The sequence below is a fragment of the Somniosus microcephalus genome, chromosome 11 (genome assembly GCF_052327205.1).
Source record: "Somniosus microcephalus isolate GS21.2 chromosome 11, FLI_Smic_1.0, whole genome shotgun sequence".
In the NCBI taxonomy this organism is placed as follows: Eukaryota; Metazoa; Chordata; class Chondrichthyes; order Squaliformes; family Somniosidae; genus Somniosus; species Somniosus microcephalus.
Window position 1 is genome coordinate 232,319,188 of NC_140997.1, and position 72,089 is coordinate 232,391,276.

At 47.4% G+C, this 72,089-nt stretch overlaps 1 protein-coding gene across 3 annotated transcripts; it reads right to left on the reverse strand.

Moving 5' to 3' along the window:
• Window positions 1-16,477: 16,477 nt before the first annotated feature.
• On the reverse strand, window positions 16,478-41,959 carry LOC147111331 (GATA-binding factor 2-like). 3 transcript variants are annotated; one of them, XM_086002120.1, is made up of 6 exons: window positions 39,780-41,959; window positions 34,444-34,865; window positions 33,235-33,855; window positions 29,978-30,123; window positions 27,527-27,652; window positions 16,478-20,469 (listed from the first exon to the last, which is right to left on the reverse strand). In XM_086002120.1, the coding sequence occupies exons 2-6, from the start codon at window positions 34,679-34,681 to the stop codon at window positions 20,179-20,181; spliced, it is 1,422 nt and encodes a 473-aa protein (XP_085858246.1). In that variant the 5' UTR covers window positions 34,682-34,865; window positions 39,780-41,959; the 3' UTR covers window positions 16,478-20,178. The 3 variants fall into 3 exon arrangements, with proteins under 3 accessions (XP_085858246.1, XP_085858247.1, XP_085858244.1); XM_086002121.1 differs by lacking the exon at window positions 39,780-41,959 and adding an exon at window positions 34,998-35,274 and having other exon boundaries at window positions 33,490-33,855; XM_086002118.1 differs by lacking the exon at window positions 39,780-41,959 and adding an exon at window positions 34,998-35,274.
• Window positions 41,960-72,089: the final 30,130 nt, after the last annotated feature.

Genomic DNA, 72,089 nt, shown 5'->3' on the forward strand with positions numbered 1-72,089 from the left:
GATAGTGTAGAGGGAGCTTTACTCTGTATCTAACCCGTGCTGTACCTGCCCTGCGAGTGTTTGATGGGACAGTGTAGAGGGAGCTTTACTCTGTATCTAACCGGCTGTACCTGCCCTGGGAGTGTTTGATGGGACAGTTGGTGCCTGGAATAAGAAAATGTTGCACCTCCCAGCACTCACATGCTTCACATGGATGAACATAGAATTCACCCACAAAATGTTTTTTAAATCCCATTGTTACCCTGCCATTTTTGCTGTTCCGTGAGCTCCACCCCATGACCTTGGGGACTTGTTTAAGTCCCTTCTAAGCCCATAGTCTAGTGAGAGAGGCCTGGGACAGTGCAGTGCAGAGGGTGCCTTACGATCTTGGACAGGCTGCTCCTCAGGTCAGATGTTATGCTGAGGTCTCATCAGCTTGTTTATGGCACTCTTTGAAAGAAGAGCAAGGAGTTTCTATAAATCATAGAATGATACAGCACAGAAGGAGGTGAATTGGCCCGAAGTGACTTTGCTGGAGGGAGGAATGTTGGCCAAGGAATATCGGAACATTAGGAACAGGAGTAAGTCATACAGCCCCTCGAGCTTGTTCCGACACTCAGTTAGATGATGGCTGATCAGTATCTTAACTCCATCTACCTGCCTTTGTTCCATATCCCTTGATGTCCTGAAGGGGTGTTTAAAATGATAATGGGATTCGATAGGTTCAAAAGAAAAAAAGATAGTTTTGCATTTATATAGCACCTTTCACGATCTCAAGACGTCCCAAGAGTTTTACAGCCAATGAAGTACCTTTTGAAGTGGAGTCACTGTAGTAATGTAGGAAACGCGGCAGCCAATTTGCGCACAGCAAGATCCCACAAACAGCAATGCGATAATGACCAGATAATCTGTTTCAGTAACGCTGCTTGAGGGGTAAATATTGGCCAGGGGGGGCCCCGATTTTAACTCCAGGTGGATTCCCCGCTCAGGCCTGAGTTAAAATGACAGTCGGGTCTCAATGACGTCATCGGGTCGCAGCATGCCTGTGTAAAGAAGGACCCCGTTGGCTCCGGGCGCCTATCCTTGCTGCCTGCTCGGGAGAGCAGGTTAAAATTGCAGCTGCTGTGTGTGGTGATTATTCTTGTTTTATAAGAAGCATTGTAATTGGTTGCCTGTTTTCCTGCCTTGAGATATATGCTGTAAACTTATTGGTTAGTTGATTCCATGTGACCTGTGGTGGCCATCTTAAATTCAGTTTTCTACAGTGGTTGAGACTGGGTGCTCAACATGTACTTGCTGTTTTTTTAAGGTTAATAAAGCCTAGCTTTTGAAAGGCAATCTACTCTTTATTTCAATTTTAAGGGGCCTCTTCCTTCAACGACTCAGAATCGATATATATTTACTGTTGTGGATGAGTTTTCAAGGTTCCCTTTTGCTTTTCCTTGTGCAGATGTATCAGCTGCTACAGTTATTAAATGTCTGACTCAACTTTTTGTCATCTTTGGGATGCCTGCGTATATCCATTCGGATCAGGGAAGTTCTTTTATGTCTCCCAGTTGAAGGAATACCTCCAGAGTCGGGGAATTTCTACTAGCAGAACTACCCCGTATAATCCCCAGGGTAATGGACAGTGCGAACGATACAATGGGGTGATCTGGAAGGCAGTTATGTTGGCTTTGACATCCCGGAACCTTAAGAATACACAGTGGTAAATGGTACTGCCTGATGCCCTGCATTCCATTAGATCATTGCTTTCAACGGCTACTAATGTGACCCCCCATGAAAGGCTCTTCAACTATCCGCGGAGATCCGCTACGGGATATTCGGTACCTTCATGGCTTACTATGCAGGGACCTGTGCTGCTCCGACGCCATGTTAGACTGTCAAAGTATGATCCTTTAGTGGAGGAGGTGGAGCTATTGGAGGCAAATTCCCAATATGCTCACATTCGATTCCAAGATGGGAAAGAAAGTACGGTTTCAGTTAAAGACTTGGCTCCTTGTGGTGGCCAGCCCTCTTCTGAGGACATTAACAATAGCCATAATGTTGATGTCGTCACAGATACTACGAACATTTCCAATCCTATTGCAGACACTTACAATTCTCTTAGTCTGCCCCCGATGGATGTTCATGACCCTCCCAGTCTACCTTCTAATGGGACTTCCAATCCGGAAACCGTTGATAATCGGGATATTGATAGCCTCCCTGCAGAAGATATTTCTGTGTCTCCTGGTGTGGGAGGGCAAGGAACTCCACCAAGGCTAAGAAGGTCGACACGAACAAGATATCCGGTCGACCGATTAAAAATGGACTTTTAAAATAATTAATAAATTAATAGTAAAATTTTAAAATTGTTGAAGGCATTATACATGTATTGCTCTAGTCATAAATAACTAATTGTAAACTGTAAAGGCTACCTAGGTTGAAGTATATTTTAAAAGGAGGGGTGAATGTGGTGATTATTCTTGTTTTATAAGAAGCATTGTAATTGGTTGCCTGTTTTCCTGCCTTGAGATATATGCTGTAAACTTATTGGTTAGTTGAGTCCATGTGACCTGTGGTGGCCATCTTAAATTCAGTTTTCTACTGTGGTTGAGACTGGGTGCTCAACATGTACTTGCTGGTTTTTTAAGGTTAATAAAGCCTAGCTTTTGAAAAGCAATCTACTCTTTATTTCACTGTGACCATGGCGGCTTTCAGACGGGTAAGAGCCAGGGGGGCAATTTTAACTAACTGCCCGCCTGCCAGGTTTCCGCTGAGCGAGTGGGGTTAAAATCGCACCCAGAGAATCTATTTCCTCCGGTGGACGAATCTAAAACAGGAGGGCACAATCTTAAAAATAGAGCCAGTCCGTTCAGGAGTGAAATCAGGAAGATTCCTTTTCACACAACGGTTACATATACTTCACTGTCCCAAGGGAACAATCTCCATTTGCTTCTCATTCACTCATCTCACCTTAAGAAGAAAGCAGAGAAAATAGCACTGCTCAAGGGGGGAAGATCTACGAACAGTGATGGGCAGGAAAAGGCCCTCTGGTCAATCCAGCTTGTCCCATACAACTGCGATGCCTGTGTATCACAATATATACACTCCCCCCCACACCACCCAAAAAAACACGTGATTTCCTGGGAGAGGCAAAAGAAAGATTAAAAAACCCAGGCCAACTTGGGAGAAAAGAAAATCTGGGAAAATCCTCTCCGACCCCCTTAGGTGATCGAAACTAGTCCAGGAGATCACCATGGCCCTGATAATTCTATGCAGCACCCACCTCTTGTACGAGCTGATCTCCGCCCCTGCCAGTTGTTTAATAATTTGCCAGAACGTGAGGAGGTTGTGTATTTAGCTGTCTGGGCCCTAAGCTCTATAATTCCCTCCCGAAACCTCTCCGCCTCTCTCTCCTCCTTTAAGAAGCTCCTTAAAACCTGTCTCTTTGACCAAACTTTTGGTCACCTGTCCTAATATCTCCTTATGTGGCTCGGTGTCAAAAATGTTGTTTGATAATCGCTCCTGTGAAGCGGCCTTGGGACATTTTACGACATTAAAGGTGCTATATAAATGCAAGTTGTTGTTGTTGAGAGGGGGTGAGATGGGTGTAAAGGGCATAATTTAAAAGTTTGCAGATGATACCAAGCTCGGAAATGTAGTAAACAGTGAGGAGGATAGTAACAGGCTTCAGAGGGACACAGACAGACTGGTGAAATGGGCAGACACGTGGCAGATGAAATGTAACGCTGAGAAGGGTGAAGTGATTCATTTTCGTAAATTGAGGAGAGGCAATATAAGAACATAAGAACATAAGAAATAGGAGCAGGAGTAGGCCAATCGGCCCCTCGAGCCTGCTCCACCATTCAATAAGATCATGGCTGATCTGATCCTAACCTCAAATCTTCTATCACTCTGCATCCACCCGAACCCATGTGATCTCCCGGGAGAGGCGAAAAACCAGGTAAAGACCCAATGGCCAATTTGGGAGAAAAAAATCTGGGAAATTCCTCTCCGACCCATCTAGGCGATCGAAATTCTTCCAGGAGATCACTCTGTCCCTATATTTTCTACAGTACTTACCTTCTGTAAAGGCGATCTCCACCCCAGCCAGGAACAGGAATAAAACCATCTCCTGAAATCTAACACAGAATTAGAACACAGTAGGAGCAGAACCAGGCTACACGGCCCCTGGGCCCACTCCACTACCCACAGGGCCATGACCATTCCGAACCTAGGCTCATGTCCAATTTCCTGCCCGCTCCCCGTAACCCTTAATTCCCTTTACTTCTAGGAAACTATCTATTTCTGTTTTAAATTTATTTAATGATGTAGCTTCCACAGCTTTCTGGGGCAGCAAATTCCACAAACCTACCACCCTCTGAGTGAAGAAGTTTCTCCTCATCTCAGTTTTGAAAGAGCAGCCCCTTATTTTAAGATTATGCCCCCGAGTTCTAGTTTCACCCATCATTGGGAACATCCTCACCGCATCCACCCAATCAAGCCCCTTCACAATCTTATATGTTTCAATAAGATCGCCTCTCATTCTTCTGAACTCCAATGAGTAGAGTCCCAATCTACTCAACCTCTCCTCATATGACCACCCCCTCATCCCCGGGATTAACCGAGTGAACCTTCTTTGTACTGACTCGAGAGCAAGTATGTCTTTTCTTAAGTATGGACACCAAAACTGTATGCAGTATTCCAGGTGCGGTCTCACCAATACCTTGTACAACTGCAGCAATACCTCCCTGTTTTTATATTCCATCCCCCTAGCAATAAAAGCCAACATTCCATTGGCCTTCTTGATCACTTGCTGCACCTGCATACTAACTTTTTGATTTTCGTGCACCAGGACCCCCAGATACCTTTGTACTACAGTACTTTCCAGTTTCTTGCCATTAAGATAATAACTTGCTCTATGATTTTTCCTGCCAAAGTGCATAACCTCACACTTTCCAGTATTGTATTCCATCTGCCAAATCTCTGCCCACTTACTTAGCCTGTCTATGTCCCTTTGCAGGTTTTTTATGTCCTCCTCACTCACTACTTTCCGTCCCATCTTTGTATCATCTGCAAACTTTGATATGTTACACTCGGTCCCCTCCTCCAAATCGTTAATATAGATTGTAAAGAGTTGGGGACCCAGCACTGACCCCTGCAGAACACCACTAGTTACTGGTTGCCAATCTGAGAACGAACCATTTATCCCAACTCTCTGCTTTCTGTTAGACAGCCAATCCTCCACCCACGCCAGAATATTACCCCCAATCCCATGATTTTTTATCTTGAGCAATAATCTTTTGTGTGGCACCTTGTCAAATGCCTTTTGGAAGTCTAAATACACTACGTCCACTGGTTCCCCTTTATCCACCCTGTATGTTACTTCCTCAAAAAACTCCAGCAAATTTGTCAAACATGACTTCCCCTTCATGAAACCATGCTGAGTTTGTCCTATTAAATTATGTTTATCCAAATGTCCCATTACTGTCTCCTTAATAATGGACTCTAACATTTTACCAACCACAGATGTTAGGCTAACAGGTCTATAGTTTCCAGCCTTCTGCCTACTACCCTTTTTAAATAAGGGTGTTACATTAGCAGTTTTCCAATCTGCCGGGACCTTTGCTGAGTCCAGTGAGTTTTGGAAAATTATTACCAATGCATCCACAATCCCTACCGCTACTTCCCTCAAGACCCTGGGATGCAAGCCATCAGGTCCGGGGGATTTATCCGCCTTGAGTCCCATTATTTTGCCAAGTACCACTTCCTTAGTGATTTTAATCGTATTTAGTTCCTCCCCCCCTAGAGCCCCCTGTTTGTCCAGTGTTGGGATATTCTTAGTGTCCCCTACTGTAAAGACTGATACAAAATAATTGTTCAGTGTTTTTGCCATCTCCATGTTCCCCACCATTAATTTCCCGGTCTCATCCTCAAAGGGACCAACATTTACTTTAGCCACCCTTTTTCAGGTGAGTGATGGGTGCATGTGTGCAGAGGTAAGTGTGTGAGGTAAGTGTAGATAAGTTTTACTTACCTTTACTTTCTCCTGCAGGCTTCCTCCCTTCAGGTCTCGGGAGTCCCTCAGTTCACCGGCACAGAAAGCAGAATGGCTGCTGAACTGTCAAAAGCTGCAGCCTCTGCTTTCTGGTCTGGAGAGATCACTAACTGAGTCTGAGTAGAAGGACTCAAGTTAGAAGACAGATTGTCAGTGTTTGACAGCTTCACAGAGCTGTCAAACGCTGATTTTTCGTCTGTCAAAAGCTCTTGACAGATGAAATGTCAGTCGCTGACGTCACCAGTAACCAGGTGTCCCTTAATTGGCCTGCTGAACCAGCTGGGCGGGCTTAACAAGGTCAATCAAGGGAAAATAGCGTGGGTTGGCCACAAGTCGTTGGAGGCGGGACTACAACCCAAAAAGTGGGAGTCCCACCTCCATCACGTCCCCATTGACAAAATCCAGCCCATAGAGTTACACAGGTCAGAAAGAGGCCCTTCAGCCCATTGTGTCCAATTCTGGGCACCACACTTTAGGGGGGATGTCAAGACCTTTGAGAGGGTGCAGAGGAGATTTACTAAAATGATACCAGGGATGAGGAACTTTAGTTATGTAGAGAGACTGGAGAAGCTGGGGTTGTTCTCCTTAGAGCAGTGAAGCTTGAAGAGGAGATTTGATCGAGGTGTTCAAAATCATGAAAGGGCTTGATAGAATAAATAAGGAGAAACTGTTTCCAATGGCAGGAGGGTCGGTAACCAGAAGACACAAATTTAAGGTGATTGCAAAAGAACCAGAGGGGAGATGAGGAGAATGTTTTTACGCAGCGAGTTGTTGTGATCTGGAACACGCTGCCTGAAAGGGCGGTGGAAGCAGATTCAATAATAACTTTCAAAAGGGAATTGGATAAATACTTGAAAAGGAAAAATGCAGGGCTCTGGGAAAGAGCAGGGGAGTAGGATTAATTGGAGAGCTCTACCAAAGAGCCAGCACAGGCAGGATGGGCCGAATGGCCTCCCTCTGTGCTGTATCATTCTATGTTTAAAAGCAAATCACGTTCAGCTCCACCTGCTAATGCGTAGCAATGTGGCAGTACAAAATGACTCACACAGAGGAAATAAAACTTTATCTTTTAGCATCAATTGTGCTTATTGTAAAACCATTATAGGCCATATTCAGGAAATATTATTTGTGCTTGCGATCCACCGCTATTTATAACACTTGCATAGGAAACAATCGGACTGCAATGTGTTGGTATGCAGGGTTTCAGCTCGGTTGGTTTGCTTGAACTAGAAGTTCAGACCAGATAACTGCCACTCTCTCATCTTCCACCTTACCGCACTACAAACCACAGCGGCTTGAGGCCCATGCAAATCATCGAGCTTGCCGTGCGAGATGGGAACAGTTAAAAGCGTTTTATGTGGCTAATTTTGCGTGTATTCTTTCTTCAGTGAAGGCAGCTCTGAAGGTGCAGGCATGTCATTATTTTTTGGGAGCGGGAGGGCGGTTGACATCTTAACTATTTCCTGTTGAAGGTCATTCACTTCCGGATTCTGCACTTCAAAATCACAGCCAGTCAAGGATTCATTTGTGAAAATGCGGCTGGTTAAAGAGCAAAGGGGAACTGGCTCTTCATTTTGATTCTATAACGGTCTTTATAGTCCTGAGAGAGGAGAAGGTCACATCAGGGACTGACAATGTTAGAGGTGTGGCCTCCGGCAGCTTCGAAATTATTTAGAAGGTCATTTCGTTCAGGGTCATACTGAATGAAGGGAGGACTTCTACAGAGCCTTTCATGATCTCAGGACGTCCCAAAACATTTTATTGTCAATGAGGTGCTTTGTGAAGTGTGGTCACTGTTGTAATGTAAGAAACGCAGCAGCCAATTTGCGCACAGCAAGCTCCCACAAACAGCAATGAGATAAATGACCAGATAATCTGCTTCTTAGTGATGTTGGTTGAGAGATAAATATTGTCCACGACACCGGGATTAATTCCCCTGCTCTTCTTCAAATAGTGCCATGGGATCATTTACGTCCACCTGAGAGAGCAGACGAGGCCTCGGTTTAACGTCTCATCCGAAACACGGCACCTCCGACAGTGCAGCACACCCTCAGTGCTGCCCCTCCGACAGTTCGGCGCTCCCTCAGTACTGACCCTCCGAAAATGCGGCGCACCCTCAAAACTGCCCCTCCGACAGTGCAGCGCTCTCTCAATGCTGCCCCTCCGACAGTGCGGCGCTCCCTCAGTACTGCCCCTCCGACACGCCCAAGGTACTGCCCCTCCAACAATGCAGTGCTCCCTCAGTACTGCCCCTCCGACAGTGCGGCGCTCCCTCAGTACTGCCCCTCCGACAGTGCGGCGCTCCCTCAGTACTGCCCCTCCAACAGTGCAGCGCTCCCTCAGTACTACTCCTCCGACAGTGCAGCGCTCACTCAGTAATGCCCCTCTGACAGTGCAGCGCTCCCTCAGTATTGCCCCTCCGACAATGCGGCGATACCTCAGTCCTACCCCTCCGACAGTGCGGCGCTCCCTCAGTACTGCCCATCCAACAGTGCGGCACTCCCTCAGTACTGCCCCTCCGACAGTGTGGCACTCCCTCAGTATTGCCCCTCTGACAGTGCGGCGCTCCCTCAGTACTGCTCCTCCGACAGCGCAGCGCTCCCTCATTACTGCCCCTCCGACAGTGCAGCGATCCCTCAGTACTGCCCCACCGATAGTGCAGCGCACATTCAGTACTGCCCATCTGACAGTGCGGCGCTCCCTCAGTGCTGCCCCTCTGACAGTGCGGCGCTCGCTCAGTATTGCCCCTCCGACAATGCAGCACTCCCTCAGTACTACCCCTCTGACAGTACAGCACTCCCTTAGTACTGCCCCTCCGACAGTGCAGTGCTCCCTCGGTACTGCCCCTCTGACAGTGCAGCGCTCCCTCAGTTCTGCTCCTCCGACAATGCGGCGCTCCCTCAGTACTGACCCTCCGACAGTCCGGCGCTCCCTCAGTACTGCTCCTCCAACAGTGCGGCGCTCCCTTAGTACTGCCCCTCCGACGTGCGGCACTCCCTCAGCACAGCCCCTCCGACAGTGCAGCGCTCCCTCAGTACTGCCCCTCCGACAGTGCAGCGCTCCCTCAGTACTGCCCCTCTGACAGTGCAGAACTCCCTCGGTACTGCCCGTCCGATGGTGCAGCACTCCCTCAGTACTGTCCCTCGGACAGTGTGGCGCTCCATCAGTAGTGCCCCTCCGACAGTGCAGCTCTCCCTCAGTACTGCCCCTCCGATAGTGCAGTGCTCCCTCAGTACTGCCCCTCCAACAGTGCATTAATCCCTCAGTACTGACATTCTGACAGTGCGGCGCTCCCTCAGTACTGCCCCTCCGATAGTGCAGCGCTCCCTCAGTACTGCCCCTCCAACAGTGCGGTGCTCCCTCAGTACTGTCCCTCCGACAGTGCAGCACTCCCTTAGTACTGTCCCTCCAACAGTGCTGCACACCCTCAGTACTGCCCCTCTGACAGTGCGGCGCTCCCTCAGTACTGTCCCTCCGACAGTGCAGCACTCCCTCAGTACTGCCCCTCCGACAGTGCTGCACTCCCTCAGCACTGCCCCTCCGATGGTGCAGCGATCTCAGTACTGCCCCTCCGACAGTGCTGCACTCCCTCAGTACTGACCCTCCGACAGTGCAGCGATCTCTCAGTACTGCCCCTCCGACAGTGCTGCATTCCCTTAGTACTGTCCCTCCGACAGTGCAGCACTCCCTCAGTACTGCCCCTCTGACAGTGCGGCGCTCCCTCAGTACTGCCGCTCCGACAATGCGGCGCTCCCTCAGTACTGTCCCTCCGACAGTGCGGCGCTCCCTCAGTACTGACCCTCCAACAGTGCTGCACTCCCTCAGTACTGCCCCTCCGACAGTGCTGCACTCCCTCAGTACTGCCCCTCCGACAGTGCGGCGCTCCCTCAGTACTGACCCTCCGACAGTGTGGCACTCCCTCAGTACTGCCCCTCTGACAGTGCGGCGCTCCCTCAGAGATGAGGTTGCTACCCTCAGATCCACAGGATAATCTTGTTCCCACATTACAACAATGACTACACTTCAAAAGTACTTCATTGGCTGTAACGCACTTTGGGACATCCTGAGGTCATGACAGGCTCTACGGAGATGTCTGTCTTTTATATTCTGCCAGTTTGAAATTATTGAACATTTCACTAACTTTTCCTGGAACGTCGATGTAACAATACAAGTCTTACTTGGTGCAACGCTCTCTCTCTCGATGCACAGTCAGTTCCTCTTTTAATAAAAAATGCCAACTTCTCTAACCAGCCCAGCCCAGTGAAAAAAAGCACCAAAATTTTAAAAATCGCATTTATATTGCTCACCTCAGCTGGAAAGAAAGAAAAGAAAAAAAATGGGTCACCAAATTTACATCCGGCAGAACACAAATCAAAGTGATTTATCGGAGTGTCCGATTTATACGGCCTTTCAAAATAATGTCAACAAAATGTCAAACGGCAGAGCAGAAATCACGGAAGCAAAACACCTCAACTGTGTCAGAGTCACGCCAGAGCGGTGAGAGGGCGATGGGAGGAGGGGCGAGCCAGCATCAGGCAGGGTTTGGACCTGTGGAGGGTTTGCAAAATTCCACAAGCTAACCACTCCTTAAAATGCAGGTTAATGGGTCCGCTTACCCTCTCTGAAGTTAAGTCAAACTGAATTCTTCCTCACTAATGCAATGCCCCCACCGCCCCCACCCATCCACACTCACCGTTTTTTTTTACTTTTGATTTCAATCCCCCACTTGCTTAGTTTCCTTCCCCCTTTATTCCAGAACCAGGGGTCACAGTCTAAGGATAAGGGGTAAGCCATTTAGGACTGAGATGAGGAGGAATTTCTTCACCCAGAGAGTGGTGAACCTGTGGAATTCTCTACCACAGAAGGCAGTAGAGGCCAATTCATGAAATATATTCAAGAAGGAGTTGGATAGATTTCTTAAGGCTAAAGGGATCAAGGGATATGGGGAGAAGGCAGGGACAGGGTACTGAATTTGGATGATCAGCCATGATCTCATTGAATGGCGGAGCAGGCTCGAGGGGCCGAATGGCCTACTCCTGCTCCTATCTTCTATGTTTCTATGTTTCTATTCTCCTCTCCCCCTTCCAGTCATTGATCCCCTTGCAGTGGGAGCCCTGAGCACAGCCATTCCAGTGACCTTTACACCCCTGCAAGCCCGGACAGTGATTGGTGGAAAGCTGGTCATCTGCCACAGCCAGGCCCAGCCATAGGGACAGAGGAGCAGGTGGAAGCCATTCAGCCCCTCGAGCTTGTTCTGCCATTCTGCACCGCGCCTCCATTTACCCGCCTTAGCTCCGTATCCCTTGATACCCTCACCCAACAAAAATTCATCAATCTCAGTCTTATTGACCCCAGTATCCACAGCCTTTTGGGGGCGAGAGTTCCAGATTTCCGCCACCCTTTGTGTGAAGAAATGCTTCCTGATTTCCTTCCGAAATGGCCCAGCTCTAATTTTAAGATTATGTCCCCTGGTTCTGGATTCCCCCACCAGAGGAAATAGTTTCTCTCCATCTATCCTGTAGAATCCTTATAACAATTTAAACATCTCGATCAGATCATCCCTCAATCTTCTCTGCTCTAAGGAATACAAACCTCGTCTATGCAACTTGATTGAGGGAGGAAAGTTCGCCAGGACACCAGGAGAACTTCCTGCTCTTCTTCAAATAGTGCCTTGGGATCCTCGACCGCCTCAACAGGCAGCAAGGTCCTCGGTTTAACATCTCATCCGAAAGGTGGCACCTCCGACACTGCAGGGCTCCCTCTGTACTGCACTGGGAGTGTCAGCCTGGATTGGGTGTTCAAGTGGGGCTTAAACCCATGATCCTTTGACTCGCTATCCACTGACCAAGCTGACACCATGCTCAATGCTTGAGAAAGATCAAAAGTTTACTGGCCCCCTCAGTTACCAGTTTTTTGCCAAGTCCGAACCCAAATAGGGACAAGAGGTGTTGGGCATGAGATGGGCTTTCATAGATAGCGTTCTGGTGTTGGTTTTGGCTGCATATGAAAATTAAGTGAAAGCTTTAATAACTATCTGGCGTCTTGAGACACAGAAGTGGGACATTTATTTTAAGGTGCATCACTCAAAAATATGGACAAAGTCAACATGGATTTACAAAAGGTAAATCATGCTCGACTAATCTACTGGAATTTTTTGAGGATGTAACTAATAGAATAGATAAGGGAGAACCAGTGGATGTGGTGTATTTAGACTTTCAGAAGGCTTTCGATAAGGTCCCGCATAAGAGATTGGTGTGCAAAGTTAAAGCACATGGGATTGGGGGTAAGGTATTGACTTGGATAGAGAACTGGTTGGCAGACAGGAAGCAAAGAGTTGGAATAAATGAGTCTTTTTCCGAGTGGCAGGCAGTGACTAGTGGGGTACCGCAGGGATCGGTGCTAGGACCCCAGCTATTCACAATATATATTAATGATCTAGACGAGGGAACTAGATGTAATATCTCCAAGTTTGCAGATGACACAAAGCTGGGTGGGCGTGTGTGCTGTGAGGAGGATGCAGAGAAACTCCAGTATGATTTGGACAGGTTGGGTGTTTGGGCAGATGCATGGCAGATGCAGTATAATGTGGATAAATGCAAGGTTATCCACTTTGGTGGCAAAAACAGGAAGACAGATTATTATCTGAACAGCAATAGATTGGGAAAAGGGGAAGTGAAACGAGACCTGGGTGTCCTTGTGCACCAGTCGCTGAAGGTAAGCATACAGGTGCAGCAGGCGGTTAAGAAGGCAAATGGTATGTTGGCCTTCATAGCGAGAGGGTTCGAGTACAGGAGCAAGGATGTCTTGCTGCAGTTGTACAGGGTCTTGGTGAGACCACACCTTGAGTATTGTGTGCAGTTTTGGTCGCCTTATCTGAGGAAGGATGTTTTTGCCATGGAGGGAGTGCAGCGAAGATTCACCAGACTGATACCTGGGATGGCAGGAATGACATATGAAGAGAGATTGGGTCGATTAGGCTTATATTCGCTAGAGTTTAGAAGAATGAGAGGGGATCTCATTGAAACTTATGAAATTTTAACCGGACTAGACAGCCTAGATGCAGGAAGGATGTTCCCGATGGTGGGGGAGTCCAGAACCAGGGGTCACAGTCTAAGGATAAGGGGTAAGCCATTTAGGACAGAGATGAGGAGGAATTTCTTCACCCAGAGAGTGGTGAACCTGTGGAATTCTCTACCACAGAAGGCAGTTGAGGCCAATTCATTAAATATATTCAAGAAGGAGTTAGATATATTTCTTAAGGCTAAAGGGATCAAGGGATCTGGGGAGAAAGCAGGGACAGGGTACTGAGTTTGGATGATCGGCCATGATCTAATTAAATGGTGGAGCAGGCTCGAGGGGCCGAATGGCCTACTCCTGCTCCTATGATTCAAATCCAAACAGGTGGTAACCTTCGGTGGCACACTAGGTGCGGACAATATCTTTTCAATCTGTAAGTGGGTTCTGAATCCTGCCTAGAGGGGAGGAATCTCCCTCCGTTAGTTATTCAAAGTCCAAGATGAAATGAGTTTGGTGTGCTCCCAATACAGTACTTGGGGAAATTGTTTTTTTTTAAATTCGTTCCTGGAATATGGGCGTTGCTGGCAAGGCCGGCATTTATTGCCCATCACTAATTGCCCCTTGAGAAGGTGGTGGTGAGCCGCCTTCTTGAACCGCTGCAGTCCGTGCGGTGAAGGTGCTCCCACAGTGCTGTTAGGGAGGGAGTTCCAGGATTTTGACCCAGTGACGATGAAGGAACGGCCGATATATTTCCAAGTGAGGATGGTGTGTAACTTGGAGGGGAACTTGGAGATGGTGGTGTTCCCATGCGCCTGCTGCCCTTGTCCTTCTAGGTGGTAGAGGTCGTGGGTTTGGAAGGTTAGGCACCAATCAGCAGGCGGTGAGCGATTAGCAAAGACAGCGTTAAGGGCAGCAGCTTGTGAAATGTAACCGCCGCACTCGTGCACTGTGGGGTCTTCAACTGAGCTTGCGGTTGAGGAAAGCGGCTCAGGTGGTGCAAGCGGGAGCTTCACCCTCCCCCCCCACCGCCCCCTCACGCTCCCCCAAACAGCAAGTGCTGGGCGCTGAAACCCAAGATGGAAAATTGTTCCATTTTTAACAACAACTTGCATTTATATAGCGCCTTTCATGTGGTAAAACGTCCCACGGCGTAACACAGGAGCATAAATCAGGCAAGAATTTGACACCGAGCCACATAAGGAGATATTAGGACAGGTGACCAAAAGCTTGGTTAAAGAGGTCGGTTTTTAAGGAAGGACTTAAATGAGGATAAGCGGAAAGGTTTCGGGAGGGAATTCCAGAGCTTGGGGCCCAGGCAGCTGAAGGCACGGCCGCCAATGGTGGAGCGATTAAAATCAGCGATGCTCAAGAGGCCAGAATTAGAGGATGTTACAACAACAACAACTTGTATTTATATAGTGCCTTTAATGTAGTAAAACGTCCCAAGGTGCTGCACAGGAGTATTTTCAGACAACAAATTTGACACCGATCCACATAAGGATAAATTAGGGCAGGTGACCAAAAGCTTGGTCAAAGAGGTAGGTTTTAAGGAGCGTCTTAAAGGAGGAAAGAGAGGTAGCGAGGTGGAGAGGTTTAGGGAGGGAATTCCAGAGCTTAGGGCCCAGGCAACAGAAGGCACGGCCACCAAAGGTTGAGCGATTATAATCAGGGATGCTCAAGAGAGGGCAGAATTAGAGGAGTGCAGATATCTCAGGGGGTTGTGGGGCTGGAGGAGATTACAGAGATAGGGAGGGTCGAGGCCATGGAGGGATTTGAAAACAAGGATGAGAATTTTAAAATCGAGGCGTTGCTGGAGTGGGAGTTAATGTAGGTCAGCGAGCACAGGGGTGATGGGCGAACGGGCCTTGGTGCGAGTTAGGATACGGCCCCCTTGCCTTGAGGAGCTCAATTTTGCCCCCCAAAGAGGAACACAGATCTTATCGTGTCCCAAGTTTCTGTCGGTTGAGTACAGGGCCTGACCGTCAGGCTGGTACTCGCTGTGTAGGCTTGTATACATGGGTGCTGGAGAGTGGGGTAAGATCAGCTCACCGAGCCCAGTCAGAGTCAAGGCCGATAGGAACAATCACACCGAGCGGTTGCATTAGCCTGACTGCCGCATGTTTCGGGAAATGTCAATCACACGACATTCGGAGCTTTACGAAATCCGAAACGTAACTTCTACGCCTGCCTGACCCCTCCTTAGCCAGGCTCAGACTGAGGAGGCTGAAAGACCCTTTGCTCTGCAAGCTCTACGGGAATCTATGTGAAACAGGGCTGGGCCGTTGCTGCCTCTGCAGTGAACCACAGCAGGAACGTAAGAACATAAGAAACAATGGCAGGAGCAGGAGTCGGCCATTCGGCCCCTCGAGCCTGCTCCGCCATTCAATAAGATCATGGCTGATCTTCGACCTCAACTCCACTTTCCCGCCCTATTTCCTGATTCCCTTAATATCCCAAAATCTATCGATCTCAATCATGAATATACACAACGACTGAGAATCCACGGCACTTTGGAGCAGAGAATTCTGAAGATTCACAACCCTCTCAGTGATGACACTTCTCCTCATCTCAGTCCTAAATACTCCTTACCCTGAGGCTAGGAGACGGCCCCGAGTTTGCTGCTAATTGACACCATGGGGTAAATCTTCTGCTGCCTTTACTCTTTGCACGTGCCCGTAACGCATTTCAGGAAATGGCGCACTCCCAGTCTCCATGCTGGGATGCCAAGTCACGGGTTCAAAGTTTGCAATTTCCAGCAGGCACCTTGCATGGCAGGGTGAGTATAGGCCCCTTTCTTTTCACTCTTGCTCAGGGATGCAGGATAACGGGAAAAAGTCACATCCGTGCAGCAGGAGGCTACAGGTTGATGCATGTTGGCCAGGGACAGTGTAGAGGGAGCTTTACTCTGCATCTAACCCGTGCTGTACCTGCCCTGGGAGTGTTTGATGGGACAGTGTAGAGGGAGCTTTACTCTGTATCTAACCCGTGCTGTACCTGTCCTGGGAGTGTTTGATGGGACAGTGTAGAGGGAGCTTTACTCTGTATCTAACCCGTGCTGTACCTGCCCTGGGAGTGTTTGATGGGACAGTGTAGAGGGAGCTTTACTCTGTATCTAACCCGTGCTGTACCTGCCCTGGGAGTGTTTGATGGGACAGTGTAGAGGGAGCTTTACTCTGTATCTAACCCGTGCTGTACCTGCCCTGGGAGTGTTTGATGGGACAGTGTAGAGGTAGTTTTACTCTGTATCTAACCTGTGCTGTACCTGCCCTGGGAGTGTTTGATGGGACAGTGTAGAGGGAGCTTTACTCTGTATCTGTACCTGGCACTGAATGAAGAAATGCTTCAGTTTCTGGTACACCCCTCACATTGGTAATCACCAGAAAGGGGTTGAAAAGAACATCTGTAACCAGATACAAAAATAAATATCGGTTGCAAAAAAAGTTTTTTTAATCATTTTTTTATTATTACTTTTAGCAATGTTCATGAGGAATAATGATGATAACATACACATTTATACAGATAATTATATAAACATGTTGTACATATTTAAACAATAACTTAATCTACCAACAAAAAAATAAAACAAGGAAAAGAATGTAAATACTGCGAGAAAACAGAATCTGTATGGTGATAGATACAAAATAATTTAAAAATCTTCACTGCTGAAAAGACTACACTGCAGTGAGTGACAATATATTGCACTTTGTCCTCTTATTCTGGTCTGTTTTTTTTGCTTTTTTTCTTAAAAAATATTGTTGTCAGTAACTCTCCCCTGCCTCGACAATCCCAGGTGAAAATTAGGCTTCATTTCAAATTAATATTCACTGTACCATATCTTTAAAAATGCACACCGGGTTTCAATTCATTCGATGATAAAGGGAAAAAATGAAATTTAAAAAACAAATTGTATCTCACACGTGACATTAATTCCCCCCCCCCCCCTTTCTCTCCCGCCCCCTCCATTATATATAACCTATACAAAGTGCAGCTATATATGCCGAGCGCCACTAGCGGACCATCTTATAAACGTTTAAAGCGGATTTTTAATATGGCTGTTCGGTCCTTGAGAAACATTCGTGAAATATTTTTTATCAACCGGATTTATTATTTACGAAAGAAAAATGACCCCACAACCAGTTGAAGATACAAAGTTGCTTCTGCTCCACTTTAAAAGAATGCCGTCCCCAAAAGACCCCAGACTGCTAAAAGGATTTATTTATTTGGTTTTTGTAAATGCCGCTCACGTACGTTATATTCCAACACATGTTCAGGAGTGGAGTGGCATTACAGAGCAAACTTGCATTTATGTTGCACCTTTTCACATTCTCAAGGCAACACCCCCCACCCGGTGAGCTGCTGTTTAAGTGCAGTCACTGTTGTTACGTAGGAAAGCACTGTAATCTTGTTCATGCGTTTTTATTTCCAATTGCTATTTTGATGGGATCGCCAGGGCAGAAAATATTTCCGGGCTCAGGAGGAGAAAGATGCTCCTCGGTCGCAGCTCCTGTGAGCTTTTACTGTGTGAGCTGGCCTGATTGTCCTTCCTTCCCCTGTCTAGTAGTTCACATCTTGTCCTTCTAGCGCCCACCCCATCCCACCCCAAAACACACACCACAATCAGACAGATCTTAACAGCACAGAGGCCAATATTCATAGAATGGTTACAGCACAGAAGGAGGCCATTCGGCCCATCGAACCCCGTGCTGGCTCTCTGCAAGAACACTTCAGCTAGTCCCACTCCCCCGCCCTTTCCCCGTAGCCCTGCAAATTATTTTCCTTCAGGTACTTATCCAATTCCCTTTTTGAAAGCCACGATTGAGTCTGCCTCCACCACCCTTTCAGGCAGTGCCTTCCCTCCCAGCACGTCTAAATTCACACAGCACAATGGTCGGAGCAGAGGGAAACACATCTAAAAGGGACAGTATTCTCTCTCCTTCCTCCTGTGTCCAGTTTCCAAACACCGTACAATGACGATTTCCTCCCTCTCATTTGGAGAATAATCTATGGGGAGGAGTTGGAGTGGGAGGAGGAGGAGGAGGAGGAGGAAAGGAAATTTTGAGTGCGATATAATTTGACGCTTACAGTCATGATGCGACCTCTTCGACGCCATCATTTCTATTTTAAGTTCTCAGGTTACAGGGTAGCAAGGATCCAGCTTAATTTAAATGTCACGTTGATTTTGAAAGTCAGTGGTACATAAATCAAACCCATGTGACCATCGCAAAACAAAGATGTCTCTCAAAGCAACCTTTAAAAACTCTCTTACATTGGCCACACTGTAAAATCCACGTAATATTTCCAAACACCTTCTTCTTGAATACTTTCCTCCTTTAAGACGCTCCTTAAAAACCAACCTCTGTGACCTCACCTGACTTAATATCTCCGTGTGGCTCGGGGTCAAATTTTGTCTGATTTACGCTCCTGTGAAGCACCTTGGGACGTTTTACTACGTTAAAGGCGCTATATAAATGCAAGTTGTTGGTTAATTTGATGACGCATTCTTAGACATAATCTATGACCTGTTTGGTGTTGAGGTTAAAAGGATAACCATGTCCCAGAACACGATAACTAGTGTTGTAACTGGTCACATACTCCCAACATGTTCTCTGATATTGGACCATTTTTTTATTACTGAATGAATCGTGTTAAAGACAGTGTCCCTTTTAAACCTAAAGTGGAAGCAGCATTAATTTAAATTAAAATCAGGTGAAGATGGCAAACGTTCTGAAGAACTCAAGATATGTGATTATCTACTAGCCTGTGAAGTATCAATAATAATGTACAACAATCAATTATCTACACGGAAACCTGTTTTTCACTAGTACAGCTGGTGTGTTTCTGATACTGAGAATTGAGTCAGAAGGTAGAGACTGATTCGTTAATGGGAGCCAGGCTCTGATTCCCTCCACCCAGCCCCCACCACCCCCTGCAATCTTCTCCCCATCTCTCCTGAAGGTGCTGGTTGTTGCCCAATGGGTGCCGGGAGCCCTCCCCAGTACCTCTTCACCCGAGGCCACGACTAAATAGCAGCTGGCTATTCGACCATGGAAGGCGTCACAATTGGGCCCGCTCCTATCCCTAACGTCACCCGGAGTCCCCAGATAGCAATGAGAACCCTGGCTAGTTTGCCTCCACCCCCCACCACCCCGCAACCTTCCCTAGCACGGTAGGTGGAGGGGTGGGCTAGAACTAATGCTAGCAACTCTAGCGCCGTCACGACCCACCTTACTCCAGTTAGCACGACACAAACCAGTGACTGAACCCAGGGATCGTCGCGGCCCCCCCCCCGCCCCCCGCCAGCCAGGCGGTACAAGGAAGCCCACACCTAAGAACCGACAACCTCTCACCAATGTTCCCATTGCAGCTGCGCAGCGGTCCAAAGGTCCCGCGCTGGCCGCTTGCCGGCTTTACAATGGAAAACCGCACCGGCGCGGGAACTTGAATGGGCCGCGCAGCCCCTTAAAAGCACCGTGCGCCCCCAAAAAATGAGGGAACACTGACTCTCGCCCCTGCCCTCCCCTCGCCACTAACACAGAATCAGCTCAAAACCTTCTCAAAAAATAAAATAAAATAAAATGTCTGCACAATATGAAATAGTTAAAACAATACAAACGGAAAGAAATATACTTCAGAGTTAAGTGGCTTTGCTTAATTTTTTGAGAGTGTTTTTTTTGTTTTTAAAATGAAATAAAAGAAAGGAATCCAGCATAAGCTATTGAGTTTTAGCAATCAATTTATCCCCAATTCTCTGATTTACAATATTCACATTGATAGCAAGGACGACAGTCCTCTGTATGTTTCTGACGCAATCCTCCCTCTGTGTCTTTCCAATCAGTCCGAACAAGGCGATGCCAATCCCGTACAGTCTCCTCCGATGTGTCCGTGATGGGGGGGTAAATTGCTTTTTTAATCCGACTGAATCCCTCCCACCCAAAGTCTTGCAAACGCCAACAGGGCAATCATCGGGGCAACTCGTATCCCCGCCCCCCACACGCCCCGCAATGTTCCCAAACAACACATCGTCCGTGATTTTTTTCTTTTCCTTAAAAAAAGATAAAGGCCAAAAAACCTTATGTACTGTTTTTTCCTCTCTGCTCTCCGATCACTATCTCTTCTTCCTCCGAGGGAGTCTCCCGTTCCTTCTAGCCCATGGCAGTCACCATGCTGGAGGGGTGGGGGTGCCCGAACGAGAGGCTGGACGATGGGTGGATGGGGGTGGGCGTGGGCAGCATGTGACCCGCGTGGCTGAACGGGGGCAGGTGCCCCATGTGCTGCATGTGGCCCGCCAAGCTGAAGGACGACGCCTTGTCTTGCATGCACTTGGACAGCTCCTCAAAACCGTCTGACATCCTCTTGCTTTTCTTCGATTTGCTGGACATCTTCCTGTTCCGGGTCTGTATCCCTTCTTTCTTCATGGTCAGGGGCCTGTTGACCTGAATGGGACGAAATACAGAAAAAACCAACCTCACACCATTGAATCTCACCAATTGCTGGAATCAAATGATACCGGGACTAAAGGGGTTAAATTATGAACACAGGTTGCACAGACTGGGCTTGTATTCCCTCGAGTATAGAAGATTAAGGGGTGATCTAATCGAGGTGTTTAAGATGATTAAAGGATTCCATAGGGGCGATAGAGAGAAACTATTTCCTCTGGTCGGGGGGGGGGGGGGGGGTGGGGAGTCCAGAACAAGGGGGCAGAACCTTAAAATTAGAGCCAGGCCGTTCAGGGGTGATGTCAGGAAACACTTCTTCACACAAAGGGTGGTGGAAATCTGGAACTCGCTCCCCCAAAAAGCTGTTGGGGTCGGGGGGGTCAATTGAAAATTTCAAAACTGAGATTGATAGATTTTTGTTGGGTATGGGTATTAAGGGTTACGGACCCAAGGAGGGTAGATGGAGCTAAGCTCCAGATCAGCCGTGATCTCACTGAATGGCGGAACAGGCTCGAGGGGCTGAATGGCTTCCCCCTGTTTCTATGTTCCTGTGAACCGCAACCGGATTTTCTGAGCAGGGCTGTCGAAGTGGCCCAGACTCCCTCTTACTTTTTTTCTCCCACCCCTCCGAGTCTCTCCCCAAAGCACTGACCCACACTGGGACACGGTTACACTGGCACCAGCTGCCCTCTGGTACTGGGACCCAAAGGCTATTCTTCAACTAGGCATCTGGACAATGAGTGTCAACAAGTTACGCTGCCATCGAAAGGAATGACACAGAATTACATCAAATTGACAGCACACAAACAAGCCATTCGGCCCAAAGCCAGTGCTTATGCGCCACACGAGCTTCCTCCCACCTTAAGATAAGAAGATTAGGAGCAGGAGTCGGCCATTCGGCCCCTCGAGCCTGCTCCGCCATTCAATAAGATCACGGCTGATCATCGACCTCAACTCCACTTTCCCGCCCGATCTCCATATCCCTTGATTCCCTTAACGAGTCCAAAAATATATTGATCTCAGCCTTGAATATACTCAACGACTGATCATCCACAGCCATCTGGGGTAGAGAATCCCAAAGATTCACCTCCCTCTGAGTGAAGAAATTCCTCCTCATCTCAGTCTTAAATGGCCGACCCCTTATCCAGAGACTATGACCCCTAGTTCTAGACTCTCCAGCCAGGGGGAAACCACCTCTCAGCATCTACCCTGTCAATCCCCCTCAGAATCTTGTATGTTTCAATGAGATCACCTCTCATTCTTCTAAACTCCAGAGAGTATCGGCCCATTCTACACAATCTCTCCTCATAGGACAGCCCCCTCATCCCAGGGATCAACCTTCATCTCGCCCTATCAGCGTGTTATTCTATTCCTTTCTCCCTCGTGTATGTACCTAGGTTCCCCTTTACAGAATCTGACCCTGTGCCCACCCTGTGTCCAAATGATGACTGGACATCAATCAACAGCGGGAACCCTGGCTGATTACTTTCACCTTCTTTGCATAGGAACACAGATGCCAATCGAGCTGCCCTGACCCTGAACACTGCCCCTGAAGGTCACTGTGCCAACAGGCAAGGATATGACAGTGGACAGACTCCAAATGCATTGATAGCACGTCCCTCTGTCCCTTATTAATGCTCCAGTGAAGCACCTAAATTAAAGGCGCTATATAAATGCAAATTGTTATTTTAATGGAAGTGGTAACCCATTGAAAGTAAAGCGGGGACACCTGCGGCAAGACGCTGGACTGGCGGATGCGCTAGGTGTCCACTCTGGTCACTTCTAGACTAACCACTCAGTCCGGCTTAAAACTACAGCCTACTTGGATGAGCGCCGCTCATAGTGCTAAGCACTGGCACTCTGATTACAACAAACAAAGGCAAACTACAGGCACCAAGGGCTAGAAACATGGATTATGATGAGGATGATCTCCCACTAGTTGGGAGAGGTGAGTATATCGGCCACACTGTCACTGCATATAGGAACAGGAGAAGGCCATTCAGCCCCTCGAGCCTGTTCCGCCATTCAATTAGATCACGGCTGATCTGTGTCTTAACTCCATCTACCCGCCTTGGTTCCGTATCCCTTAATACCCTTACCCAACAAAACTCTATCAATCTCAGTCTTGAAATTTTCAATTGACCCCCAGCCTCAGCAGCTTTTTTGGGGCGAGAGTTCCAGATTTTAGAAACATAGAAAAATAGGAGCAGGAGTCGGCCATTCGGCCCTTCGAGCCTGCTCCGCCATTCAATATGATCATGGCTGATCCTCTCTCTCAATACCATATTCCTGCTCTCTCCCCAAACCCCTTGATGCCTTTTGTGTCTAGAAATCTATCTATCTCCTTCTTAAATAGATTCAGTGACTTGGCCTCCACAGCCTTCTGTGGTAGAGAATTCCACAGGTTCACCACCCTCTTGAGTGAAGAAATTGCTCCTCATCGCAGTCCTACCCCATATCCTGAGACTGTGACCCCTCGTTCTAGAACCCCCCAGCCAGGGGAAACATCCTCCCTGCATCCAGTCTGTCTAGCCCTGTCAGAATTTTATACGTTTCAATGAGATCCCCTCTCATTCTTTTAAACTCTAGTGAATACAGGCCTAGTCGACCCAATCTCTCCTCATACGACAGTCCTGCCATCCCAGGAATCAGTCTGGTGAACCTTCGCTGCACTCCCTCTATGGCAAGTATATCCTTTCTTAGGTAAGGAGACCAAAACTGCACACAGTACTCCAGGTGTGGTCTCACCAAGGCCCTGTACAACTGTAGTAAGACATCCTTGCTCCATTTTAAGGTTATGCCCCCTTGTTTTGGACTGGCTCCTAACTTCCGAATGGATTTGCAATCTGCCTCACAAACATCTCTCTTTAGCACTTGGCTCAAAGCAGTGACTCTGATATCGATCGCGGCCCCCTACCCCCACCCCCACCCCTTGGTCTGTTCATTCCCCAAAGGTCAAAACATCATTACCGTGATATCAGACAAGAAGGTGCCCTATTGTGTCCTATTCCTACATAGAGGCAGATGGGGACACCGCTCAGTAGATCCCTCCAAAGGATCACTGGTGACATTTTCAATGTCAGTTAACCACCAGCTGCCCTCAGTTGACATTAAGACAGTTCGCTGCATCCTTATCAGAGAATCACACAGCACAGGCGGAGGCCATTCGGCCCATCGCGCCTGTGCCGGCTCTTTGACAGAGCTCTCCAATCAGTCCCGCTCTTTCCCCACAGCCTTGCGAATCTTCGCTTTGGGAAAGGCTGATACCTGGGATGGCAGGAATGACGTATGAGGAGAGATTGGGTCGATTGGGCTTGTACTTGCTGGAGTTTAGAAGAATGAGAGGGGATCTCATTGAAACTTATAAAATTCTAACAGGACCAGACAGACTAGCTGCAGGAAGGATGTTCCCGATGGCGGGGGAGTCCAGAACCAGGGGTCACAGTCTAAGGATAAGGGGTAAGCCATTTAGGACTGAGATGAGGAGGAATTTCTTCACCCAGAGAGTGGTGAACCTGTGGAATTCTCTACCACAGAAGGCAGTTGAGGCTAATTCATTAAATATATTCAAGAAGGAGTTAGATATATTTCTTAAGGCTAAAGGGATCAAGGGATATGGAGAGAAGGCAGGGACCGGGTACTGAATTTGGATGATCAGCCATGATCGCATTGAATGGCGGAGCAGGCTCGAGGGGCCGAATGGCCTACTCCTGCTCCTATCTTCTATGTTTCTATGTTTCTAAAGACAGTTCCTGCACCAGTTGTATTGCAGTGTGTGGGAGACAAACTCCCCAAGGCGGTCTCGCAAAGCTCTCTGAAATAAGAATGACGCCCAGATCAGCAGCGCAGCTATACTGCAGCATGCGCACACGGGAAACCGTGTTGCATCAGGACAGAAACTGCAGTGCGATTAGCTCATTCAGGGGACTATCGGGGTTAAACGGTGGCTGCGCAGGGCTCCCTAACAGCAGACACTTGTCAGCAACGGGTGGCCCAATGTTCTCATATTGAGGACGAGGCAATATTTCTACATCCATTAATGTAAACTAAAAACCCGGTGCAGGAATCCCGCCCCAACCGCGGTTTTGCCATACGCGGATTTCAAGTATACACGGTTTCCTCTCTGCGACAACTTTTGCTAACCGCGGCAGTGAATTTTGCGTACACGCGGTTTTTAATTTAGGATGAGGGTAAATAACATGATTTTATTGCTTTTATATTCTTTTTTATTATTGTGTTATTTGAACATTTATACTGTATTTGCCAACCGCGGTTTTACTAACCACGGGGGTTTTCAGGGACGTATCCCCGGCGGTTGGGGAGGGATTACTGTATGTTAACAACAACAATGTGCGCCTTTAAAATAGTAAAACATCCCAAGGCGCTTCACAGGAACATAACCAGATAAAAATTGACACGGAGCCAAAGAAGGAGACATTAGGACAGGTGAGCAAACGCCTGGTCAGAGGTAGGTTTTAAGGTTCGAAGCACAGAATGCCTGAAAATGACTCCTATTTACATTGGGATACGGTGAACTGTATATACAGTACACGCAGTGTTGGGAGGTTGCAGGTTGGTGCCTACGATTTTACCCTCTATGTTGTTCTCTGTCATATTATAGAGGGAGGCAGAGGGGAAACACAATGGCACTGTCCCACGGAAAGAGAGCGTGAACAGTGTACAAACTCGACTTCTGTCGCTGTTATACCAGCTGCTCAGGCCTAAATTCACCATCAGTTCTGGTGTAAGTCTGGCACCAAGCCGGCACTCTCGCCTCCAAGGCAGAAGGTTGTGGATGCATGGTCCCACTCTGGAGACTGGAGCACAAAAAATCTCGGCTAACACTCCCAGTGCAGTACTGATGGATTCACTGCTTTGAGCCAAGTGCTCTCAGGTGGATGTAAAAGATCCCATGGCGCTATTTTGAAGAAGAGTAGGGGAGTTCTCCCCAGTGTCCTGAGGCCAATATTTATTCCTCAATCAACAATCGCTAAAAACAGATTATCTGGTCATTTATCACATTGCTGTTTGTGGGATCTTTCTGTGCCCAAATTGGCTGCCGCGTTTCCTACATTACAACAGTGACTACACTTCAAATAGTACTTCATTGGCTGTAAAGCACTTTGGGACGTCCAATAGTCATGAAAGGTGCTATATAAATGCAAGTCTTTTCTTTCTTACCAGGGTGTGTCAATTCCCAGATAATAATCTGTTGCACCCCTCCCACCCCCTCCACTCTCCCCCAACCAAACCCTCGCTAGGGGTCAGAGCATATCGTGGCAGCTGCAATGTTAACAGCTAGATTTAACTCAGTCAGAGTGTTAACCCCAAAGATGTCCAGCTGCCCCTTAGAGTTAGTCGATGGGCACCTGTAGTGTGTGACTACCAGGAAGCCAGCCTTGTACACCGGGCTCTCCAGGGTCACATCTGAAATGCATGGAAGGCAGGACAGCCTGAAGTGAAAAGCAGCAGCAGGTTTAACGTCACTTTCATGGGCTGGGAGGCCTTCTCCCTTCCTTAGAACATTAACAGAGGCAGGCACCAAACAGCTCTGAGCATTGCCTCAACAACGCCATCAGTACAAGGGCTGACTGGGGAGCAGGTTGCCTGAGAAATGATGCATAGCACATGGGGAGACAGGAGGGCACAGAAAATAAACAAACAAACAAATAGGGCGACCATGAATTTTAAATGAGGACGAGCGGGAGGGTTTATATCTTTTCCCGCTTAAAAGTTGAAGAAGAATAAATTACTTTGGACAAGTGGAAAAAGAACACGAGGGTGGGGCGGAGCAGAGACAAAATTGTCTGATCACCCAAGTTTACAAATTGGGAAAAGTAACTGTTTTGGCAGACTGTCTTAAACATGGAACACTTAAAACTATTTGCATGCTTATCCTGTCCCAGCTGTCAGATAACCAGCCCAGTTTCTTTCATCTATAACAGGGTTATCTTAAATACTGAGAGAGCAATCAACAACCAAAAAATTTCAACTTGACATTTGTAATGGGGAAGGATGGGGGGGTTGCGGGAGAGAAAAATCAGCCTCTAAATCTCCTGGAAGTTGATAATTGACTTGGCCTCCAGACTGTGATATCCAAACCCTTGTTCAGTTTAACCAAAAAGTTGATAGTTCTAGCGAGAATAGGAGGAAAAGAAGGTGGGAAATGTCATCTCTTATTTATATAATTTATTATATTTTATTCATTTAATTGTCTTTTTTGACTCTTGTCTCCTGCCGGTCAATTCCAGGTCAGTTTGTTAATTTTGGGTCAGGTCCATCGATGTGATAGGATGAGTTTAATAGTAAGGGTGCCCCCCCCACCCACCCCAGTTATCCGCCTATCGGGAGAAGGGTGGTCTGTGTTCAGACTTCAATTAAAAGCACAACTGCCATTGGGTTAAGAAAAAAATATAAGGTGGGTGGGGGTTGGGGGGCATAGAAGGCTGGAATTTGCTTAACTTTATAAACACATGATTTATTGGAGGTCCTCCATTGTTAATCAACGCTCTTAAAAAAAAGTCTCCTTTTTAATTTAAGATGCATTTTGAAAATGTAGAAGAAAGGTCAAGACAATTACAACCAGAGTGAGCAGAAATAAAATCCAAGAAATTATACAATATTTAGCGAGGTTAAACTGCCCTCTCCCCATCAAAAAAAAACAATTTCAAAGAGCCACGACCCTAGAATTCGCCTTTCGGTGCAGATTATTCCTCTATTTCCCCCCACAATCCGTTAAGAATTTGTCGGTGCTTTTTATTTTGCAATAAGCTGAAGGGAATGTTGGGACTTGGGGTAAAGAAGAGGCAGAGATGTTGATGGGAAATTAAAAAATTAGCTTAGCATACAAAATAGAAATCATACCGTAAGCTTGTGTGAGCTGGGCTGACGTTTATTGGACTCTATATCTGCAAATCTACTCCGCTTGTAAATTGCTTGCTTTGCTGAAGGAAGAATAAGGGCATTCGGACCTCTCAGCGTCGGACTATTTTTGGCACTACCCGAGTAAAAAGGAAACACCGGTCCTTTTAATCAACAGGGAATGGTTACTTACATTGTGCAGTTTAAAGTACAGGCCACAGGCATTACAGACCGGGTCACCATTGGCATTCCTTCGCCATAAGGTAGTGGTTGTGGTCTGACAGTTCGCACAAGATGTCCCTGCTCTCCTGGCTGCCGACTGGATAGAAACAAAAATGTGGTTATTTCATTGGAACTTGGCCTTGGGGTTATACAATAGGACGTAAGTATTTTTTTTTATAAAGGGACCTGGCGTTTAATACACACACAAAGCTTTACTCCAGATAAAAATGGCAGAGCTATGGGGAAAGAGCAGTGGGTGGAGGGGGGGGGGGGGTAGAAGCGGGACTGACTTGGACTTCTCTTGGAAAGGGCTGGCACAGACTCGATGGGCTGAATGGCCTCCGTCTGTGCTGCACTATTCGATGAGTCTCAAGGCGCTTGGCTCACAATGCGTTGTACTTAGTCAGTACCGTCACTGTGAACAGAGCACCTTGTGTGAGTGAGTGAGTTCAGGCTGCCCACTGGAGCACTGATGCTGCCAAGATCCCCTTTAATTTTGCCGATTTTCCTTAAATGGGAGGGAGGGGGGGGGGGGGGGACAATTCCTAAAAAGGAGGCGCGATTTCGCGACAGAATAAAACCCCTCTGCGGATTTTAATAAGTCTCACTCATAAAATTAGCCCGGTATTGTTTTCTCTTGCTGTTCCGTTGGGGCCCTGAAATCAGTTTTTTTTAAACAATGGTGAAAAAATATTCAGAAGGTGTTTGTGAGAAACTTGCGACCCAAAAATCCTGATTTTGTTTATTCAAAATTTCCCGGCGTGGACCGCAGGTATACTGCAATTAAAATTCCGCCAAGAATGATTCTACATTCACACAGAATTCCATCCCCTCTCGCAACCCTCGCCGTTACAAATTCCCATCGAAATATATTATAAATAAATAAAAAAAATACACATCCGTGTAGAATAGAATCGGGCCTTGCATGAGGGGGGCAATAACTTTATATTTTTAGCTGAATTCCCTTTGCTGTTCTAAATAAACCAGCGAAAACCCCGCGGAGGTTTTGAGTGGTAACAATTCAAACAACTGTTTATAAAGAAATGCAAGGTTGTTTCAATCCTTTTCTTTTATTTCAACTCCCTCCACCTCCAGGGAAAAGTTTGTTTTTTAAATCGTGAACCCGATTGACGCCTGCGCGCAATCTACCCTCGCTGTGTAAATAAAATGCTTTTTAAGAGTTGCATTAATTTTTCTTCCTTTCCCCCCGCTTACTGATGATCATTGTGGCAGGATTTTCAACACGCCTGCTCGATATAAACTTGAAGATCTCTCTCTCTCTCTCTCTCTCTCACTGGTCACGGAACACAACAGCCTAGTTCTCCTTATCTTTAGCAAACAGACATCCGGCTCGGAACCTGCTGTCAGTGTTTATAAAGGCTATTTAAAACCACCCTAACGAAAGTGCAAAATATTAGCGACTACCACAAAGAAAACTGTTTTCTTAAAAATAAATATATATACACACACATTGGGAACACCATAGGATAAATCCAGACACTGTCTCGTTATGGGTCTGGCCTTAGAAAGAAAATAAATACGTAACAAAAATATTATTAATTGAAAAGAGTATTTTTTTCACCCTCCCGGGCTTAATGTTCGCTGTTCATTAACAGTCCCTTCGGAGCCCCGACCAAACAAAAAATACTAGAGATTCCTCCAACCCACTTTTCTATTATTCCTCTGGGACCTAACATTTACCCCCCTACTTTCAATGTTAAAATGAATTAGCGCCAAATGCTTTCAAAACCCGGTTTCACAAACTGCACCAGCCTCATGGACAGAGGGCGAATTATCTTCTAAATATTTTTGTTCAACAGTGGATTGGTTGAGGTGTGCACGTTGAATAGGGCGCTGACAGGTGTCCTTTTTGAAGGATTTTCTTATATTCCTCGATATTAATGGTATTTACAATATATTATCGTCTATATTTTACACATATTGTTTTATGTTGCGTTGCTTGCAGCATTGTATTCACTGTGGGAAATCTGCCTGCTGAAATCTGTTAAAATCATTAGCAATCTGCTTTGGTAATTGCCATGGGCTCTGATGCAGATTTCCAATTATAGTTACACCCACACACACTCACACATATACACATATACACACCCACACACACTCACACCCACCCACACCCACCCACACATATATACACACACACACACATACATATATACAGCCACCCACACACACTCACACCCACCCACACATATATATACACACACACACATATACACATCCATACACACACACACACACACACATGCACAAGCCCACATACACACACGCATATATATACACATATATATATATACATACAAATACATAGACACACACACAGACACCTTGTCTCGGGGTCCAATTGAAATTGCTAACTAAGGTCACGATTATCGTCGGGACACCACACACTGCAGAAACCTACCAATCTCCTTTTGGGTTTAATGAGGGGTCTGTTCTGACCATTCATCTTATGGTACAGGCCGCAGGCATTGCACAGGTAGTGTCCTGTCCCGTCTCTCCGCCACAGTGGCGTGGAGGTCGCTCCACAATTCACGCACTCCCGGCCCTCTGAAATCAGATAGAAATGAGAGTGTAAAATCATTCAAGGGCCAAGGAAAATGTATGTATGTATCTGTCTGTGTGTATAAATAATATATATATGTCTGTGTGTATATATATAATATATATATATGTCTGTGTGTATATATAAATAATCAGACCAACTAAAACGGTCAGCTAATAGTACCCAGTGAGTTGACGAGTGTCGGTTATTTTGATCATGTATTCCGGGATTTGCTCCCGATTATATTGTCCAATCTAAGGGCTAATGAGCAGTAAAGCCGGTCTCTGTGTAACCAGCCCAATGAGACACGCGGCGCGGATATTACACACTGTATAATATAAAGTGAGAAAGGGACCAATATTTGAGCTGCTCCCGACTCTGACGACAATCACCCGCCCTCCGTGATAAAACGCCCGGTTTCTTTTCCCAATCTATTTCCCGATTTGTTTGTGTGGGTTTTTTGCCCCCCTTCTTCTCATAAATTTCAACCCAAGCGTCCGATGTGGAGCGTGGGCTACCGGGAACAAGCTGAAATGCTGCAATAAAATATTATTTTTAGAAAACAAACGGATTTCTAAGCGATTCCTAAGAGACAGGAATTCCTCAAAGAAAAGGCAGGTTGAACAAGGAGAACCAGATTTAATAGATTTCCAACAGAGGCCCATATACCAGGCTTATTAAAATGCGAATCAATTGTTAAATATGTATTTATTACAGAGAGATAACACGTCCCTAGAGCGGGAATAAAACCAGGCCAACCGTGAATCGATTTTGTCAAGTCGAATGGCTAAGGTATTTAAAAATAGTCAACTCTCCAAATAAGCAATCGAATTCCTTCATTTTTTTTTTCGTCCCAGTCTCTATCTGGAACCCTTACGTCTCCCAACAGTTTAATGACCAGATATTTCTGGTGACTTGATTCCCAAAACAACTTTCTAAAACATGCGGTGTACCCTCTCTATTGTTAATTCTAGACAAAACAAAATTCTGTGAACTTCAGGGGAAACAGCACAAACATTTCGCAAGATCTCTTTACCCAAAGGGAACCTGATACAGTATTTAAGACACAGGACGCCGGGAGTTGTTCACAGGAATATTAAGCGTTATTTACATAAGGAAGTGATGACAATAATCGCGACAGCCGAGAAGGGGTCTGGGAACTAAACTATTGCTTAAGTATTGAGCCTGTGCATAAAAATATATGAATAATATTTCCACAACACGTGGGATAATCAGCGTTTAACAGTCCCGGCCACCCCATAAAACCCCTCCTAAACAAGCGTCAGTCAACATTCAATGTTAACTGTAACCAGAGAACTGATCCTTCAGCTTTAACGACACCCCCCCCCCCCAAATCACAGTCCCCCAAATTTTAAATTATTTACATTTCGAAATAAATTAACTCCCGCCCCTCCACCGAAATTGAAAGCAACTCCCGGCCTCACAAATTAAAACAAAAATAAAAAGTATTTTTTGAGCTCATGATGCGAGGAATGGGACACTTCGCCGATGCTTTACGCAGTCAGACATGTCCTGCTGATGCTGTTACCTTTCATAATTTGGTTTTTAACTAAATCTTGACTTGGAATAATGAGACTAATTCGTGTATTGGAAAAAAAAGCCAAATTATACATTTTGTATAATCCAGAAAGACTATGAAAGAAAGCACATCAGTTCCTGTCAACAGTAAATTTGTTCTGCGGGTCATTAAAAGTCTGATCTGTGCTTATTGATAATAGAAGACAATTTTACTCCATAAATTACAATCTCCACACAGCACAAACCAGTCCTGACAAAAGAGTGACTGCAACAAAGGTAAACTTGGCCAACTTTTTTTTTTAAGTTGGTGAATTAAGTCATCAAAAAAGTGTTTTTAATTATTGGACAACTCTATGATTAATGTTACATGCGGTCATGCCAAATACATTAAACAAGTAACGATTCCGCTACCCTCCGCACCCACCCCCCCATCTCCCACCCATCACAGTTCTGTATTTCCAGGTATTTATATAATCACTTCACACAGATAGCTAACAAATATCAGTGAATGTTTTTTTTTAAATAGACGAGTTGGGAATGTGATGGCTCGCGTGCACATTCTCGATCAGAATAGAGAATAGATCGATGAGTGGGCCTGTGTGTGGGGTTGATGGTGTGCTTTAGGAGGGGGTGCTGTGCAGGGTGTATGGGGTGCAGTAAGAATCGGCTCTGTCCATCCGCCCGAATAATGTGGTTTAGTCATGAGCATTCACGTTGAACGGAGTGAGTGAGAGAGAGAGAGAGAGGCAGACATATTGGCTGGGCCAACACGTTCAGTATAGCCGGGTCGGTGGGATGGTGATATTGGGAGGGGGGTGAGGGAGGGGTGCACCGAACAGGAACAGGGTCTGCTCGAATGACGAGGGGGTTTGGAATGGGCGTTTCCGAATTCCAGCGCTGTTCCTGATTTCCCCCGTTTAAACATTTTGATCGAATGTGTGTGTTGTCTGACTCGCAGGCGAACATTTTAACGGTTGAGTCCTGTCATAACAGGACAAACACGACCAGCATTTGTTACCATTAATTAATGCTTCGATTAATTTTTGAGGGTTATTAACTAATAACAGTTAAACTGTCCCAATATTTAAGACACGGCGCACAAGTTACATTTATCTAATAATGTTATGTTCAGTTTCACCTTTTTTCTTTGTAGGTTCCCTTCTATAGAACTGCTTTATATAAATATATACATCTTTTTTTTAAATCAGATACATTTTTTATTTAAAATGTGTCTCTAGATGTTTGCTATATTAAGTAGAACTGTTATGGTTTTGATTTTCTCACGGTAACAAGCTTATAAAAGTACTTTTCTAAATAAGTCGATCTTAAGAAAACAAATTAATCTCGCGTAATATTTTAATCAATAATAAAAGATAAAACGATCTATTAATACTGGGACAGGGAAGTTCAAAAACGGTTATTTTTTTTTGTAAATCTATCTATATATATATATAAAATATATAAATCATTGGAAATTAAACCGTGAATGTGGGTCAAAAATTTTAAAACGAAAAATTTATTTTAAGATATAAGTTTTTTTTAAGTTTTTTTTTTAATTTAAAAATTTAGTTGCTTACCGGCACATGACCGTGTTTTGCTCCTGGGTTTGGGTGTGAAATTAGAGGCGCCGGCCAGGAGACCGCTGGGATGGAAGAGACTGCCGCTGTATTCGTGGGCACCGTGCACATAGGAAGGGTAGGTGGCTATAGGGTGGTGGGTGGAAGATGCTGCACTTGTTCCAATCGATGCCATAGTGGTCCTAGAACAATCCAGTTTCAAACCCTCAGCAAAAGACACATGATACTTAATGGACTCTTTATCATCTTGCCGACCTGCTGCTGCCGCCGCCGCTGCCGCCGCTGCCGCCGAGCCGGAGGGAGAGACCGAGCTCTGGGCACCCAGGTCCGGGGAGACGTCCTTGGGTGGGGTGGGTGGGAAGCTGAAGAGGTGATGGGGGCTGGAGTGAACCGCCGCCGCCAGGGACGATGCCGGGCTGCTGCCCGGGTAGACGGTGAGCCCGCCTGCCCCGCCCGGGTGCAGGGGACCCTTGCTGGTGAAGGGATTGACGGTCCAGGCCGTGGCGTTGTGGTGATGGTGATGAGCCGCCGCCGCCGAGAGCGCCTTGCCGCTGTCCAGCCAGGAGATGGTGGGGCTGTGGAGGAGATGGGGCCGGCACACTTGGCTGCCAGTCAGGCGAGCTGCAAACAATTTGTGAGACATCTTTGGTCAGTAACTTGAGAGCCAACTCAGGAAAGGGAATGGATTAAAAAAAAAAGAGACCCTTCCCTTTTCAACACAACATGAAACTCCAAAGAAAAAGTTACCCAACTTCTAAAAGAACAGCCAAGAGTTGAGAGAGAGCGCGAGAACCCTGGAAGCGAGTGACAGAGGGCCTCTCCCCACTCTCACCCACACTCTGATATCCTCAATTATTAGCAACTCAAAAAAACCTACGATTGCTGCAAGTTTTGATTTCATATCCGGGAAGTAGTCGGTGTTTTTGTCTCGCTCTCTCTCTCTCTTATGCACCAGTTTGGCGAAAGTTGGGCAGTTTTTTTTTTAAAAAGTCTGTCTCATTCTCCTTCCCTTTTTTTTAAACCAATGACGAGTTCAGTGTAAGAGTAAAACTGAAGGAGGAAGTGCAGCGCCTGGCTTGTTTTTAAAAAAAATAGTTACCAACGTTGCTTTTTTTTGTATCTAAATAAATGGCACATGGTTTATTTTATTCTGGGGAGGGGAGAGGAGGCGCGGGAGGGGAGAGGGGGGAAAGAGTTGCAGAAACTCACCGTGAGCTTGGCGGTAGGAAACGGTAGCCCGGGCGTGCGGAGAGTTGCTGTAGTAAGGGGACACCGGGTTGCCTTGGCCGTCCAGGTGATTGAAAAACACGTCGACTTCGTCGGGAGGCAAGAGCTGAGCGGGTTCCATGTAGTTGTGAGCCAGGCTCGGGTGATGAGACTCCGGGTGTTGGCCGTTCAGGACGGCGTGATGAGCCATCCAGCGAGGCTGGTCTGTGGCCACTTCCATGATCCTTTCCGATTGAAACTCTCCTGCCGTGTGTGTGTTTTTTTTTTGGTTGTTGTTATTCGGATTTAAAGCGAAGCAACACAAAAAAAAATGAAAAGCCTAAGGCTTGTTTTGGCGAGTGGCTCGGGTGGGCTGACCGCACCTCAGGGGCTCCACGAGTTAACACCGACCGCCCGTCTCACACCTGCAACGGCAGCAAAGGTTATTATTCACAAACGGAATTAATCTATATATATATTTTTAAACTAAAATTAGAACAGCAGCCTGTGAATCCAATTCGTACTAAATAAACAATCAATGTAGAAAATATACTCACAAGTTTTACAAAAAGTTCAGCTCAAACAATTCCCAAGTTGTACCAGAATTAAAAACACATCATCTATTATATTCTCTGACTAGTTTTAAATAGATAACTTCCATTTGTACTGCAGCCAGTATAGGACAGGAACGACACAAGCGAGAGAGAGAGAGAGAGAGAGGAGAGAGAGAGAGAGAGAAATGCATTCAGGAGTGGCTGCCAGAGTTGGTAAAATGCAAAGCATCAGTGGGTTTTGCGTGACCGAAACCATCCCATGTCTACACTGGCGCCAGGCAGCCCACTCTGTTCAGTAGACATGAACAGGGCGACGCACTCACTAATAACTGAAGCCAGCCAATGAGAGAGGGCGAGTTGACGGACCGCCAGCTCCGAGCCTGATTGGCTCCTTTCAAAAGAGAGACACACACATTTACAATATATATATATTTATATATACAACTCCTTAATTTACCAAACCTTCCAAGTCGTGAAAAAAAATACCAAACTCAACTGCATAGTTTGACAAGCAGGTAATACAATCATTCTTTTTTTAAAGTTTTTAAATAGAATTTAAATTCAAAGTTATCTTACTACAAGAAGCTAGACGCCAGGGACAATAGGGTTTGTTTGTAAATGAGATGTCCTTATTCCTAAACAGAGCTAGTATTGTAAATGTGAATTTTAATGATTCGTATCTGATGGGGTTTTTCCACCCGCAATTTTAATTCTAATTGTGTTTTACAGTTTGGATTGAGTTGACTTGTCAACGAGTCACATAAAGAGCAAACTTTGAGATACGGAGCTGGTCCCCGGACCACCGAATGCCCCGGGGCTTGGTGCCTCTCTCTCTCTCGCCCTGTTAGTTTTGGAAGCTTTGTATGAAGTTTGGATGGGACTGGGGGGATAAGGCGGTATGTAATTGGGTAATGGGAGGACGGGCGTTTGATACCAGTCCGACTCAGTCACATACTCAGCCATTCTGACGCCGAGGGTCTGACGTCACCTATCTTGCAAACATTTAACCAGGAAATGAGGTTCTCCCCCCACCCCCCCCCCCTTCAAAACAAGTATTTTGAAGTTAGACTCAGAGAGAGAGACTCATAAAATGAGACGGCAGGGATTGCGAGCATTATAATCCCTTTTGGTTTTAATACCAAATCTGCAACGGGAGTCAAGGTTTACTAAGTGAGGGAGTTGAGCAGAGAGCCATCACACAGGTCTCAAACCTAGCTGTGGGTGTGTTTTTTTGCAGGCACGGGATTCTCTGGAACTGTAGGTCAGGGCCGTTCTACAAATGGTGTGGTGAGCACATCCTGGAGGCTCAGAAAGGACACAGTGAAAACGCTCCCCCTCTCCTCCCGAAAATAAAAAACTCCCTACTTGAATTATTCCAACTCTATTGCTAAATACTTTTAAAAAATATATAGATATAAAATAGGGAAGGGAGTGGAGAGGGGAGCGAGCGGGTGTTTCCAATACCCGGTTCGAAGGGCTGAGATCTCAATCGATCCGGAAAGGAAGGGTGAAAGTGGATCATTTAATGTTTTTGTTATTGCCGCAACTTTCAGTTCCACCGTCTCAATGTAAACTGGCGAATTGGCCACGAGTTAATTTCTATAGAGGGTATAGATTGTTCACTGGGGGACGGGTCAGGCTGACAGGAGTGTTCGGGGAGATAGAGAGCGCGGCTGCCCTTAGCTGCAAGTTAAATCTTCCCCTCACATCTGGTTCTGTTCCACCTTGTTAGAACCGTGAATCCCAAACATTTCTAAATAATGTCCCAATCTTGTTTGAAGGTGTGGGCGATCGGAGGCAGTTTGCTTTCTGTTAATGGTGAGAAACATCAAACTTTAATTAATATATATATATATCAAACATCCCCTTTCGATTCCCAAACCACCTCAGCATCTGATCAGATACAGGATCATTTTTAAAAAAAGGAAAATTAGAATTTAAAATAATTAGTAGCAGCCCAACTGTCCCTGCAGTATTTGAATATCTAACATGAAAATAAATGGACTTAAACCCACAAGTCACATTGTGACTTTGAACTTATTTTCTAACCATGTTTCCGTAACACTTACAATTAATGTAAGAAATCACACAACACCAGGTTATAGTCCAACAGCTTTATTTGAAATCACAAGCTTTCGGAGCGCTGCTCCTTCGTCAGGTGACTTCACCATGACTTACAATTAAGGGTAAGAGAAGGGAGTTAGTTTGCCCACAAATCTGTACCATGATATCCCACCCCGGGGTTCACCGCCCCCCCCCCCCCCCCATCTAGGTGGGATAAAAGAAGCGTTTTAAAAATCATGAAGGGTTTTGATGGGAGTAAATAAGGAGAAACTGTTTCCAGTGGCAGGAGGGTCGGTAACCAGAGGACACAGAGTGAAGGTAATTGACAAATTAGGAAAATTTTTGTTTTAAAGGTAAGGAGTTGTTGTGATCTGGAACGCGCTGCCTGGAAGGGCGGTGGAAACAGATTCAATAGGAACTTTCAAAAGCGAATTGGATAAATATTTAACGGGGAGAATTTGCAGGGCTGTGGGGAGAGAGCGGGGGGGGGGGATTGGGATTAATTGGATCGCTCGACCCAAGAGCCGGCACAGGCTCGATGGGCCGAATGGCCTCTCTGTGCAGTGTGATTCTATGATTCTACCTCCATCTCCCTATCCATTAATTAGAAGTGTTCGCGCGAAGCAACATCGAAACTCTTATAATCCAGACCGGCAGTTTTAAACCTTAAACGGGGGACACAACTTTCCAAATGTTGGATATATTCCTTCTCCGCTCGATAATATAATTCTGCCCTGCATGTGTGCAGGTAACACGGGGTAAGAGAGAGGGGCGGAACTCATTGCAATTAAACTGACCATTGAACCAATTCAGCTGACTGCCCACACAGAGCATCGCCTCCCCTGTTCAGTATATTTTAAATGCATCTGTGTAAAAAAAAATACAAATATTTATTTACTAATGTCGGTGCAGATTTGCGAATCTCCCGACTGCTGTAAGCGGGCAGCGGACCAAGTCATTCGGACAGCCGGCTGGCTTTCGTTCTACATCTGCTCAGAATACTGAATGTGTTCACAGGACACGACTCTGTTCAAGGTAGTCAGTAAAACAGCAAAAAAAAAACCTCCTAAAGTCTAAACTCAATCCACCGCCATTCCCCAGCAACATCTCGCAAATGCCACTATATCTAGTGATGTATTTTTGCGCTACCCCCGTCTCTCCCGACAACGCACATCCCTGTCGCGAATGTTGAGAATTGCCCTTAAATTAATGTCGAACTGGTTTTTATTAACGCTCCGGTTCTGTGCTGCTGATCGCCGGACCCACTCGCGCAGAGGAGGGTGGATTTCTGAATTAATTTCAAGTCGTGTCTATGACTGCAAATGTGCATTTAAAAGGGGGAAATCAGATCTAATGGTGCAAATTGAAGGATATATTTTAAATAAGCAGTTATGATCGGTTACAGAACTAGGAGAGATTCAAAAATTGGGGCTTGGGGGTGAATGGTAGAATTTTATATCTAATAACCTCGCTCTGACCTTCAGGATTTGTGGAAAAATCATGAGCTGGTTTTTTTTTCTTCTCCCTTCTCCTCCCCTCCTCTTAAACGAGTCCCAAATCGGTGCTGCACGATCAAAGCACCGGATCCGCTAGGGATTCGGATTAACTGATTCCCATTGACAAGCACCAATCTCCCGCCTGGTTAAACCGTAACTGGCTTTCCTTCCACCCCACAACACCCCCCTCTCCCCCTCTCCCCCTCCGGGAGAAATCTACCACAAAACGGGATTTGACCCGCAGCCCAACCCCCCCCCCTCCCCCCTCCTCCATGGTTTACAGGGGTTCAAATATCCACAGTCCCCCCCCCCCCAACCCCCGCCCGTCAAATTCCCGTCAATTGTGGGTCAATTTCATGTCAGAATATAAACCATGTTGCGGGTAAAGTACGCACAATTTTAACTGAGGAAGGTGGCTATCGCAAGTAAACCCGGAGTAGATTCGCTATTTCGTTTCTGCCGAGCAGGGTTACAAGGAAATACAGGCAGAAAAAATCCTGTGGCAAGGCGGAGAGACAGTCGGATAAATCGCGGGCTATTTATATATAAATAGGCTGACTAATCTTTTTGAACGAGCGATATTTTCAAGTTAAACTTTTTTTAAAAAAAAGCTTGTAAAGGAACTGGGTACTAATGATTCAGATCCCCATTTTCATTCCTTAAACCCACCTTAAAACTAACTTATTAATTAATAAGGGACGATTTTTTTTAATGAATACTGATGCCGGTGATTTAGATGGTGGAATGTGACTGTACATTTGAATCAGGTAAAGTCAGTGACAGCGGGCATCACGGACCAACAGTTATTGTAATCCTTTTATCGCCTTGTAATTAATATTTTTTCTAGATTGGTTATGCGCAGGACACGCACCTTGTAGCTCGGGCCAGACTCCAACTGCCCGATGAGGTACAGATACTGTTATTTAACAGGGAATATTTAAGAAACAATCTATTTAATTAGGAAGAAAGGTACTTGGGCTGTGAAGCATTGTGCGTTCACATTACGAGTGAAGATGCAATATGTGTGCGATCGTTAATCCTGAGCCCGGGAATCACAATCTTTGGACAAATGCATCTATTCCCGGCCCCAAACTACTGGTTTCTCAGCGGGAAAATCGAGTTAAAATCTCGCCTGACCCTTTCACCCTCCGCTCAAAAGCGTTTCAAATTGCGAAGACTCTTGTTTATATAAAAAAAACATTCTAAAAAGAAGGGACTGACTGACCTTTCTCGGGGAAGCGATGAGAGGCGGACTGATGCAGGCGATGCTTGTCCGAGGTGACTGCGGCTGTGTCGCTCCAAGCTGTTGTACAGAGTGTTGCTCCCGGGCGGGGAGGGGAGGGGAAGGGGGAGAGGGGGGGGCGGGAGGGGGGGCTTGCGTGTTTAATAGTCCCGGCTCCAGCGCTTGCTGCGGCTCCCGGCTCAGTCTGACCAATGAGCGAATGATTCAGGTAACCAAAATTGAGACACGTACGACTCTGCTCAGAAACCAGCTCTTCCGGGTTAGGCTGCAACCCAAAACACAAATACACACACACACACACAACCTTCAGGTGAAACACGCAGGCAACGAGTGCAGTACATCACTCCTGCAACAGATTCAATAAAGCGCAACACCCATGCAGTGCATGCAATACAGTGCATCGCTCCTGTATGCATACAATGCAGTGGACTGTACAATATAGCTGCAATGCATTCAGTGCGGATCAGCACGCATCAATGCATACATTACAGTACAAGTCTGCGCAATACACAGTGCAATTCATGTCAAGCTGACAGCACAACGCTCCCTTAATGCGTTCAACACAACACCAATCTCGGACATGCAACACGCCATACGATACGTACAGTGCAAGGCGCAGGTAATGTACACAGTGCAACACTCAGGCAATGCACACAGCACAGGACAGCAGCCATGCGGTGCATACGGTACAGAATTCGTTCAAACAGAATACACGAAAGTGTTGGACTCGTTATTAAACTGGTACATCAGTTCTTCGCGGAAGACATTTACCGAGAAGGCCATTTAAACGCGTTTCAGAAACTCCACAAGTATAAGCTTTCCGACTGTTTTCGGTGTGTGTATGTCTATAATGTAAACAAACTCACACAATCACACAAACTCACCAATCTCACACACACAAACACACACACACAATCTCATACACACTCACACATACAGTTACACACAATCACACACACACAATCTCACACTCAATCTCACACACACAATCTCACACACGCTCACATACACAGTTACACACACACACTCACAATCTCACACACACACACAAACACACAATCTCACACTCACACAATCTCACACTCACACACCCTCAATCACACACAGTCACACACTCAAACACTTAAGCTCACACACACTCACAGTCTCACACACAATCACATAGTTACACACACACTACATTCTATATTATTTCTGTATCATACTTTGGAGAACTACAGTTCTGCAAGTATGCGTATTTTAAATAGGTATAAAAAGACACGCGAGATACGTACATACATGAACTATTTTTATGAAAGAATATTAATTATTATGAATATATTAAGAGGTTATAGAGAGTCCCCAGGATAAGTATATCTGCTCTCCTGAGCTCACTTTCCCGCTTTCTTCCCTTTGTAGAGGAGTGTTTGAGGAGAGTGCAGCCACTATCCCAGCCCTTTCACTAAGATTAGAATGGGAGTTACGGTGTGCCGGCTGATAAGTCCTTTATGACCTTGTTATGCCCATTAATTCAATAAAAACCTCTGCAAAATGGCTCATTTGGATGGAGGGGAGGGGAGAGTCACGTTCAGTCCTGCCAGGGTCCAGACTGACTGATTCTTGCCTGTCATTTTATATCGGTCGCGGGAAAACACTTGAGAGAAAATGGATCTATTCAAAAGTTCCAACCAAAATAATTTTCCCCAGTGACATTTTGTGGTAAATAAAAATGCAATTTATGTATTTTTTTAAACTGCAGCCCCTGTGCGTGGCCAGTCCCACACACATCATCTGAATAGATGGCACTTTGAGCATTGAAGCGTCCTCACCTTCACAGAGGTTTCGCTGTAATATATTATATTTTACACCCCCCTTTTTCTCAGATACATTAAACAGACGCCTTACTCATCCCCGCTGATCTGCCCCCTTCGCCATCTCGTTCTGTTGTCAGAGTGAATCTGTCCTGAGGCGATTTTGAGAATTCAAACAACGGGACAGGTGGGATTTCACTTTATTTTTCGTTCAGTGTCTTCTTTGCAAAAGCACAGACCGGTTACAGGGAACGGGAGGGAATAAGGTGGAAGAACGCCGGGGAGTTGCTAGCACTGAACCGTCAGGGGGAGGTTGTCGAGCTCTGGGCTGGGCTGTGTAAGTTGTTCAGCGGTGTTGGTGCCCAGTTAGATGAGCATTTTATTACTGACACCCCCCACCCACCCCACACACACACACACACACACACATCAACAGCAGAAATCCCCGGCCTCATACACACCTTAATCTGGCGTGAGTTTATTTCTCGACGACACACAACATTTTTCTTTCAGTCACCTGTGTGGCGAGAGGGACGAACGATGCAGAAATTTTAACAGAGCGAGAGAGAGGGGAGAATGGGAAAGTGCTTTTGGGTATAAACCTGCCTCAGGTTCCCTTCCTTGTCGAATACCCCCGGTTAAATGTTAGATTTACATCTCAGAGAGAGAGTGGGGGAAAATATAAATATTAAACATCACAAGAATTAGCCCGGAATTTGAGCTATGTTTACGGTTCGACATTTTCGAGTCATTCGCCCACTTATTCCGCTGGAGATGTTTCTGTCTGAGGGACAGTTCGGATTCTCCCTCTTGTTTTATATAAAGCTGTTTTTAAATCTTTCGCCTTGTTTTCATTCAGAGGATCAGGTCTGGTTGCCGTTACAAAGATTCTGACACCGGGTGGCGAGTAGCCTGTGTGTAGCAGCGAATTTCCTTATTCAAAATCAACTGAATCTGGTGGTGTGTGTGTGTCTTTTGTTTTAGGTTTGGCACTCGCTACTAAGCTTATATTTTAGAGAAGAGAGAGAGAGAAAAAAATCCCAGAGTCAGATTGCAACAAAAGATTGCTCATTTTCAACCGCTCGAGAAAAAAATATGTTTGTTTAAAATGCAAAGCTGGGTAAATCTCAGACACGGGACTGGTCGGCGAGGAGCCCCGGAGACGCAGGTGCAAAAGGGCACAAACCCTCGCCCAGCGAGAGAATAAAATAACATTTTATATACTGTTTTAAAAAATATTATATATATATATATAACGACTCTTTACCCATCCGGTCACTGTCACGACCTCCTCGCTCCAGACGGATACAGTGAGACTCAGTAACCTGTCTTTTAAAAAAAAAATCTAAACTAAAATTTCGGCAAAGCTATCTGCGGTTGTGAATTTAGACTTTAATTTCGAATCCAACGGCGCAAATTGACCGAGGTTGAGGGGTAAAACTCCCGATTTCCCCCCAATAGACTTGGCAATGGAGCCTTTAATAAATATAACCAGCCCAGATCCAACGCACAGGCATCATACCAGTCCAGAGCTCCCCATACCCGCCGCAGTAAGCCCCCTATTTTAACCGTTAAACCCTTCCGTTAGAGGATAGACCGCGGACACTTAACATATAATAATGGAGAAAGTTAAACGACTCTGGCAGATTAAGATCCGTTTATTGCCTCCACTGTTTTTTGTACAAGGTGTATTTTAAATTCTTGGATAGAGTCTCATTAGCACAATGCAGAGGTGAAACAATTATCTATCTATCTCTCTATCCTTCTATCTATCCTTCTATCTATCTATCCAGCCATCTATCTATCTATTTATCCGTCTATCTATCTATCTATCTATCTATCTATTTATCCTTCTGTTTATCCTTCTATCTATACATATATACTTCTGTCTATCTATTATTTTATCTCTATCTATCTATCTATCAAAATTCATAGGAAATAAACAGCATACAGAGGTACACATATCTATATGTATCTATATATTATATTTGTTATTTCCGAAGAGTTTCCCCATATATATAGACAATTGTATATTTGTGTGTATGCACTGTTTATTTTCTAGAAGTTTTGCTACATATATAAGACATTGTGTACATACATACGTATATATATATAGATATCTGTGTATGTATACTGTAAATCTTCTCGGAGTGTTATACATATGCAAAGGTCATTGTGTGTGTGTATATAATATAGACTGCTTATTTTCTAGGGGTTTTGTCATTTTAAATCAGATTAAGTGCCCTCCGCGGGGGTTCTGTAACTGCTCTGATTCCCAACCCCAGCCGCTCCCTCTCACTAATTATCAGCTTGGATTAAAATTAAGATCTCCCCAGCTCCTACTAACAGCGAGCGGTCACCTGGAGCCTCGCTCTCAGGACAGTCCATGTAGACTCTCAGCTGTCCAGGACTGAGGACTGAGTGCCCAGTCTGACAGATCTAACTTCCCACCACTCTCTCTCTCCCCACTCTCTGTCTCTCTCTCTCTCCCCCCCCCTCTCTCTCTCTCTCTCTGTCCCTCTTTGTCTCTGTCTCTCTCTCTGTCTCCCTCTCTGTCTCTCTCTCTCTCTCTGTCTCCCTCTCTGTCTCCCTCTCTGTCTCCCTCTCTGTCTCTCTCTCTCTCTCTCTGTCTCCCTCTCTGTCTCTCTCTCTCTCTCTGTCTCCCTCTCTGTCTCCCTCTCTGTCTCCCTCTCTGTCTCTCTCTCTCTCTCTGTCTCCCTCTCTGTCTCTCTCACACACTCTCTTTCTCCCACTCTCTGTCTCTCTTTCTATCTCCCACACTCGCTCTCTTTCTCCCATTCTCTCTCTCTTTGTCTGTCTCTCTCTCTCTCCCACTCTCTCTCCCCCCCTCTCTCCCCCTCTCTCTCTCTCTCTGTCTGTGTGTCTCTCTCTGTCTCCCTCTCTGTCTCTGTCTCTCTCTCTCCCACACTCTCTTTCTCCCATTCTCTCTCTCTTTGTCTGTCTCTCTCTCTCCCACTCTTTCTTTCTCCCACGCCCTCTCTCTGTCTCTCTCTCTCCCACTCTCTGTCTGTCTCCCACTCTCTCTCATTCTTTCTGTCTCCCTCTCTCTCTCTCTTTCTCCCACTCTCTGTCTCTGTCTGTCTCCCACCCTCTCTCCCACTCTCTCTCTCTCTCCCACTCTCTCTCTCTCTCCCACTCTCTCTCCCACTCTCTCTCTGTCTCCCACTCTTTCTCCCTCTTCTGTCTCTCTCTCTGTCTCCCACTCTCTCTCTCTCTCCCACTCTCTCTCTCTCCCACTCTCTCTCTGTCTCCCACTCTCTGTCTCTCTCTCTGTCTGTCTCTCTCTCTGTCTCCCACTCTTTCTCCCTCTTCTGTCTCTCTCTCTGTCTCCCACTCTCTGTCTCTCTCTCTCTCTGTCTCCCACTCTCTGTCTCTCTCTCTGTCTCTCTGTCTCTCTGAACACCAGCCCTACAAGCCCGAATGTGTTTGAATAGAAGTTGGGAACCGCCTGAATACACACAGGCTGAGAGTGTTGCCAGGGGACCAGTATAAACCCTGGCAATAATTCGAGACTCGTGTATGTGGGTTTTTTCCTCTCTCTGTACCTAATTCAAAGATGTTAGTTTTTTCTATAAACAGACACAGTAAGCCAGCGAATTAAACACAACTCGCCCCTGCAGTCATTTACATTATTACAATCTGTACAAGCGCTGCTCATTGTGTGGCCGCTTGCACCTTTTGTTCGTTCTCTGTCACTCTCTGCGCGACTTGACTTTTCATATTTCGGATGAATCTGTAAACGCGGCGGAACAAAAGCGGCAGATCCGCCCCGTCTGAGTCGTACAGCAGCCGCTCAATTTATTGCCCAAACTTCTACTTTACTTCTTTCGGATAAAACATTGTAAATAAACAGCAAACAAACATCAACTGGACACAGCCCGGTACACACCAGCCCTGTACACACAAGTCCTGTGCACAGACCTGGTACACAGCCCTGTACACACCAACCCTGTACACACAAGTCCTGTGCACAGCCCTGTACACACCAACCCTGTACACACAAGTCCTGTGCACAGCCCTGTACACACCGACCCTGTACACACAAGTCCTGTGCACAGCCCTGTACACACCAACCCTGTACACACAAGTCCTGTGCACAGACCCGGTACACACTCCTCTGTACACACAGCCCCGTGTGCATTGTATTTATCGATACAGATTTCGTATCGTCTCTATATAAACTTTACATACGTGTGTCTATGTCTCCCTTTAATACATGGTTCCGATTATATATATTAGCTATATAGATATGTGCATTGTATATACAATATCCTAAATCATATACTAAATGCACGGTGCATTCATCTATACGGTATATATAAATTAATGTATGGTTTCTATCAAAACATTTCTATCAAATAGGATTACACATGTTTTATATACAATATATGTATCTATAAATGCACCGCATATTTCATATATAAACGCATTGTATGTTATGTATACACTCCCCGTATATTATATATAAATGTATCATATATTATGTGTAGAAATGCACCGTATATAAATTATATATAAATGTGACAAATATGTATTATAAATATCTCGTGTTCTGTTAATTGAAACAGGCGCGGCCAAGATCTCGTTTAGGTTAAATAGATATTCAGAATGGTCATTTCCATACCTTTTGAAGGACAGGAGCCTCTCCAACGATTTGTATTTAAAACCAAAGGAATAAGAGGAGGTTATATTGAGACAGAGAGAGAGAGAGAGAGACCCTGCCTGGTTTAATACGGGGACACACACAGACCGGCCTACCCGTCCGCTTATTCGAAGGCTATCTGAGTTCAGTTTAAATGGATATTCTTCAGACTCTCTCCGAAGTGTTTCTATCGAAATAAAAAAAAATCTCTGCCAGTCAGGAGGGCGGGCGTCGAACCTTCACGGAGGTGTGTGTTAGAAACTCCCGGTACAAAATGGGATTTGAAAAAAAAATATTAACGGTATTAACATCAGAATAGACCAGAATCGGAAAATAAATATTAATCACAGATCAGGGTCCAATTGGTAATAAAACCCCTCTTTGTAATGCAATAATTCTCGCCTGTCTGTGGAGCTGTGTGCTGGGGAAGGTTCCTTGATATCTCTCTGATAAGAGTTATCAGTAAGTCCCAGTCACAGAGCCCGGAGAAACAGGACTTTAATTAATCTTAAATCTGAGGGAAGCTAGAATCAGATAGCTCCACCTGATTAATATAGAACGGTGGCAATTTTACAAGAAATGACAAAATATCTCGAACTATCGGGTTGAGATCCCAGCACATCTGGGATTTAAGTCTCCCGTTTCTAATTATTCTAATTTACAAACTTAATTTACTAACTGAATAAAATGCTTCGAAAGTAACACTCACAGACCGGATTCCTTTTTTTATTATTTGAACTGGAGAGTAATATTAATCCAAGCAGAGTAAAATTAATAATTTTGAATAAAATTAATATTTTGTTATTTATAACCTAACATTTTAACGGTGTTTTTTAAAAATATCATTTACTTTGAAAGTTTTTTTTTTGAACTTTCAGTGAGAGGAGGCGGGAACCAGTTTAAAAATGAGATGGTTAGAGCCGGAATATTCTCGTTTAAAACCTTTCCCTTTTCTTAAAACATTGACTCAAATTCTCCTGCCGTGCCAGTAATCTTATTTGACGGTATATTTCTGAACACCGAATTTGTAAATTGTTAAATCGAACAATCGGTCTGATTTCGATCGATAAACAAGATCGCCCCCACCCCCCCCCCCCCCCCCCCTCCTGGGATCTCCCTGTTCTATCACTCTATCTCCAACTTGATTCTGTTTAACAATAAATAACCTGTAATTCCTGCGATATCTCCATCGTCTCCCCGGGTAATCAGAGAGAGAGAGAGAAAGGATGTGTGTTTTTAAAAATCTAAATACAAGACCCATTCTCAGCAGCAATCATATCCCATTCATACAGGAGAATAATCACCGTTTCATTTTTAATAAGACATAGACAGAACTGCACGTTTATCAAGACTGTTATATAAATATTTTAATACAATTTCTGGCGAGCTCCCGCCTTATTAATACGGAGCAATTCTTCATTTCCCAAAAAACTAATCTTTTTTTTTTCTTTTCCCATTTTTTTTCCTCGGGAGAGAATAGGCGATAATAAATAGTCGAGTCCTTATCTCGCCCAGCGCGGATGAGAGGAGCTGATCAGGCGGCCGAGTCAAAACTGAATTGGCTCCGATCTGATGGGAAAATAAATGTCTCCTTATCTCGCTCTCCCAGATTATCAACCTTTCAATTTGCCGGCGTTGTGTTCGTGTCCACCAGCCTCCCCCCCCCCCCCCCCCATCGCTACTTATAATTCAAATTATCTTCCACATCAGCCGAACTGGCCAGAGGCCCCCAGCACACGCGCGACAGGTAAATCCTGCAATTCCGATCCTCAAATCTCAATCCGGGTTTAAAAAATAAATGCCAAGAGAAATTAAATTGAGGAATGACAAGTAACAAATCTGTGCCTTGCTTCTCATCTTGTTAAAATCCACCAACAACCCCACCCCCCACCCCCCTCCCCTACACAAAAAACATGGTGATTATATTTATTTAAACATAACTAGATTGATTCATTCACAGTTTTCTCTCCAGGAATAAAGATGTGAAATTGGCTGAAATATAAACACTCGGCTCCCAGGGGACGCTTGGCTTCTTTGACTGAAATGATGATTATTTTTTTCTCCGCTCCGTGTGTTTTAAACATTTAAACTTGGCTTTTTGCAGACTGAGATCTCTCGGTATCAAGGGGCACTTTTTTGGGGGGTCGCCGTTGCTTTGACCTTGTGGGGGTGAAAACAATCGCATCGAGGGTCCCACATTCACCCCCTTCAATTCCCATTGAACACTGGTGTTGGCAAAATATTTGAAATATATCAATTGTTCAAGTTCCAGTGGCTGACAGCACATTTCAAAACTAGTTCCGGGGCTTAAACTAACAGGTCTGCAAATTGAATTAAACTGTAACATCTCCTCTCTCACTTTGCCTCCTTCCCTCTCTCTCTCTCTCTCTCTCTGCCTCCTTCTCTCTCTCTCTCTCTCTCACTCTGCCTCCTTCCCTCTCTCTCTCTCTCTCTGCCTCCTTCTCTCTCTCTCTCTCTCACTCTGCCTCCTTCTCTCTCTCTCTCTCTCTCTCTGCCTCCTTCCCTCTCTCTCTCTCTCTCTCTCACTCTGCCTCCTTCCCTCTCTCTCTCTCTCACTCTGCCTCCTTCCCTCTCTCTCTCTCTTTCGCTCTGCCTCCTTCCCTCTCTCTCTCTCTCACTCTGCCTCCTTCTCTCTCTCTCTCTTTCTCACTCTGCCTCCTTCTCTCTCTCTCTCTCTCTTTCTCACTCTGCCTCCTTCCCTCTCTCTCTCTCTCACTCTGCCTCCTTCCCTCTCTCTCTCTCTCACTCTGCCTCCTTCCCTCTCTCTCTCTCACTCTGCCTCTTTCCCTCTCTCTCTCCCTCACTCTGCCTCCTTCCCTCTCTCTCTCTCTCACTCTGCCTCCTTCTCTCTCTTTCTCTTTCTCGCTCTGCCTCCTTCCCTCTCTCTCTCTCTCTCACTCTGCCTCCTTCCCTCTCTCTCTCTCTCACTCTGCCTCCTTCTCTCTCTTTCTCTTTCTCGCTCTGCCTCCTTCCCTCTCTCTCTCTCTCTCTCTCACTCTGCCTCCTTCCCTCTCTCTCTCTCTCACTCTGCCTCCTTCCCTCTCTCTCTCTCTCACTCTGCCTCCTTCCCTCTCTCTCTCTCTCACTCTGCCTCCTTCCCTCTCTCTCTCTCACTCACTCTGCCTCCTTCTCTCTCTCTCTCTCTCACTTTGCCTCCTTCTCTCTCTCTCTCTCACTCTGCCTCCTTCTCTCTCTCTCTCTCTCTCTCACTCTGCCTCCTTCTCTCTCTCTCTCTCTCTCACTCTGCCTCCTTCTCTCTCTCTCTATCTCACTCTCATTTTCTCTCCCATTCGCTCTATTTCTCTACAATTCATTCCACGGGCAAATAAGAGTGTGTCTCAAAATATCTGTGCGATTGTTTAGATGAATAGATAGATAGAAAGATAGAAATATTGATGAGATAGATCGATATATAGATATTCATATATGGAAAGGTAGAGAGTGGCTCTAAGCTACTCACAGTCAGATCCGTCTATGCGACCGGCCCCGCTGGTTAATGATTTAAACCACAGCCAGGTGAGATTCAAGTACAAAAATTCCCTTAAGAAAAATTCAGATACCTGTGTGAGGGGAGGTCCCTTATAAATAACGGCTATGGCGGCATTCAGAGGGAAACTTATACAACTTAATTAAACATTATCCAGCCATTTATAACAATATCCATTGCTGCCTTGACCAGTGTTTTAGGCAGGACACGGACGGATTTAACTCGGACACACTGGGCTGTATTTTATCCCGAGTTTGACCCTCTCTTAAACGGACTCGGAATAAACTGGCACATTTCTTACAAGAGACCTTTTTTTATGTTGTTGCTCCCTTTATATATTAATCTCGCCTGAAGAAGAGCTAAAGCCGAGCCTTTAAAGTTCCGATATTTTACACCTGGGTTTCGTGTTTTGGCTCTTTTTAAAAAAAAATGTTCAAATGATTAAAATCCACAGTTGCAATTCACACGGGTTAAAGGCGTGAACCCGACTGGTGATAACAAGCGGGGGGGGAAGCCTTTCGCCCCCTCCCCTCCATTCAGCAACACACACTCACTCAGACCTTTAATAAGCGCTGCTTGTGATTCAGATGGTATCCCTGGTAACTCCGATAGGGTGCTTGCAATTCCCCACATTCTATGTTAAAGTCCATTATCCTGAAGGATTAATTCGTCTCTTTTTAAAGGTCAATACAATGTCATATAAACGGGAATACATAATATCCTTTTAACCATTCTGATAGCAATCGCTGCTTGTCCTGTTGTATATAGACAGAGCTTTGAAAAATATATGCACACCCCGCCCCCCCCCCCCCCCCCCCGCCTTGTACAGGGGGAGTCCAGACCAAATGTGAAGTGGCTAGAGAGCCGGGAATAACCGGACCAGATGTAATTTAGTCCCCATTTTAAAAGCCAGTTTTCCATGATAAACTCTCCAAATTTACAACGGGCGCTGCCCATGTCAACCTGTCACGCTGTAATGACAGCCTCTGGCCAGTGAAGGCGCTTCAGCGGCGCCACCGCCGACAGGAGGACGTCATTACAGCAACAAGTGGACACGGCCAGCTCCCAGTCTAAATGCGTGCATAGGAATTTATAATGAAAGTTCATACGAACTGGAGGTAATTTTTTTAAATGTATGAAAATATAAATGCATTTCTATCTGTGTGTGTGTGTGTGTGCTTTTTTACATTTAATGGTTTGGTAAAATGTGGGGGGACAACATAATGCATTTATTTATATCTAGGGTAATGTGCGATCATGTAAATTCGGAGAAAATGAGAACTGGTGGTATATTTTCCTTGCTCAAATGATTGGGTTTGATTCCCGAGTTGTTTCTGGGGCATGACTGGGACTTGCTGCCATTTGCGGACATCGAGCGCCATCTAGCGGCGGCGCCGTCGGTGCTTTTATTTTCCAGATCAGTGGAATTCCTTTTTTCGGCTCTTAATGGTAATGAGTTCATTTCAGGCCCTGTTTGATCAAACGGTGCGTAGAGAAATCGTTTAGTTTATCTCATTGCTGCTCAGTGATGGAGAGTCTCTGAGTCAAGAGGTGGCACCAACTCGAGTCAAGTGCTGGCAGATAATAGACGGGCTGTGTGTCACAGGACAAAGGAACAATCTATTTATATATATTATTTATTTATATATATAATTCAGGCTGCATTTATGGCGAAACTTGTGTATAGCGGCCACCCAGGGACCTGCTCAGAGTTGACATGGGTTTGGCCTGGGAGTCTCTGAGCACAATAAGGACACGGAGAGTCAAATGAGATGTAAAATCTGGCCTTTGTGACACAGAACAGCCTGTATTTATAAAATGTATAAACCGAAGGGGAGGGGATATCGTACAGAGAACCTTATTACATTTCTATATAGCAATCACTAAACAGGGAGGCGCTGGACTGGCTTGTAATAAACTCCAGGTTAGAAACAGGAGCTGGAATCAGAGCCTCCAGACACCGGGACCTGAGAATGACAATCCCCCAATCATGGACTTCACTGGGAGGGTTCTTTCACAAATTACAACCTGTTTCAGTCGGGGATAGATAGATAGATAAAGACATATATAAATAGATAGATAGATAGATGGATGGATGGATAGATAGATAGATAGATAGATAGATAGAGAAAGTATATATATATATATAGATAGATAGATAGATAGATAGATAGATAGATAGATAGATAAAGACATATATAAATAGATAGATAGATAGATGGATGGATGGATAGATAGATAGATAGATAGATAAAGACATATATAAATAGATAGATAGATAGATGGATGGATGGATAGATAGATAGATAGATAGATAGAGAAAGTATATATATATATATATAGATAGATGAGGAATAGATATAGAGAGATAGAGGGAGAGATAGATAAATAGAGAGAGAGAGAGGGGGATAGATAGATAGGTAGAGATAGAGTGAGAGATAGATAGATAGATAGAGGGATAGATAGAGAGAGAGAGAGAGAGAGATAGAGGGATATAGAGTGAGAGATAGATAGAGGGATAGAGAGGGAGAGAGAGAGGGATATAGAGTGAGAGATAGATAGCGATAGAAAGATTACAGGGTCAAACAGAGTTTCGGCTGTAAATGTATATTTTGTGTTTTTTGTTATTTATTTTGAAATTTTCGGTTCTCACACTCGGTGTAAGAATCGGTCCCATTCCGGATCCGGCCCAGCGAGGAGTCAGACCCGGGAACCGGTGCAAGAGGTGAAGCGAGCGGCCGGTGAACTCGCCAACAGCGCAGAGCGGGCTCTGGGAGATTCTCTTTCTGCAACCACTGGTTATATCCCGTTCATTGCTCAGATCATTGCTGCAACCCACTGAGGGCGGCTCCTGATCTTAAACCGGCCACAAGGGCGAGAGTTGTTGGGAACTTTTTTAAATCATCTTAAATGATATCTGGAGAACCAACCTATGAAGCTCAGGGACAAGTCTAGGTTTCTGCACTTATATTTCCTGCTGTGTTGGAGAAATCTATTTTTTTAATTGGGGGGGGGGGTATTCCTGGACCAGGTGGTTGACAGTGTTTGAGATTTTATCATCCACTGATATCTCCAGGAAAGATGTGATTGCACTAGAGAGGGTACAGAAGAGATTTCCGAGGATGTTGCCTGGGCTGGAGAATTTTAGCAATGAGGAAAGATTGGAGAGGCTGGGGTTGTTTATTTGGAACAGAGGGGGCTGAGGGGAGATTTAATTGAGGTGTATAAAATTATGATGGGCCTCGATAGAGTGGACAGGAAGGACCTACTTCCCTTGGCAGACAAGTCAATAACCAGGGGGCAGAGATTTAAAGTAATTGGTAAAGTAAAGTAAAGGGAATTAAGGGTTACGGGGAGCGGGCAGGAATTTGGACATGAGTCTAGGTTCGGATCGGACATGGCCCTGTGGGTAGCGGAGCGGGCCCAGGGGCCGTGTAGCCTGATCCTGCTCCTATTTCGTGTGTCTAATTCTGTTAGATTCAGGAGATAGTCCTGTCATAGTGGATTGGCGGTTAGGATCAGATCAGCCATGATCTTATTGAATGGCGGAGCAGGCTCGAGGGGCCGATTGGCCTACTCCTGCTCCTATTTCTTATGTTCTTATGTCAGAGGATTAGAGGAGAGTTGAGGGAGAACTTTTTTCACCCAGAGGGTGGTGGGGGTCTGGAACTCACTGCCTGAAAGGGTGGTGAGGCAGAGACCCTCAGCACATTTAAAAAGTACTTGGAAATGCGCTTGAAGTGCCGTAACCTACAGGGCTACAGACCTGGAGCTGGAAAGTGGGATTAGGCTGGAGAGCTCTTTGTCGGCCGGCACAGACGCGATGGGCCGAATGGCCTCTTTCTGTTCTGTACGTTTCTATGGTTCTATGACCCTAACATCAAACTGCTCCCAGAGACCAGAAGGGAACATTCCTACTCCGGACGGGCTGGAATCTGCTCAATGGGACAGTAGGGTATCGGCAAGGGGGAGCCAACGAACTAGGGATCAGCTTAAAGAATAATAAGATCGAATAATGAAATAGATAATGATTGAAATGTTCAGCAGTTTGTGAATAAACAGGCGCTGCCTCCCTTAGAATTCTCAATGAAGGGTTTACATTAAAATGGATACATTTAAACAAATGCAAAGCGTTTTGCAACGGGAGCACTTCGGTTGGATTTCAGCATTTCTCTGTCGGGAGCAACAGGGGATCCTTACCGAATTATTTTATCTATATGTTTATTATAAAACCGATTATGCATGCAATCATTGTCATCTGCAGGACTAGAGCAAATACATATATTCGTGCATTGACCGTCAGGATTTCTGCATCCTGCACAATGCACCGACTTAGCACGACCCCGCTGATTTTTCCAGGATATCACTTAATTTTTTTTTCACTAAATGAATCTCAAGGAATTCCTGCTCTTGGGAGGTTCTGCAGAAGGAAAAGGAAATAAAAATACCAAAGGCCGCCAGAGGGCGCGTTTCCCTCTGGCGGACACCTTGCCCCAGAGTCAGAACCAGAGATCAACCAGAGAGAGCAAGTTAACTAATCAGCGGGGTATTGCGTTTTATTCCCCTAGATATCAACCATCTGGGACGTTGGATACTGTAGTATATTGAGAATTTCACATGGCTCTTAAGGTGTCAGCCGTGGCTCAGTGGGCAGCATTCTCTCTCGCCTCGGAGTCAGAAGGTTGTGGGTTCAAGTCCCACTCCAGAGACTTGAGCACAAAATCCAGGCCGACACTCCAGGGCAGTGCTGAGGGAGCGCCGCACTGTCAGAGGGGCAGTACTGAGGGAGCGCCGCACTGTCGGAGGGGCAGTACTGAGGGAGCGCCGCACTGTCGGAGGGGCAGTACTGAGGGAGCGCCGCACTGTCGGAGGGGCAGTACTGAGGGAGCGCCGCACTGTCGGAGGGGCAGTACTGAGGGAGCGCCGCACTGTGGGAGGGGCAGTACTGAGGGAGTGCTGCACTGTCGGAGGGACAGTACTGAGGGAGCGCCGCACTGTCGGAGGGGCAGTACTGAGGGAGTGCTGCACTGTCGGAGGGACAGTACTGAGGGAGCGCCGCACTGTCGGAGGGGCAGTACTGAGGGAGTGCTGCACTGTTGGAGGGGCAGTACTGAAGGAGTGCTGCACTGTTGGAGGGGTAGTACTGAAGGAGTGCTGCACTGTCGGAGGGTCAGTACTGAGGGAGTGCCACACTGTCGGAGGGTCAGTACTGAGGGAGTGCCGCACTGTTGGAGGGGCAGTACTGAGGGAGTGCTGCACTGTTGGAGGGGCAGTACTGAAGGAGTGCTGCACTGTCGGAGGGGCAGTACTGAGGGAGTGCTTCACTGTTGGAGGGGGAATACTGAGGGAGTGCTGCACTGTCGGAGGGGCAGTACTGAGGGAACGCCGCACTGTTGGAGGGGCAGTACTGAGGGAGTGCTGCACTGTCGGAGGGGCAGTACTGAGGGAGGGCCGCACTGTCGGAGAGGCAGTACTGAGGGAACGCCACACTGTTGGAGGGGCAGTACTGAGGGAGTGCTGCACTGTCGGAGGGGCAGTACTGAGGGAGCGCTGCACTGTCGGAGGGGCAGTACTGAGGGACTGCTGCACTGTCGGAGGGGCAGTACTGAGGGACTGCTGCACTGTCGGAGGGGCAGTACTGAGGGACTGCTGCACTGTCGGAGGGGCAGTACTGAGGGAGTGCTGCACTGTTGGAGGGGGAATACTGAGGGAGTGCTGCACTGTCGGAGGGGCAGTACTGAGGGAACGCCGCACTGTCGGAGGGGCAGTACTGAGGGAGTGCTGCACTGTCGGAGGGGCAGTACTGAGGGAGGGCCGCACTGTCGGAGAGGCAGTACTGAGGGAACGCCACACTGTTGGAGGGGCAGTACTGAGGGACTGCTGCACTGTCGGAGGGGCAGTACTGAGGGAGTGCTGCACTGTCGGAGGGGCATAAAACGTGGTCACTATTTCAAAGAAGAGCAGGGGAGTTCTCCCCGGTGTCCTGGCCAATATTTATCCCTCAACCAACATCACATAAGGGAATGGTGGATTTTGGAATTACTCCTAAACAGGGAACATCAGACCTCCTTAGAGCAGAGCATAGGAAATAGGAGTGAGAGCAGCCCATCCAGCCCCTCAAAAAGATCATGGCTGAACGTCTACCTCATCTCCACTTTCCTACCCTCACCCCGATTCCCTTAGTGTCCCAAAATCTATCGATCTCAGCCTTGAATATACTCAACGACTGAGCCTCCACAGCCCTTTGAGTTAAAGAATTCCAAAGATTCACCGCCCTCTGAGTGAAGAAATTCCTCCTCATCTCAGTCCTGAATGGCCGACCCCTTATCCTGAGACTGTGACCCCTGGTTCTAGACTCTCCAGCCAGGGGGGAAACAGCAAGTTAGGGGAGATTTAATCGAGGTGTTCAAACTCATGAGGGGTTTTGATGGAGTAAATCAGGAGAAGCTGTTTCCAGTGGCAGGAGGGTCGGTAACCAGAGGACACAGATTGAAGGTGATTGGGAAAAGAACCAGAGGGGAGATGAGGAGAATGTTTTTACGCAGCGAGTTGTTGTGATCTGGAACGCGCTGTCTGAAAGGGCGGTGGAAGCAGATTCAATAGTGACTTTCAAAAGGGAATTGGATAAATACTTGAAAAGGAGAAATTTGCAGGGCTCTGGGGAAAGAGCAGGGGGAGTGGGACTGATTGGAGAGCTCGACCAAAGAGCCGGCACAGGCACGATGGGCCGAATGGCCTCCTTCTGTGCTGTGTGATTCTGTGCCCCTTTGGCAACCACCTCCTGACTGGCATGGCCGGTTTCTGCTCATCGCGTTTCTTGGGGGGTGTCGGCTCCTCTGGTTTACGACTCGCAGTCTAAACTGATTGGGGGAGGGGTGGCTGCCCAAAGACGGAGGAGGTACCAAACAAATCCCCGCTGGTCCCATTTCTTTTGATCCATGCTGTGTAAGAGGAGGAAATTCCCCAGGAAGCGTGACTAAAGCGGCAGGAAGCAATGAGACACAGCAAAGGGGGCAAAGGTGAGAGACTTGTAGTGTGGTTGGTCAGAGCCAGGACATACCAGGGCTTCCTGCCAGATCCTTAGAAGGCCCAGTGTTTTTATTTCGAGCCTGCAGACTGACCTTTTAACGGATTGAAAACATCAAAATCAAGCAGAAAGGCGACTTCACTTGTTATCAAAACTTTTTAATGTTTTTTTATCACAGGCCTCTTGCAAAGATGCTGATTCCTCGTGATTCAGCCGTGGCTCGGTGGGCTGCACTCTCACCTCGGAGTCAGAAGGTCAAGGGTTCAAGCCCCACTCCAGAGGCTCCAGCTTGTAATCCAGGCCAACGCTCCCAGTGCAGTACTGAGGGAGCGCCGCACTGTCGGAGGGGCAGTACTGAGGGAGCGCCGCACTGTCGGAGGGGCAGTACTGAGGGAGCGCCGCACTGTCGGAGGGGCAGTACTGAGGGAGCGCCGCACTGTCGGAGGGGCAGTACTGAGGGAGCGCTGCACTGTCGGAGGGGCAGTACTGAGGGAGCGCTGCACTGTTGGAGGGGCAGTACTGAGGGAGTGCCGCACTGTTGGAGGGGCAGTACTGAGGGAGCGCTGCACTGTCGGAGGGGCAGTACTGAGGGAGCGCTGCACTGTCGGAGGGGCAGTACTGAGGGAGCGCTGCACTGTCGGAGGGGCAGTACTGAGGGAGCGCTGCACTGTCGGAGGGGCAGTACTGAGGGAGCGCTGCACTGTCGGAGGGGCAGTACTGAGGGAGTGCTGCACTGTCGGAGATGCCGTCTTTCAGATGAGACGTTAAACCGAGGCCTCGTCTGCTCTCTCAGGTGGATGGAAAAGAGCCCACGGCCTCTATTTCGAAGAAGAACATGGGAGTTCTCCCTGGTGTCCCGGGGCCAATATTTATCCCTCAATCAACATCTAAAACAGATGATCTGGTCATTATCACATTGATGTTTGTGGAACCTCTTACAGCCAATGAAATGCATTTTGAAGTGTAGTCACTGTTGTAATGTAGGAAACACGGCAACCAATCTACGCACAGCAAGCTCCCACAAATGACAAAGAATGCCAAATAATATAAATGCAAATAGGGCTTCGTTGCCAGGGCTCTGGGGGGGTGGTGGGTGCAGGAGGGGGGTGGAGAGGATGGTGTGTGTACCTCACCCACTCACTGTGGTTTGAACTCCCCCCGCTCCAGGTTTAAATGGTCTGGCCAGTCCACAGTGCTTTCACGATCCGGTTGTGTTCAGTGATCATGGACGGGGGACCCTGGCTGATTTATTTATCTCCCCTTCGCTGCAGCCCAGGGGTATAGAGGCCCCTGGCGGTGCTGCGCCTTCTACCACCTCAGCTGCGATGCCCCCACAGTACCGCAAGGATCGGTGCTTGGGCCCCAGCTAGTCACAATCTATATCAATGATTTGGATGAGGGGACTAAATGTACCATTTCCAAATTTGCTGATGACACAAAGCTAGGTGGCAGGGTCAGTTGCAAAGAGGATGTGAAGAGGCTTCAAGGGGATCTCGACAGGCTCAGTGAGTGGGCGAGAACATGGCAAATGGAATATAATGTGGATAAATGTGAAGTTATCCACTTTGGTAGAAAAAACAGAAAGGCAGAGTATTTCCTAAATGGTGAAAGATTGGGGAATGCAGATGCTCAAAGGGACCTGGGTGTTCTTGTACATGAGTCACTGAAAGTGAATGTACAGGTGCAGCAAGCCATTAGAAAGGCAAATGGTATGCTGGCCTTCATTACAAGAGGATTTGAGTACAGGAGTAAAGAAGTCTTACTCCAATTATATAGGGCCTTGGTGAGACCACACCTGGAGTATTGTGTACAATTTTGGTCTCCTTACCTAAGTAAGGATATACTTGCCATAGAGGGAGTGCAACGAAGGTTCACGAGATTGATTCCTGGGATGGCAGGACTGTCGTATGAGAAGAGATTGAGTAAACTAGGCCTGTATTCTCTTGAATTCAGAAGAATGAGAGGGGATCTCATTGAAGCATACAAAATTATTACAGGGCTTGATAGGGTGGATGCTGGGAGAATGTTTCCCTTGGCTGGGGAGTCTAGAACCAGGGGCCACAGCCTCAAGATAAAGGGTAGGCCATTCAGGACTGAGATGAGAAGAAATTTCTTCACACAGAGGGTGGTGAATCTTTGGAATTCTCTACCCCAGAGGGCTGTGGAGGCTCAGTCATTGGGTATATTCAAGACAGAGATCGATAGATTTCTGACTAGTAAGGGCATCAAGGGATATGGCGATAGGGCCGGTGAATGGAGTTGAGGCAGAAGATCAGCCGTGATCTCATTGAATGGTGGAGCAGGCTCGAAGGGCCGAAGGGCCGACTCCTGCTCCTATTTCTTATGTCCTTATGAACAGTTTCGTGCCTAAGCTGACACCTGACCCCCTGAGACAAGGTAACAGAACCGTGGAACCGAGAACAAATGGAGCAAGAAGGAGAGAGGAACCATTTCTCGTGCATTAAAACTCTGAGGGGGTGAAATTCTTCTTTGGCCTTCGTGACAAGCAGGCGATAGACACTCGTCAGCGCATTTAACGCCGCGCCCGGTTTTCTACTCACGGTGCCGGCTCGCTATCACTTGCTTTACGCTGTCACTGAAGACCAACGTCACCCGCTGAGAATCGACCCGTGCCCTCTCCTGTACCTCACCGGCATCGCGGTTCCTGTACCGCACTGGCACCGCGGTTCCTGTACCTCACCGGCACCATGGTTCCTGTACCTCACCGGCATCGCGGTTCCTGTACCGCACTGGCACCGCGGTTCCTGTACCTCACCGGCACCATGGTTCCTGTACCTCACCGGCACCACGGTTCCTGTACCACACTGGCACCGCGGTTCCTGTACCTCACCGGCACCACAGTTCCTGTACCTCACCGGCACCGCGGTTCCTGTACCTCGCCGGCACCGCGGTTCCTGTACCGCACTGGCACCGCAGTTTCTGTACCTCACCGGCACCGCAGTTCCTGTACCTCACTGGCACCGCGGTTCCTGTACCTCACCGGCGCCGCGGTTCCTGTACCGCACTGGCACCGCGGCTCCTGTACCTCAACAACACCTACAACCCTCCCGAGATCTCTGCGCTCCTCTAATTCTGGTCTCTTGAGCATCCCTGATTTCCATCGCTCCACCATTGGCGGCCGTGCCTTCAGCTGCCTGGGCCCCGAGCTCTGGAATTCCCTCCCTAAACCTCTCTATCTCTCTCCTCAGTTAAGACCCTGCTTAAAACCTACCTCCATCTGCCCTAATACCTCCTTACGTGGCTCAGTGTCATACTTTGTTTGTTAATCCCTTCTGTGAAGCGCCTTGGGACATTTTACTACGTTAAAGGCGCTATATAAATGCAAGTTGTTGTTGTTGATCCTGTACCTCTGGGCAGTGGAATTATTGAGCCAGTGTCCCCGCTGTATAAAATCTCCAGCGTCCACGGTTATTCCAACAGTTGAACGACAGGAAAACAATCACAGGGGGGAAATAAAAACAGTGGAATGACCTGGAGCATGGGACATCACTGTCGTCCGCTGCCAGAGCAATGAAAGGGATCCCGAACAACAGGAAGCGAGCGGCCTGTTCAGCTCTCCTGTTCATCTGTTTCAAATGCAATAGAAGCTAAAGATAAAAATGTAATATAAATAGAGACAGGGAATCAGGAAAGGTGTCCTCGACATTGCACGGTGATTCGCCCTCCTTCAATGGAACCTGTTTAATGTAGCCACCGGTTGACTCGTTCGGTAGCACTCTCTTGCTGAAGTCCCCCTCGAGAGACTTGAGCACAAAAATTCAGGCCAACACTCCCAGTGCAGTACTGAGGGAGCACTGCACTGTCGGAGGGGCAGTACTGAGGGAGCGCCGCACTGTCGGAGGGGCAGTACTGAGGGAGCACTGCACTGTCGGAGGGGCAGTACTGAGGGAGTGCTGCACTGTCGGAGGGGCAGTACTGAGGGAGCGCCGCACTGTCGGAGGGGCAGTACTGAGGGAGCACTGCACTGTCGGAGGGGCAGTATTGAGGGAGCACTGCACTGTCGGAGGGGCAGTACTGAGGGAGCGCCGCACTGTCGGAGGGGCAGTACTGAGGGAGCGCCGCACTGTCGGAGGGGCAGTACTGAGGGAGCACTGCACTGTCGGAGGGGCAGTATTGAGGGAGCACTGCACTGTCGGAGGGGCAGTACTGAGGGAGCGCCGCACTGTCGGAGGGGCAGTACTGAGGGAGCGCCGCACTGTCGGAGGGGCAGTACTGAGGGAGCGCCGCACTGTCGAAGGGGCAGTACTGAGGGAGTGCTGCACTGTCGGAGGGGCAGTACTGAGGGAGCACTGCACTGTCGGAGGGGCAGTACTGAGGGAGCGCCGCACTGTCGGAGGGGCAGTATTGAGGGAGCACTGCACTGTCGGAGGGGCAGTACTGAGGGAGCGCCGCACTGTCGGAGGGGCAGTACTGAGGGAGCGCCGCACTGTCGGAGGGGCAGTATTGAGGGAGCACTGCACTGTCGGAGGGGCAGTACTGAGGGAGCGCCGCACTGTCGGAGGGGCAGTACTGAGGGAGTGCCGCACTGTCGGAGGGGCAGTACTGAGGGAGCGCCGCACAGTCGGAGGGGCAGTACTGAGGGAGTGCTGCACTGTCGGAGGGGCAGTATTGAGGGAGCACTGCTCTGTCAGAGGGGCAGTACTGAGGGAGTGCTGCACTGTCGGAGGGGCAGTACTGAGGGAGTGCTGCACTGTTGGAGGGGCAGTATTGAGGGAGCACTGCACTGTCGGAGGGGCAGTACTGAGGGAGCGCCGCACTGTCGGAGGGGCAGTACTGAGGGAGCGCCGCACTGTCAGAGAGGCAGTACTGAGGGAGTTCTGCACTGTCGGAGGGGCAGTATTGAGGGAGCACTGCACTGTCGGAGGGGCAGTATTGAGGGAGCACTGCACTGTCGGAGGGGCAGTACTGAGGGAGAGCTGCACTGTCGGAGGGGCAGTATTGAGGGAGCACTGCACTGTCGGAGGGGCAGTATTGAGGGAGCACTGCACTGTCAGAGGGGCAGCACTGAGGGAGAGCTGCACTGTCGGAGGGGCAGTACTGAGGGAGCGCCGCACTGTCGGAGGGGCAGTACTGAGGGAGCACTGCACTGTCGGAGGGTCAACACTGAGGGGGCGCTGCACTGTCGGAGGGGCAGTACTGAGGGAGCGCCGCACTGTCGGAGAGGCAGTACTGAGGGAGCGCTGCACTGTCAGAGGGGCAGTACTGAGGGAGCGCTGCACTGTCAGAGGGGCTGTACTGAGGGAGCGCTGCACTGTCGGAGGGGCTGTACTGAGGTGGAGCGCTGCACTGTCGGAGGGGCAGTATTGAGGGAGTGCCGCACTGTCGGAGAGGCTGTACTGAGGGAGCGCTGCACTGTCGGAGGGGCAGTACTGAGGGAGCGCCGCACTGTCGGAGGGGCAGTACTGAGGGAGCACTGCACTGTCGGAGGGTCAATACTGAGGGAGCGCTGTACTGTCGGAGGGACAGTACTGAGGGAGTGCTGCACTGTCGGAGGGGCAGTACTGAGGGAGCGCTGCACTGTTGGGGGGGCAGTACTGAGGGAGTGCTGCACTGTCGGAGGGGCTGTACTGAGGGAGCGCCGCACTGTCGGAGGGGCAGTACTGAGAGAGCACTGCACTGTCGGAGGGGCAGTACTGAGGGAGTACTTCACAGTGGGAGGGTTCCCACACCTTATGGTTATCCAATGGGTCCAGCAGGAAAGAGGACATCAGAGGTTGGCGGGCTAAAGTAGTCAGCAATGCCCTCTGTAGTCAAATAGCCAGTCAGCACTAGCCTGATGTGAATAACAGCCACTCGGAAGAGGTAGCTCGGGACTGCCGGTGGCTGTGAAACTATCCTTCAACCCCACCCCCACCCCACCCACCCCAGCAAGAGGCAGCTCCTTGGCGGGGGTGGGGTGGGGCGTTAGGGGCAATCACAGAAGGAAACAGAGAGAGAGAGGACAATTCACGGTGAATTAAAAAAAAGAAAGACTTGCATTTCTGTAGCGCCTTTCATGACCTCAGCATGTCACAAACCAATTTACAGCCAATGAAGCACTTTTTGAAGTGTAGTCACTGTTGTAAAGTACGGAAATGCAGCAGCCAACTTATGCACAGCAAGCTCCCACAAACAGCAATGTGATAATGACCAGATAATCTTTTTTTTATTCATGTTGATTGAGGGATAAATATTGACCACGACACCAGGGAGAACTCCCCCACTCTTCCACCAAATTGCATCACGGGATCTTTTACGTCCACCTGAGAGGGCGAACGGGACCCATCCGAAAGACGACACCGCCGGCAGTGCAGCGCTCCCTCAGCACTGCACTGGAATGTCAGCCTGGATTTTTATGCTCAAGTGACTCGCTTTGCTCCAGCATGTCTGCTAATTCATTTATGTATATGTTGAACAGGGTCGGGCTCAAATTGCAGCCCTGCCGGACGCCTCTTCTCTGGGTGAAGAAATCAGTGCGTTTGTCTCCAATTTTGACCCCGCATTTGTTTTTCAGATACATTGATTTAATAAGGTCATAGACTTTGCCCCCTATTCCACACTGAAGAAGTTTATAATAGAGCCCTTCGTGCCATATAGAGTCAAAGGCTTTCTTGAAGTCGATGAAACAGGCGAATATTTTCCCATTTTTTGTTTGGTGTATATGTTTTTCAATGAGGGTGTGAAGGGTATAGACATGGTCGGCGGTGCGGTGTTTTGGAAGAAAGCCTATTTGGTTTTTTCTGAGGATATTATGTTTGTTAAGAAAATCAAGTAATCTACTATTTAGAATACTGCAGAATAACTTCCCTAGACAACTGTTGACACAGATGCCGCGGTAGTTATTTGGGTCTGATTTGTTTCCACTTTTATATATGGGGGAGATTAGTCCTTGGCACCAGATATCGGGAAAACAGCCTGAGCGTAATATGATGTTGAATAGTTTGAGTATCGCACCCTGCATCTCCATATTGCTGAACTTGAGCATTTCATTTTTGATGTTGTCTGGGCCACAGGCTTTCTTTAGGTGGAGAGATTTTGTTTTTGTGGCCAATTCTTTCCATGTGATTGGGGAGTCTAGAGGGTTTTGGTTGTCTTTAATTGTTGCTTCTAATGTGTGGAGTTTTTCTGTGACCTGATGTTGACTTGGGTTTGTTTCGTTTATTGGGATGTCTTTGTAGAGGTTTTCAAAATGTGTTCTCCAGATGTCGCCATCTTGGATTGGTAATGCTTGCAATTGTGTTGTACTCAGGTTATTCCACATTTCCCAGAATTGTTTTGGATTGGTGGAGTTTTCAATTTCTTCGAGTATTTTGTGGGTATAGTTTTGTGTTTTGTTCCTAATGGTGTGTTTATATCTTTTGAGGGTTTCATTGTATCTAGTACGTAGGTCCGGATTGTTTGGTTGCCGATGCTTTTGGTTTGATATTTTTCTCAGGTCTTTTCTGGCATTTTTGCATTCGTGGTCAAACCATTTCATATTTTTATTTTGTCTTTTGTGACGCTTCCTCTTCTGTTTCACGAGGTCGGCTTTTACAGCTGCCTCATGGAAGATCATATTTATATCCTCTATGGCCGTGTTTACACCATCTCTGGTGATCTCATATAGATTTTCTTTAAATTTTGAAATTTTACTTGTGAGATCAGGTGAATTTAGTGCTGTGATGAATTTATCTCCACTGTCTGGGGCCCATCTGTATGTCTGGTTTATTTTATGTAGCTTACTGGGTTCCTTTTTTGTGTCTGTAGTTTGGGCAGAAAGTTTAAGGTACACATTTATTTGGTTATGGTCTGAGAGGGGGGATTGCTGCCTGACAGTGAATGCGTTGATATCGCAGGGGTCCAGGTCAGTGATTGTATAGTCCACCACACTAGACCCAAGAGTTGAGGAGTATGTGAGTCTCCCTAGGGAGTCCCCTCTGAACCTACCATTAACTATGTACAGGCCTAAGGCTCGGCAGAGTTGCACTACCTCCCTACCGCTTTTATTTATTTCACGATCAAGGTTGTTCCGATTTGCCTTTCAGACCCAAGAGCTAAACCCAGAAAAGAGTCCCCTGAGTCAGCTGCTACTGAAACTAAGTACTCAGCCGGACCCTGACCAGCCCCAGACCAACACAGCCGTCCAAACACCAATCCGAGTGAACCAAATCATTAAAAAATGCAAAGAAACCTACCTGGAACATTGGAACAAAATAACCGAAAGCCAAAGCAGATTAGAATGTTACCGGGCTCTAAAAAGAGAATATAAACTGGCAGACTACCTCACGACCATCAGAGACACAAAACAGAGACAGACCCTCACCAGGTACAGACTAAGCGACCACCAACTGGAAATTGAAAAAGGCAGATACAAGAAATCCTGGCAGCCTAGAGAGAATAGAATATGCGATCAATGTCTGGCTGGCGAGGTTGAAACAGAAATGCATTTCCTCCTAAAATGCGAAAAATTCAACACATCAAGAAACATATTATTCAACAAGCTAAGCCAAACAACCCCAGATTTCAAGGAATTGGATGATCTGTCAAAATTGAGATTAGTCCTAGGAGAAGGAGACAGACCATACCTTGGGGCCAAATATGTAACAACATGTCACAACCTGAGGACTGTTTAAAAGTAAGACTGTTTAAAATTAATATTGAACGTACCAAATGAAGTAGAAAGACTGTTTAAAATTAATATTGTTTAAAAGTAATATTGTATGTACCCAACAAATGTCAAATCGATTGACACCTACAGAATGTTGGAAAACTGTACCTTTTTGCTATGTAAGCTTTGGCAATATGGTTCTCTGTAAACTTTCATGCCAATAAAGCATTTGAATTGAATTGAATTGAATTGAGAGAGCCCCAGTCAGAGAGAGAGAGAGAGAGCCCCAGTCAGAGAGAGAGAGAGAGCCCCAGTCAGAGAGAGAGAGAGAGAGCTCCAGTCAGAGAGAGAGAGAGAGAGCCCCAGTCAGAGAGAGAGAGAGCCCCAGTCAGAGAGAGAGAGAGAGAGCCCCAGTCAGAGAGAGAGAGAGAGAGCCCCAGTCAGAGAGAGAGAGAGAGCCCCAGTCAGAGAGAGAGAGAGAGAGCCCCAGTCAGAGAGAGAGAGAGAGAGCCCCAGTCAGAGAGAGAGAGAGAGCCCCAGTCAGAGAGAGAGAGAGAGAGCCCCAGTCAGAGAGAGAGAGAGAGCCCCAGTCAGAGAGAGAGAGAGAGAGCCCCAGTCAGAGAGAGAGAGAGAGAGCCCCAGTCAGAGAGAGAGAGAGAGAGCCCCAGTCAGAGAGAGAGAGAGCCGCAGTCAGAGAGAGAGAGAGAGCCCCAGTCAGAGAGAGAGAGAGCCACAGTCAGAGAGAGAGAGAGAGCCGCAGTCAGAGAGAGAGAGAGAGAGCCGCAGTCAGAGAGAGAGAGAGAGAGCCCCAGTCAGAGAGAGAGAGAGCCGCAGTCAGAGAGAGAGAGAGAGAGCCCCAGTCAGAGAGAGAGAGAGAGCCCCAGTCAGAGCCAAATATGTAACAACATGTCACAACCTGAGGACTGTTTAAAATTAAGACTGTTTAAAATTAATATTGAACGTACCAAATGAAGTACAAAGACTGTTTAAAATTAATATTGTTTAAAAGTAATATTGTATGTACCCAACAAATGTCAAATCGATTGACACCTACAGAATGTTGGAAAACTGTACCTTTTTGCTATGTAAGCTTTGGCAATATGGTTCTCTGTAAACTTTCATGCCAATAAAGCATTTGAACTGAACTGAACTGAGAAAGAGAGAGAGACAGAGAGAGAGATACAGAGAGAGAGATACAGAGAGACAGACAGAGAGAGAGAGAAAGAGAGAGACAGAGAAAGAGAGAGACAGAGAGCGAGACAGAGAGAGAGACAGAGAGAGAGAGAGACAGAGAGAGAGAGAGAGACAGAGAGAGTCAGAGAGAGAGAGAGAGAGGGACAGAGAGAGACAGAGAGAGAGAGACAGAGAGAGAGACAGAGAGAGAGCAAGAGACAGAGCGAGAGACAGAGAGAGAGAGGCAGAGAGAGACGGCGAGAGAGAGAGACACAGAGACGGAGGCAGAGAGAGAGAGATAGAGACAGAGAGGATGACAGAGAGAGAGAGAGACAGAGAGGGAGACAGAGAGAGAGACAGAGAGGGAGACAGTGAGAGAGAGAGACAGAGAGAGAGAGAGAGAGACAGAGAGAGAGAGACAGAGAGAGAGCGAGAGAGAGAGATAGTGCTGCCCACTGAGCCACAGCTGACACATGCCGCTAAAAGCCGATGAAATTTCCCGTTAATCCACTCACTGCTCTTTAAATGATCGAGCGCAGGGCTGGGAGAAGCTGACAGGATTATGCTGATGGGGTGAGATGTAGAGGGGTGGGAGGAGGCTGGTGTGGAGCAGAAACACCGTCGCGGAGCGCCTGGGCCAAATGGCCTGTTCCTGTGCTGTACGCTCTCTGTAATTAACTGTGGTTGTCAGTTTCCCAACGCCTGGCCCTTGCAGTTTCTTGGAAACCTGAAACTGACGTAAATCATATTTTAATTTTATCTGGATTTCTTAAAATAGAGACATTTTAAAACACTCCCGCTGACAGTTTAGCGTCTCCCTTTCCTCTGTTCTGGGCGGTTTTAGGTTGGGTTGCATCATAATCGCTGCTGCCCTGCTAATAACTCAGATCATTTCCTTTTGAACTAATCTCATGAATCTCTCTCTCTATTGATAATCTGCTGTCGGAATATATTAACTCTTTCCGTTCTTTTTAAAAATTCATTCTCGGTCGTTGGTCAGGCCAGCATTTATTGCCCATCCCTAATTGCCCTCGAGAAGGTGGTGGTGAGCCGCCTTCTTGAACCGCTGCAGTCCGTGTGGTGAAGGTGCTCCCACAGTGCTGTTAGGGAGCGAGTTCCAGGATTTTGACCCAGCGACGATGAAGGAACGACCGATATATTTCCAAGTCAGGACGGTGTGTGACTCGGAGGGGAACTTGGAGTTGGTGGTGTTCCCATGCGCCTGCTGCCCTTGTCCTTCTAGGTGGTAGAGGTCGCGGGTTTGGGAGCTGCTCAATTTACATCACTCAGAAAACAGCACAAGGCTGTTCTGCCCTCTCGAAGCTCCTTATACTATCCCTTCTATCAGGGACTCATTTCCAATTTATTTCAACTGCTCAGGAAGTCCACCCTGTCCTGAAGGTAAAAGATGGACAGCTCTCTCTCCAACCCCACCTTCCTCCATATAGAACCATAAGTGTCAGTCAGCTTAGTTTGAGCGTTCCTGCTTCTGAGTCAGAAGGTTATGGGTTCATGTCCCACTCATAATCAGACCTGACACAACAGTGCAGTGCTGAGGGAGTGCTGCACTGTCAGAGGGTCAGTACTGAGGGAGTGCTGCACTGTCCGAGGGGCAGTACTGAGGGAGCGCTGCACTGTCGGAGGGGCAGTACTGAGGGAGTGCTGCACTGTCGGAGGGGTAGTACTGAGGGAGCGCTGCACTGTCGGAGGGGCAGTACTGAGGGAGCGCCGCACTGTCGGAGGGGTAGTACTAAGGGAGCGCCGCACTGTCGGAGGGGCAGTACTGAGGGAGTGCTGCACTGTCGGAGGGGCAGTACTGAGGGAGTGCTGCACTGTCGGAGGGGCAGTACTGAGGGAGTGCTGCATTGTCGGAAGGGCAGTACTGAGGGAGTGCTGCACTGTCGGAGGAGCAGTACTGAGGGAGTGCTGCACTGTCGGAGGAGCAGTACTGAGGGAGCTCTGCACTGCCAGAGGGGCAGTACTGAGGGAGCGCTGCACTGTCGGAGGGGCAGTATTGAGGGAGCGCCGCACTGTCGGAGGGGCAGTACTGAGGGAGCTCTGCACTGCCAGAGGGGCAGTACTGAGGGAGCGCCGCACTGTCGGAGGGGCAGTACTGAGGGAGCACTGCACCGTCGGAGGGGCAGTACTGAGGGAGCGCTGCACTGTCGGAGGGGCAGTACTGAGGGAGCGCTGCACTGTCGGAGGAGCAGTACTGAGGGAGCTCTGCACTGCCAGAGGGGCAGTACTGAGGGAGCTCTGCACTGTCAGAGGGGCAGTATTGAGGGAGCGCCGCACTGTCGGAGGGGCAGTACTGAGGGAGCGCCGCACTGTCGGAGGGGCAGTACTGAGGGAGCGCTGCGCTGTCGAGGGACAGATGAAACAGATGATCGGGTCATTCATTTATTGGTTGTTTGCAGGATTGGTTTCCTGTGCGCGAATAGGACAAAGCACTAGTCTACCTGCGCTCCAAAGGGATGCCTTGATTGTGAAGTAACTAAGCAACCAAAGGTGTGAAAGACATAAATAAAGAAACAATTCGAGCCTTAAAGGATTGATCCCTCCAAAGGCATTGATTGGCCACGTAACACCCTGACCATCCCTGAGAAGGTGGGGGTGGGCCTTCTGCTTGAGCCGCTGGGAGCGGGTTTGATACAAACGGAGGGTCTCGCTCGGCCACTTCAAAGGGCAGTCCAGAGTCAACCACGTTTGGTGTGGGACTGGAGTCACCTATAGGCCCAGACTGGGTGAGGACGGCAGGGTTCCTTCCCAAAGGGCATCAGTGAACCGGTTGGGTTTTCATGACAATCCGACAGCTTCATGGTCACTTTTACTGACCCCAGCTTTTTATTTCCAGATTGTTTTTATAAACTGCATTCAAATTCTCAAAGTGTCGCGGTGGAGTTTGAACTCATGTTCCCTGGATTATTCGTCCAGTAACAGAACCACGACCTGCCGTATCCTTATACATGTGGGGGCATTGAGTCACTGTTGTAACACAGGAAATGTGGCAGCCAGTTGGCGCACAGGAAGATCCCACAAATTGCAACATATTAATGACCAGATTTAGTGATGTTGGTTGAGGGATAAATATTGGCTCAGGACACCGGGGAGAACTCTCCTGCTCTTCTTAGAAATAGTGGCCGTGGGACCTTTTACCTCTACCTAAGAGGTTTAATGTCTCATCCAAAAGACAGCACCTCCGACAGTGCAGTGCTCCCTCAGTACTGCCCCTCCAACAGTGCGGCACTCCCTCAGTACTGCCACTCCGACAGTGCAGCGCTCCCTCAGTACTGCCCCTCCGACAGTGCGGCACTCCCTCAGTACTGCCCCTCCGACAGTGCGGCACTCCCTCAGTACTGCCCCTCCAACAGTGCGGCACTCCCTCAGTACTGCCCCTCCGACAGTGCGGCACTCCCTCAGTACTGCCCCTCCAACAGTGCGGCACTCCCTCAGTACTGCCCCTCCGACAGTGCGGCGCTCCCTCAGTACTGCCCCTCCGACAGTGCGGCGCTCCCTCAGTACTGCCCCTCCGACAGTGCGGCGTTCCCTCAGTACTGCCCCTCTGACTGTGCAGCACTCCCTCAGTACTGCCCCTCCGACAGTGCGGCGCTCCCTCAGTACTGCCCTTCCGACAGTGCGGTGCTCCCTCAGTACTGCCCCTCCGACAGTGTGGCGCTCCCTCAGTACTGCCCCTCCGACAGTGCGGTGCTCCCTCAGTACTGCCCCTCCGACAGTGCGGCACTCCCTCAGTACTGCCCCTCCGACAGTGCGGTTCTCCCTCAGTACTGCCCCTCCGACAGTGCGGCGCTCCCTCAGTACTGCCCCTCCGACAGTGCGGCACTCCCTCAGTACTGCCCCTCCGACAGTGCGGCGCTCCCTCAGTACTGCCCCTCCGACAGTGCGGCGCTCCCTCAGTACTGCCCCTCCGACAGTGCGGCGCTCCCTCAGTACTGCCCCTCCGACAGTGCAGCGCTCCCTCAGTACTGCCCCTCTGACAGTGCGGCGCTCCCTCAGTACTGCCCCTCCGACAGTGCGGCGCTCCCTCAGTACTGCCCCTCTGACAGTGCAGCGCTCCCTCAGTACTGCCCCTCCGACAGTGCGGCGCTCCCTCAGTACTGCCCCTCCGACAGTGCAGCGCTCCCTCAGTACTGCCCCTCCGACAGTGCGGCGCTCCCTCAGTACTGGCACTGGAGTGTCAGCCTGGAATTTTGTGCTCCAGTCTCTGGAGTGGGGCTCGAACCCACAACCTTCTGACTCAGAGGCGAGAGAGAGAGAGAGAGAGAGTGCTACCCAGTGAGCCACAGCTACAGGAGAACAAGGGATGCGAAAATTAATCTTTGCAATGCCGTCGTTGTCTTTTTATTCACATTTATTTCTCTCTCTCTCTCTCTCTCTCTCTTTCCAGGGCAACCCTGAATAGTAGGACCGGCCTCAAAAGAACAAGGGCAGCTTCGAAGAACAATTAGTCAATCTTGAATTGTTTTCCGTCTCTCTCCAGTTACTATCACAACTAAGAAAGGGGCCACCACACAGATGGTGTCAGGGGAGCAAATAAATGGAGGGACAGGAAGCAGGTGCTCCTGAGAATGTTTCCTGCTGTTAGCCTCAGCCAGAGTCTGTTTCATTGTTTCTCTCGTTTTTCCTCTCGCTCTCTCTCTCTCTCTCTCCTCGCTGCAGCTGGGCTTTTGATTCCAGCTGACTGGAAATGAGTAAAAAACACCAGTCACTTCTAGTGTTACTAATGAGCTGAGTGGAATTCATGAGGTGGCCACGAACCATGTTTTAAGTTTCAACTCGCTGCTCGCTCTCAAGATGTTTACTGCTGTGAACTCCGAATCATATTCGTCCCCCTTGGCCTTTACGTAGTTTCAACTAATTTCACCCTCGGTCCTCCTTCGATTTAACTTTAGGCCCTTAATTTAATCCCAGGCCCCTGCTCGGTTTAATCCGAGGCCCTCAATTTAACTCCAGGCCCTCATTCAATTCCGTCCTTCGCTCAGTTAATCCTCTGCCCTCGCCCAATTGAATTTTTAAGCTTTTAATTTAACCCCAGGCTCGCAATAAACTGTAAGGCCTCACTGCCCTTATTGTTAGGTTTTTAATTTAACCCTAAACATAACAGTAACCTGAGGCCATTTAACCCTAAACCTAACCTGTGTCAGCCGTAGCTCAGTGGGCAGCACTCTCTCTCTCTCTCTCTCTCTGTCTCTCTCTCTCTCTCTCTCTGTCTCTGTCTCTCTCTCTCTCTGTCTCTGTCTCTCTCTCTCTCTCTCTCTCTCCTCGGAGTCAGAAGGTTGTGGGTTTAAGTCTCACTCCAGAGACTTGAGCACAAAAATCTAGGCTGACGCTCCCAGTGCAGTGCTGAGGGAGCGTTGCACTGTCGGAGGTGCCGTCTTTCAGATGAGACCTCAGACCGAGGTCCCGTCTGCTCGCTCAGGTCGAGGTAAGAGAGCCCATGGCCGCTATTTCGAAGAACAGCATTGCTGTTTGTGGGATCTTGCTGTGCACAAATTGTCTGCCGCGTTTCCCACATTACAACAGTAA

Bases quoted from the DNA above. Each gene is read 5' to 3' on its own strand.
- LOC147111331 (XM_086002120.1), bottom strand. From the start codon at position 34,681: ATGGAAGTGGCCACAGACCAGCCTCGCTGGATGGCTCATCACGCCGTC. The intron at 33,856-34,443 runs GTGAGTTTCTGC...AATTGTTTGCAG, and splicing joins TTCCTACCGCCAAGCTCACG to CTCGCCTGACTGGCAGCCAA. The intron at 20,470-27,526 runs GTAAGTAACCAT...CGTCCCATTCAG, and splicing joins TGTACTTTAAACTGCACAAT to GTCAACAGGCCCCTGACCAT.